Genomic DNA, 72,089 nt, shown 5'->3' with positions numbered 1-72,089 from the left:
CTCTTCAATATCTACATGTACTTGTACATATGACAATAAACTCCATTTTGACTTTCAAGTGCCATTGTGTTGGAAGCTCTGTCTTTGAAATGAGACAGCATCAGGCAGGTAGATGAAAAAGATGCCATGGCACGGTTTTCAAAAAGATTCCTAGAGATATAGTTAAATTTCCTAGTCAGTATTTAATTCCCAATCAACATCACTAAAAATAGATGGAAAATTTTTAAAAAGAGCCACAGATGTTTGAAATCTAAAATTAGAACTGGAAATGCTGGAACATTAATTCTATTTCTCTTTCCACAAAAATTGCATGAATTGCACGTTCTTTTCTTCCTTCACTCGAAATAAATAATCTGCTGATTATTACATTGTTCCTTGCTCTCTGCCATGTTATTACATCTATCATTACTGTCTGTGAATAGTCGCCTATCAGAAATCTGTAGACTACTCTGAGATATCCTGACATTGTGTCAAGCACAAGAGGAAAGTGATATTATTGAACACATAAGCTTACAAGGGTTTTTGGCAGGATTTGGCAGGAGTTTATGGAATTCATTGCTACTGATGACTGTGGAGGTCAAGTCATTGGATATATTTAAAGCAGAGGTTGATAGGTTCTTTATTAGTCAAGGCATGAAAGGATACGGGGAGAAGGCAGGAGAATATGGTTGAGAGCAAAAATGTTGGAATGGCAGAGCAGACTCAATGGGCTGAATGGCCTAGTTCTGCTCCTATATGTTATGGTTTTATAGTCTTTTGGATTTATTATGGAGATGTTTTCTTTTGTGAGAGATTAAAGTCATTGCACAACAGACTTTTACAAAATGGAAACAGGCTCTTCAGCCCATTATATCCATGCTGACCTTTTTGCCCATCTATGCACATCCTGCAGTAAGTCTCTATCCTTCTAGGCCTTGCATATTTAAATGCCTTAAACATAGTGATTGTATCTGACCACACCATCTCCCTTGACAGTGAGTTCCAGATGTCAAGCACTCTCTATGTAAAACACTTCACCTCAAAAATCCCTTTCAAATCCCTTCCTCTACCTTCTTCCTTAAACAAGTGCCTTCTTGCTTTTGATCACTGTTCATTACATGCCCTATCGTATATCGTGGGAGATCATAGTCTAATCCATGACCATGTTTGTTTGATGGGTCTGGGTCTGTACTCTCTGGAATTTAGAAGGATGACTGGGGATCACACTGAAACCTTTCAAATGTTGAAAGGCCTAGACAGAGTAGATGTGGAAAGGATGTTGCCTGTGGTGGGGGAGTCTAGAACAAGAGGGCACAGCCTCAGGATAGAACAAAGATTTAAAACAGAGATGCGGAGAAATTTCTTTAGTTAGAGGGTGGTGAGTTTATGGAAGTTATTACCACAGGCAGCTGTGGAGGCCAGGTCGTTGGGTGTATTTAAGGCAGAGACTGATAGGTTCTTGATTGGACACAACAGCTAAGGTTATGGGAGGAAGGCTGGGGAATGGGGCTGAGGAGGGATAAAAAAAAAAAGGGATCAGCCATGATTGAATGGTGGAGCAGGCTTAATGGGCCAAATGGCCTAATTCTGCTCCTGTGTCTTATGATTATTCTTGACGCTCCTGTCTCACAGCATTGTAGTCTTTCTCAGCAATGCTGATGGCTGCAGTCTATCGACTTCACTGATTATTCCATGTTCTGGTCAAGCATTTCCTTCAGACCACTTTCTCATTGAACATTAAGCTTTCAGGTGCCTTCTGTTTTATGGGGAACACACACAAAGCACTGGAGGATCTCAGCAGGTCAGGCAGTATTTATGGAATGACACCATCATTCATACAACCCTGATTGATAAGTTACAGAACCTGAGGATAAGTTACAATCCTGATTGATAAGTTACAGAACCTGAGCCTCTGAACCTCCCTCTACAATTGGATTCTCGACTTCATAACCAGAAGACCACAATCTGTGCAGATTGTTGATAATATCTCCTCCTTGCTGACGATCAACACTGGTGCACCTCAGGGGTGTGTGCTTAGCCCACTGCTCTACTCACTCTCTCTCTACCCATGACTGTGTAGCTAGGCATAGTTCAAATACCTCTATAAATTTGCTGATGATACAACCATTGTCAGTAGAATCTCAGATGGGGATGAGAGGGCGTACAGGAGTGAGATATACCAACTAGTGGAGTGGTGTCACAGCAACAACCTGGCATTCAACGCCAGTAAGACAAAAGAGCTGATTGTGGACTTCAGGAAGGTTAAGATGAAGGAACACATGCCAATCCTCATAGAGGGATCAGAAGTGGAGAGAGAGCGAGCAGTTTCAAGTTCCTGGGTGTCAAGATCTCTGAGGACCTAACCCAGTCCCAACATATCGATGCAGCTATAAAGAAGTCAAGACAGTGACTATGCTCCATTAGGAGTTTGAAGAGGTTTGGGATGTCAACAAAAGCACTCAAAAACTTCCATAGATGTATGGTGGAGAGCATTCTGACAGGCTACATCACTGTCTGGTACGGGTAGGGGGGAGGCTGCTGCACAGGACTGAAAGAAGCTGCAGAGGATTGTAAGTTTAGTCAGCTCCATCTCGGGTACTGTTCTACAGTGTACCCAGGACATCTTCAAGAAGCAGCGACTCAGAAAGACAGCTTCCATTATTAAGGACCTCTAGCCCCAGGGCATGCCCTTTTCTCACTGTTACCATCAAGTAGGAGGTACAGAAGCCTAAAGGCACACACTCAGATTCAGGAACAGCTTCATGGCTCTGCCATCCGATTCCAAAATGGACATTGAACCCATGAATACTATCTCACTTTTTTAATGTGTATTATTTCTGTTTTTGCATGATTTTTAATCTATGCAATATACATATACAATAATTGATGTACTTATTTATTTTCATCTTTTTCTTCTATATTATGTATTGGATTGAACTGCCGGCTGCTAAGTGAACAAATTTCATGACACATGCTGGTGATAATAAACCTGATTCTGAAAGGAATAAACAATTGATGTTTCAGGCCCTTCGCCAGGACTGGGAAGGAAAGGAGCAGAAGCCAGAATAAAAAGGAGGAGGAGGGGAAGGAGTAGAAGCTGGCAGGTGAGACCAGGTGAGGGGTAAGGTAGGTAGGGGAGGGGAGATGAAGAAAGAAGCTGGGAGGTGATAGCTGGATTAGATGAATGTTGAAAAAGAAGTTATCTGATAGGAGAGGACATTGGAGCATGGGAGAAAGGGAAGGAGGTGGGGCACTGGAGGGAGGTGATGGGCAGGTGAAGAGAAGAGAAGGGGTAAGAGGGGAGACAGAATGTGGAATAGAAAAAGACTGAAGGGGAAGAGGAGTTATCAGAAGTTAGAGAAATTGATGTTCATGCATCAAGTTGAAGGCTACACAGACAGAATATGAGGTTTTGCACCTCCAACTTGAGTGTGGTCTAAACGTGAGACCATGGACCAACACGTTGAAATGAGAATGGAAAGTGTGGCTAACAGGAAATCCCATAACAGCGTGGTCCTCAGTCTCCCACTCTGTGTCCAGCATCTGCAGAATCTCTTGTGTTTGAAACTTCCAAGATTAGAAGTTTACTAAGATCATTGTATAGGTTTAAGGAAATTCCTGACTTGTGACCAACAGAAGAAAGCACAAACAAGAGAAAATCTGCAGTTGCTGGAAATCCAAGCAACACACACAAAATACTGGAGGAACTCATAGTCATAGCATAGTCATAGTCATAGTCATACTTTATTGATCCTGGGGGAAATTGGTTTTCGTCACAGTTGCACCATAAATAATAAATAGCAATAGAACCATAAATAGTTAAATAGTAATATGTAAATTATGCCAGTAAATTATGAAATAAGTCCAGGACCAGCCTATTGGCTCAGGGTGTCTGACCCTCCAAGGGAGGAGTTGTAAAGTTTGATGGCCACAGGCAGGAATGACTTCCTACGACGCTCTGTGCTGCATCTCGGTGGAGCTCAGCAGGCCAGGCAGCTTCTAGGAAAAGAGTACAGTTGACGTTTCAGGCTGAAACCTGCATCTTCTCTCCACAGATGTCATTTAATCCCTCCTCACATTCTGGAGTAAAATGATAAATTGTATTGGTTTAAAGGTTTAATTGGAAACCTACTCAGATTCACAATTAAGTTAATAATCAAGTAATCTTCAAAAAAGTGTTATGAGAAGGGACTTAAGTGGACATCCCTATAAGTAAAGTAAATAAGCCATCCCCCAATGTCCTCCAAACAGTAATCAAAGGGACTAGATACTGTAGCTGTGGAGTTAATTTCAGGAATCAAAAATAAACAATCTGCCTTTGAGCCCCTTGTTAATACTTTGGTTGATTGTAGCAAACCTGACACTAAATTATTTATGGTCAATCTGATCTGGCTCAGCATTCACATCTGACAGCACTCATTCTGACTATTGAAATAAATAAGCATTAATAATTCAAACATTAATAAGTGCTTCAGCAGTTGTGAATTATAATTTTATTTCACGCTGACAGACTTTACTCACTGCTAGGAATGATTTGTATCGACCAAGGATTGTTATGCTGTGGCCTGTTGTAGTGAGTGGAATTGTTCACCCCTCCACAGACAACATAAAATTTGTGGAGTTTTAGGTGCTGTAGAGGTGCAGTGGTATCAATGCTGGACTTCGGGGCGAGAGGTCCCAAGTTCGAATCCAGCCAGCACCCTTGCACGCTCTCCATCTGTGGTGGGTTAAGAGCTGGTGATATCTTAAAAAAAAACTCACCCGGCAGAAGGCAATGGCAAACCACTGCTGTAATGTGCCTCGTACATGATTTCCCAATACGTCAGAGCCGCGTGGAAGGAAATCGCCCGCTAAATGGAAAATTCCAGATGCCACATACCTTTCCTTTCCAGAGGGCTGTTAATGGATGAAGCAGTATATAGATCAATTACAGATATGGTGGTGAAATGGCTGATTTGGCTGAATCTGAGAAGGTGTGAATTGTTGCAATTTGGGAAATCTAATGCAAGGGGAAAGTATACCGTTATGACAGGACCCTTATTAGTATTGACGTATAGAGGGATGTTGGGGTCCAAAAGTCACTGAAAGTGGCCACACAAGTGGGTAACATGGTTTAGAAGGCATATGGCATCTTGCCTTCATTGGTTGGGGCATTGATCATAAGAGTAAGGGCCTCATGCTACAGGGTGGCACTGTAGCTTAGCGGCTAGCATAATGCTTTACAGTACCAGCAGCCTGGGTTCAATCAGCAGTCCCGCTGCTCTCTGTAAGGAGTTTGTACGTCCTTCCCATGATCATGTGGGTTTCCTCTGGTGCTCTGGTTTGCACCCACATTTCAAAGCTGTACGGGTTAGGGCTCTTAAATTGTGGGCATGTTATATTGGTGCCTGAAGCACGGTAACACTTGCGGGCTGTCCCCAGCACATCCTTGCACTGTGTTGGGCTTTGACACAAATGACACATTATCACCATGTTTCGAAATTTCAATGTACATGTGATAAATAAAGCTAATCATTTTTAATCTCTCCTTAGCTCAATAAAACTTCAGTTAGGCCGCACATGTATTGTGTGGATTCCTGCCACCCCATTACAGGAAAAATGTGGAGGCTTTGGAAAGAATGTAGAAAAGGTTCACTAGGATGCTGCCTGGATTAGAAGGTGAAACCTAAAAGTCTGGACACGCTTCCGTTGTTTTCTCCAGAGTGCCAGAGGCTGAGGAGAGACTTGAAAGGAGTTTGTAAAATTGTGAGCGGCTTAGATAGTCAGGATCTTTTTTTTCTCCAAGGTAGAGATGTCAAGCCCTAGGGGACATGTATTCTAAGTTTGAGTTCAAAGATGTGTGGGGCAGGTTTTTTTTCACACAGAGAATGGTAGGTGCCTAGAACAGGCTGTCAGGGAGTAGTAGTAGAAGAAGATGCAATAGTGGCAAGAAATGGAGGGATATGGGCAATGTACACGCAAAATAGATTTAGGGTAATTTCAAAGTTCAAACGTTCAGCATGTTTAAAAGTTTAGCATTGCGTTCTGTACAAATATCATAGGATGAAGGGCCTGTTCCTGTGCTGTACTCTTCTATGTTCTTCGTTAGTGTAAAAATACAACATACAACATACAGATTCAGACTTTATTGTGGAACTAAACCGCTGTCAGAAAATTGATTGGTCTTGCCGGTTTTCCAGCCATAGTTAATTCTGATGAAATCTCTGTGGAAAAATCCATTTCAGTTGATAATGATGTGACTCAGCGAATTGCTGTTAAGTCTGCATTATTCATTTGGGTACAGTGGATTCTGCATGGCCATCAAAATGGTGCCCAAATAGGGCATGGATGTGGTGCATGTTGCATTGGATTCTGCATCAGGGAGAGCACAGATACGTGTGTCATTAAAGACCTTCTGAATTCTCCAAGGATGGTTATGCTGTTGTGTTGCAGAGACGGGAGAGTTCTTGAGATGCTGAGAGCGATGCAGCCTGGAGTTTAGCTGTATGTCACTAAGCTTCTGGTAGGGCATCCAAGGCAGTAAGGTCAAGGGGGAGGTTCCAGATGAAGAGTGATCCAACCAAGACCTCACCGGTGGAGCTGGTGGAAGATGATGACACATCGCAATGGCAGTGGAGGCGGAGGAAGGCTGCAATAGTGAAGGGTCCCAAACATCTTGCATTCCATGCCCCTGAATCCTAGCTCTGAACTGTGCACTGTGTGGTGGCTGCACCTGCACCAGCCTCCCCATATTGAAAATAAATCACATACATGTGTTCTCCATTAAGGGAATGCATGCTAACACCCCGGATGATGTGGATCCGGGATTGGCCTCCACAGCCACCTGAAGATGCACCAACAAACAACCGTTCAGGAAAACATCATACCCGACTCGAGTGATGACACTACCTCTACTGAATTATATAGAGAACAGAAGCTTCACGTGAATGAGCAGGCAATGCTGTCAGTCTGGTGTTCAAAACTCCAGTTAATGCCTGCCCTTAGACTAAGAGTTCTCCGCCCCATGGAGGGCAAAGCATAAAGAGGAGGTTTACATATTTTTTGGAAAATTAGGGACTTGAGGGTGATGGGGGAAGTGGCACCAAAGAGCAATTGATGCTTGGAGCTGATTGGCCATGATTATGTTGAATGGCGGGGTGCAGGTTTGAGGAGACAAGTGGCCTACTTTAAAGAGGTAGATTAAAGATTAGCTTTAATTGTCACATGTACATCAAAACTCTGAAACATAAATTGCAATGTGTCATTTGATCCAATGATCAACACTGTACAAGGATGTACTGGGGGAAGCCCATAAGTGCTGCCGTGCTTTCAGCACCACGAAGTGTGCCCACAACTTATTAACACTAATCTGTGTATTTTTGGATTGTGGGCGGAAACCAGAGCACCCGGGAAAAACACATGCAGTCACGGGCATAACGTACAAACTCCTTACAGACAGCGGCGGGAATTTAAAGTTCAAAGTACATTTACTATCAAAGTATGTATACATTATTCAATCTTGAGATTTTTCTCCAATTGGGCAGCCAAGAAGCAAAGAAATCCAGAAGAACCCATATAAAAAAAGACCGTCGAACATCCAATGCATAGACAGAAACAAAATCATGCAAACAATGACGGCAGGCAAATGGTGTTCTTAACTGAAGCCTGCAAGGAGAGTCCGAGACCCATACTTTAGTGCAGAGCTGAGTAAGTGTGGAGCAGTGAGATGAACCGGCCCATCCCTCACCTCGGGACCCGACACCCTGGCCTTTTCAATCTGGCCCAGTACCTAAGTCATCGCCCATATCGGGTTCAGTCGCTTTGATATGCTGTGGGGCCAGGATGCCCACACCTCGATTCGGTCCGTCCCCAACCTTTCCGATTCGGCTTGGCAGCTAAATTGATCGAACCTCGGCCGAGTTTGCTGCCATTTCACAGGAGGCCTCCTAAGCAGGTAACTTACCCAGTGCTGCAATGGTAGAACTGATGACCTTGTGGACTTCAGGAACAAAGAGCATGGAACAGTACAGCACAGGACCATTCCCTTTGGCCCACAATGTCTTTGGCAATAGGTTCAGTGGGTTCACTAGGTACATTTAACGTCAGAGAAATGTATACAATATACATCCTGAAATTCCTTTTTTTTCCCAAACATCCACGAAAACAGAGGAGTGCCCCAAAGAATGAATGATAGTTAAACATTAGAACCCCAAAGGCCCGCCAGCTCCCCCCTCCCACGTACAAGCAGCAGCAAGGCAACGACCCCCCCCAACCCCACCAGCAAAAAAAACGACGGCGCCCTCCACTGAGTACTCAAAAGTGCAGCAAAGCATCAATAAAGACACAGACTTGCAGTACCCCAAAGACTATTTGTAATTCGATATACCACAGGCTATCTCTCTCCCTAATAAGGGAAAAAGAGGTGTCCCCATTTCACAGCAAGAGGGGAGACATAACAAACAACTTGCTCATTTATGGTGTTAAAAGTCTGTTGTGTCGCTTTTTCCGAGCTCAGTGCTCAGGGAGTTCCAGTCTCTGGACACACAGACAGCAGCTAACCTGCTGCTCCCGATGTTCCGTGTTCTCCCCCGACACCTCAGTCTAGGGCACTGGCCTAGAATTAGTCTGCCTCCACAGCCATGAAAATCTGGCACCCTGAAGGCGAGTTAGTCTTCCAGGCCGTGTCCTTGGGATATCAAAAAGCGGCTGGTCATGAGGCCCTGAGAGCAGGTCCTATTCCCACAATAAACCAAAGCCAGAGTGTAACTCCACATAAGGGTCTTCAAAAGAAACTTGAAAAAAAAAGAGATATCAAAGATAGAAATAGAGCTGTTTCTGAAGATGCAAGCGAAGGAGTTGCCGTTTAGCGCCACCATGACTTTAAACGGCGACCCCTTTGCTTGTCAAACACAATGCCAAATTAAACTCAATCGCTTCTACCCACACAGTCTCATGCTAAACCTCTTTTGTACCCTTTCAAAAGCCTCCTGAAATGGAGGCAACCAGAACTTTACTCAATGTTTTACACAATTCAAACTAATAATTTTTCTATCATATAGCTACTTTCTGCAGTATTGTGCAACGGGATTGAGGGATGCATGCAAAATACAGACTCTCATTCAAGGACTCTGCAACTCATGTCCTCAGCATTATATATTTACTTTTTTATTATTTGCACAATTTGTCTTCCTTTACATATTGATCGTTATTTATAGTTTTCATAAATTCTATAGTATTTCTTTATTTCTGTGTAAATGCCTTCAAGGAAATGAATCTCAGGGTGGTATATGCTGATAAATCACGCCACAGAAACCGACATAAGCACCGGCCTGATGGGCCACAAGGCTCGGGACAGACTTTGACTTTGATATGCTGATAAATAGAGTCCGTACTTTGATAATAAATTTATTTTGAACTTTGAACAGTAGGTTGAAGCAACCCATTCAACACCGGGTTTGGATCCTAGAGTGACTGCAACATAAGAACTTCCCACAGTCACTAAAAAGTGTATCAATGCCTGTCTTTGATATTCAGAGCTAATCCAGTCTGTTTAATCAATTTAAACTCAGTGAGCTGGTATTCTTAAATGATAAAATAGGCTGAAGTCAGCATAGTTTCCTCAAAGGAAAATCTTCCCTGACAAATCTGTTGAAATTCTTTGAAGAAATAACAAGCAGGATGGACAAAGTAGAATCGATGGATGTTAAGTACTTGGATTTTCAGAAGGCCTTTGATGATGTGCCACACATTAGGTTGATTAACAAGTTAAGAACCCATGGTATTACAGGAAGGATACTAGCATGGATAGAGCTTTGGCTGATTGGCAGGAGGCAAAGATTGGAAATAAAGGGAAACTTTTCTGGTTGTCTACTGGTAACTACAGGTGTTCCATAAGACCAGAATTAGGCCATCTGGTCCATCTCATCGAGTCTGCTCTGCCATTCAATTATGGATGATCCTTTTTTCTTATCCTCCTCAACCCCAGTTCCCAGCCTTCTCCCTGTAATTATTGATGCCATGACCAATTAAGAACCTATCAATCTCTGCCTTAGATGCACCCAATGACCTGGCCTCCACAGCTGCATGTGGCAACAAATTCCACAAATTCACCACCCTCTGGCTGAAGAAATTTCTCTGCATCTCTGTTTTGAAAGGACGCCCCTCTATCCTGAGGCTGTGCCCTCTTGTCCTAGACTCTCCCACCATAAAAGACCGTATCGTATCTGCCTCCACCACCAATGCTGGCAGCCCATTCCACACATTCACCACTGTCTGCGTAAAAAAAACATACCCTTGACATCTCCTCTACTTCCAAGCACCTTAAAACTGTGCCATCTGGTGCTAGCCATTTTAGCCCTGAGAAAAAACCTCTGACTGTCCACATGATCAATGCCTCTCGTCATCTTATACACCTCTAGCAGGTCACCTCTCATCCTCGGTTGTTCCAAGGAAAAAGGCCGAGTTCACTCAACCTATTCTCATAAGGCATGCTTCCCAATCCAGGCAACATCCTTGTAGATCTCCTCTGCACCCTTTCTACGATTTCCACATTCTTCTTGTAGTGAGACAACCAGAACTGAGCACAGTACTCCAAGGGGGTTCTGACTAGCATCCTATATAGCTGCAATATTATCTCTCGGCTCCTAAACTTAATCCCATGATTGATGCAGGCCAATGCACCATATGCTTTCTTAACCACAGAGTCAACCTGTGCAGCAGCTTTGAGTGTTCTATGGACTCGGACTCCAAGATCCCTCTGATCTTTCTCACTGAAGAGAGTCTTACCATTAATACTATATTCTGTCATCATATTTGACCTACCAAAATGAACCACCTCACACTTATCTGGGTTGAATCCCATCTGCCACTTCTCAGCCCAGTTTTGCATCTTATCAATGTCCTGCTGTAACCTCTGACAGCCCTCCACACTATCCACATTACACCCAACCTTTGTGTCATCAGCAAATTTACTAACTCATCCCTCCACTTCTTCATCCAGGTCATTTATAAACATCACGAAGAGTAGGGGTCCCAGAACAGATCCCTGAGGCACCTCACTGGTGACTGACTTCCATGCAGAATATGACCCCTCTACAACCACTCTTTGCCTTCTGTGGGCAACCCAGTTCTGAATCCACAAAGCAATGTCTCCTTGGATCCCATGCCTCCTCACTTTCTCAATAAGCCTTGCATGGGGTACTTTATCAAATACCTTGCTGAAATCCATATACACTACATCTACTACTCTATCTTCATCAATGTGTTTAGTTACATCCTCAAAAAATTCAATCAGGCTCATAAGGCACGACCTGTCTTCCACAAAGCCATGCTGACTATTCCTAATCATACTATGCCTCTCCAAATGCTCGTAAATCCTGCCTCTCAGAATCTTCTCCATTAACTTACCAACCACTGAAGTAAGAGTCACTGGTCTATAATTTCCCAGGCTATCTCTACTCCCTTTCTTGAATAATGGAACAACATCTGCAACTCTGCAATCCTCCAGAACATCTCCCGTTCCCATTGATAATGCACAGATCATTGCCAGAGGCTCAGCAATCTCGACCCTCACGTCTACAGTAGCCTGGGGTACATCTCGTCCGGTCCCGGTGACTTATCCAACTTGATGCTTTCCAAAAGCTCCAGCACATCCTCTTTCTTAATATCTAAATACTCAAGCATTTCAGTCAACTGTAAGTCATCCCTACAATCACCAAGATCCTTTTCTGTAGTGAATACTGAAGCAAAGTACTCATTAAGTACCTTTGCTATCTCCTCCAGTTCCATACACACTTTTCCTCCATCACACTTGATTGGTTCTATCCTCTCACATCTTATCCTCTTGCTCCTCACATACTTGTAGAATGCCTTGGGGTTTTCCCTAATCCTGTCTGCTAAGGCCTTCCCATGGCCCCTTCTGGCTCTAATTTCATTCTAAAGCTCCTTCCTGCTAATAATCTTCTAGATCTCTATCATTACATAGTTGTTTGAACCTTTTGTAAGCTCTTCTTTTCTTCTTGACTAGATTTACAGCAGCCTTTCTACACCACAGTTCCTGTACCCTACCATCCTTTCCCTGTCTCATTGGAATGTATCTATGCAGAACTCCACGCAAACATTTGCCACATTTCTTCCATACATTTCCCTGAGATCATCTGTTCCCAAATTATGCTTCCAAGTTCCTGCCTGATAGCCTCATATTTCCCCTTACTCCAATTAAACGCTTTCCTAACTTGTCTGTTCGTATCCCTCTCCAATGCTATATTAAGGAGATAGAATTGTGATCATCCTTCTGAATTCCAGCAAGTACAGATCCAAAGCCTTCAAACGTCGCTTGTCTGATATCAGGCGTCTAAATTGGGACCGTGACTATTTACATTATATGTCAATGATTTGGACGATGAAAGTGATGGTTTTGTGGCCAAGGTAGTGGATGATATGATGATAGGTAGAAGTGTAGGTAGTTTTAAGGAAGTAGAGAAGCTTCAGAAGGACTTAGACAGATTAAGAGAATGGACAAAGTAGCAGATGGAATACTGTGTTGAGAAGTACGTGGTCATGCATTTTGGTAGAAGAAAAAGGTAGCGTTTTTTCTAAATAGACAAAATTCAAAACTCTGAGGCACAAAGGGACTTTGGAGTCCTAATGCAGGATTCCCTAAAGGTCCTGCACAAAGGAGATGTCAGAGGTAAGTTTTTTACGCAGAGAGTGATGAGTGCGTGGAATGGGCTGCCGGCGACGGTGGTGGAGGCGGATACGATAGGGTCTTTTAAGAGACTCCTGGAAAGGTACATGGAGCTTAGAAAAATAGAGGGCTATGGGTAACCCTAGGCAATTTCTAAGGTAGGGACATGTTCGGCACAACTTTGTGGGCCAAAAGGCCTGTATTGTGCTGTAGGTTTTCTATGTTTCCATGTCCATTTGAGTCTGTGGTGAGGAAGGTAAATGTGATATTAGCATTCATTTCAAGAGGACTAGAATATAAAAGCAAGGATGTAATGCTGGGGCTTCCAAAGGCACTGGTGCGGCCTTACTTGGAGTATTGTGAGCAATTTTGGGCCACTTATCTAAGAAAGGATGTGCTGACATTAGAGAGGGTTCAAGGAGATTCACAAAAATTATTCCAGGATTGAAAGGCTTATCATGTGAGGAGTATTGGGTGACTCTGGGGCTATGCTCACAGGAATTCAGAAGAAAGGGGGGGATCTTATTGAAATCTATCGAATTTGAATGGCCTATATTGCGTGGATGTGGAGAAGATGTTTCCTATGGTGGGGTGTGGGGTGGAATCTAAGAGCAGTGGACACAGCCTCAGAATAAGATATATAGGAGCAGATTTAGGCCATTTGGACCATCGAGCCTGCTCCACCATTTCATTATAGCTGATCCATTTTCCCTTTCAGCACCAGTCTCCTGCTTTCTCCTATATCTCTTCATGCCCTGATTAATCAAGAATCTATCAACCTCTGGCTCCACAGCCAGCTATGGCAATGAATTCCACAGATTTACCACTCTCTGGCTAAAAAAATGCCTCCTCATCTCCGTTCTAAAGGGCGTCCCTCGATTTTGAGGGAAGTCCATGAGAATGGTGATGAGAAGGAATTTCTTTAGCCAGAAAGTAGTGACTTTGTACAATTCTTTGCTACAGGTGGTTGTGAAGGCCAAGTTATTGGATATACTTAAGGCAGAGGTTGATAGATTCTTGATTAGTCAGGGCATGAAGAGATATCATGAGAAAGCAGGAGATTGGGCGTGAGAGGGAAATAGATCAGCCATGATGAAATAGTGGAGCAGACTCAATGGGCCAAATGGCCTAATTCTGATCCTATATCTTATGGTCTTATGGGATCATGACAAACAATTCTCATGGAATCAGTGTCAGTTTTCCTGCGTTACTGGAGGGAGAAACTTTGGTACCGAGGATGTAGTCCAGAAGAAGCTGTAGTCTGGGTAAGCTGCTTCAATAGCTGGCTTACACCAATTGATATCCAGTCAGATGAAGAATTGTCCAGTGTCTATCAGCCCCAGTTCCATTGTCAATAACTCAGATACTGACCTTTGCTGCATGACAACTCTCAGACTGGGGATCAGTAAGAGTTAACATTTCCACAGAACAAGCTCATGCGAAGAGCAGTTAGGGGTTGACATTAAAACTATATCCTGATGATCATACTGACCAGTAATTTTCCTTCAGATGGGTTAAATTACAGAATGACTATCAGAAAAGGGACGTTGAAAAATATAATTGTGTAATAAAAAGGAACTAATACACACCTATTACATCACCAGCATGCTGACAGTAGATGTTCAATTTAAGGGTGCACATTACTGTGGTTTTAGTCCCCGTGACCTCCAGCATCAGTAATGACAAGAGCTGCAGGAATGCCATGACTTTAATATTCCCATTCATCCCACTAATCCACCCCACCACACCCACCCCATCACTACTTTATCGTTTCCTCTCAGTCACCTTATGTGCAAACACTCCTGTACTTAGCATCACTTTACGGACATACAATCAATCTATGTATAGAAACTATCACATGTATTTATATTTATTGTGTTTTAATATCGCTGTGTTCTTTATCTTATTGTGTTTGTTGTGCCTTATCAGGTGCACCCAGTGTGCATCAACAGCACCAGATAAATGCTCAACCTCTATATCATAAAGGTACAAGGGTACTTGGTGCTTGAGAATATCATTCCCTTCAGATTTCCTCTGTACTGTTCCGACTTGGAAATTTAACGCTGGTTCTTCATCAAGTAAACCAAAATGAGGGAATGTGTATCTTTACCACAATTTAAGAAGTTAGACCAACATAAGAATTGGTTTGTTATTGTCCCATGTACACTGCACAATGAAAAACTCGTCAGGCATACCAGACATGAAGATTAATTCATTACAGCAGTTCATTAAGATTGTACATGTAATGCCCTGGTTCATATTTTTACTGTTATGCTATATGTATTTCATTTTGGCAGTTCTGTAAGAGCTGCTTGTTTTCAGCTTGCTCTACTTCGGCTTGTTCGAGCTACTGTTGAAGATAAGGGATGATGTGGAATGCGTGCCATCCAATTAGCGGGAGGTTTTCTTGCTGAGGGTCAATAAGGTTGGTCTTGGGTTTTCATTCAGAGGAGATGAAGAGAGAAGATGCTACGGGAGAACTGGTTGTAGCATACGATCCGGTGGGAGACCTGTTTGGTCGAGATGGATTGTGAGCGACGCTCGGAAGATGGTGCGGGTGTTCATGCTGATGAGGGCCCAGCGGGTGAGTGACAGAATTTCAAGATGAGCTCCAACTTGTGCATATTTGACTGTTTAATTAGAATGGGCCCTTTTTGTTATTCTTTACTAACCCTTTAGTTAAGTTAAATTCATAACTATAATTCCTTTAATCGTATGGTGTGTACTCCCTGTTATTGTGTGGCACCAATTTTTAACAGGGTAACAAATTACACGGCAGCCACACATCATGGGGTTTGGGGTGGGAGAGGGCCTCAATCGCACTCACTTGGAGGGGCAGGAGGTTGTTTTCCCTAGACTTCCACAGCCAAGGAAATGAGGGTGTTTCATACAAAACAGGTACAAAGACTGGGTGGATGAGATCTACAGTGAGATCCAGTAGCTAAGAAGGCAGTTCTGCAGTGCTTTGTGGAGAGCGAGGTGCATGACAAGGCACAAGACATCGTGGTCATCCACTGCAACCAATGCAGGCTCAATAGGCCAAATGACCTAATGCTTTTCCTATGTCTTATGCTTTATGGATTAGAGAAAATGTCTAGGGAGCGATTTGTATGGATTAGAGAGAAATCCAGGGTGGGTGGGCTCTTTGATTATGTTAGCTGCTTTACCAAGGCAGCAAAAAGTATAGACAGAGTCCACAGATGGGGGAGGGGGCTGGTCTCGGTGATGTGCTGACCAAAACTCTATGTCATTTCTAGCAGGCATGAGCAGAACAGTTGCCACAGCAAGCCATGGTGCATTTGGATAGGATGCTTTCTGTGGTGCATTGATGACTCTGTGGCCAAGTTGTGCTCTAACTCCATCTGCAAGTTGGCAGTGGTGGCCTGATCTCCAGCTGACTGGGTGGATGAGATCTACAGTGGGACCCGATGGCTGGGAAGGCGATTCTGAAATGCTCTGTGGAGAGTGCAGGGCATGACAAGGCACGAGACATCATGGTCATCCACTGCAACCAATGAAGACCCCAGTTTGGTACGTTTTTTCATACAACTGGACCAGATTTCTAAGTTCGAGAGAGTGGAGCAATGGCTTTTCCACTCCAAACATAAAACTCTTCTCCAGTGGCTTCCTGTCTTTGTTGGATACGGTGGATAGCCACCAGTGGGCTGTAACTCAAATAATGAGTCAGAGTACAGGATGGAGATAGAGAGTTTTGTGACAATAACATTTCCCTCAATGTCATTGAAACAAAAGAACTGTTCATTAACTTCAGGAAGTTAGGAGGAGCACATGACAGCTCAGGTCAGGCCATTCACCCATGATTTTGTGCCAATCAGTGGCATTTTATATTAAATATCCTCTTCCTGTATGTCATCCATATCCTTCCATTCCCTTCATAATCATGACTGTTTCTAAAAGCCTCTTTGCCAGACTTGATGGGCTGAATAGCCTAATTCCACTCCCATGTCTTATGGTCTTATGGTTACTACCAGAGAACTGAGAGCTTTGGAGACCCAAGTTGCACTGTGGGTGGAGACCAGAGGTGGTTTTTATTCAGCAAAATCCCATTACTGTGTAAGAGTGAAGATGGGGAGTAAGATTGCTTTTCCTCCTGAGTGGAATTTGCTGATTAAATAGACTTTCAACATGTGTTACTTTGAATGTAATTAGATTCTTGTTAATCGGATTTGATGGCTGAATGAAATGGGTTAAGGACTCCTGATATTGCTGATTTGCCAGTATCTGTAATCTTCAGTTAATTCAGGGCATTAAACATTGTTAAGTACTTCATGACCTCACCAAGAGAAAATGTTGCTTATTTTGTGGGGCTTGTTCAAAATCACCCTCTTTGTGTTTATTTAATGGTAATACTCTACTACATAAGTTATAGAACTTTAGAGTTGTGGAGAGAAACAGTGTTGAAACAGGCCCTTTGGCCCATATGGGCAATGCTGACTAAGACAATCATCTGAGCTAGCCTATATTCCCTCGAAATATGTCCTGTTCATGTACTTAACCCAGGGGTCCCCAACCTTTTTTGCACAAAGGACCGGTTTAATATTGACAATATTCTCACGGACTGGCTGACCGGGGAAGCCGGTGGGGGGGGGGGGGGGGGTGTACAAGTAGGGTTGCCAACTTTCTCACTCCCAAATAAGGGACAAAAGTAGCAGTCAAATACGGGACACTTGTGTTTACCCTGAGAAAGACTACCATGACCATGAAGCCTTGCGCGGGCACCTGTGTGCGTATGCATGACATGCGCTTACGTGTACATGCCGTTTTTTTCCTACAAATCGGTTTTGGCTTAATCTTCCCAATCCTATTAAGTGAACCTACACTGTACATACATTATTTCTACTTTATATAGGCTGTTTATTTATCATATCATACCTGCTTTTACTATATGTTAGTGTTATTTTAGGTTCTGTGTTATTTGGTATGATTTGGTAGGTTATTTCAAGTTCAACAGTGCGTGACAGGGAATGAGGAAAGGTGCAGCTGACTCATATCATTTCATATTGCCAAATCATATTGTTTCCTCTCAACCTGGTAGCACATGCTTTGCGGGCCGGTACCGGTCCGCGGCCCGGTGGTTGGGGACCACTGACTTAACCAATTATCTTTCAAATGTTAATGTACCTGCTTTAATTACTTCATTCTATCTTGACCACCTTCTGAATGAGAAATTTTACTCTCAGCTTCCTATTAACTCTTTCTCCTTTCGCCTTAAACCTATGCCCTATAGTTCTTGATTCCCCAACCCTGAGAAAAAGACCCTATCTATAATGCTCATGGTTTTAAACATCTCCATGAGATCACCCCTTTCTCCATTATGCTGCAGTGAATGAAGTCCCAGCCTGCTCAGCGTCTCTCCATTACTCAGTCCCTCCAGTCCTGGTGAACTTCCTCATAAACCTCCTCTGCCTCTGCACTCACTCCAGTTTAATAGCAACTTTCTTTTAGCAGGGCGGCCAAAACTGAACACGATATCCCAAATGCCACCTCACCACCCTGTCTACCCTAGCTGATATGAGGGGGCCTCATTTTAAGATGACTGGCGGAAGGTATGGGGGAGGGATGTTGGCGGTAGGTTTTCTACACACAGAGTGGTAAGTGCATAGGACACACTGCTGGGGGTTGTGGTAGAGGCAGATACATTAGGGGCATTTAAGAGACTCTTAAATGTAGTTAGATAGGCACATGGATGAAAAAGAAATGGAGAAATGGCAACGTGGGAGAGAAGGGTTAAATTGATCCTAGATTAGGTAGAAAGGTCGGCAAAACATTGTGGACTGAATGGCCTGTACTATGCTGTCCTATTGTATGTTCTATCTTCTACTTGTGATGCTAAGAAACCAATGCTGTTTTCAGGAATCCTATATTAAAGATCTATTAATCCCACACACTGTGTGTGCCCACCACTATGTTAGGCCTGCATTAAAATGAATTGTTGCTCCCAGAAACAGTAAACCCTCCAATCAGCAGTTGTCCCACAAGCAGATCAGACTGTAACCACCAACCAGGCCTCCAGGCACTGCACGTTGTGAGCCTGCCGCTAGCATCTACTCTGCTGCCAGAGGGCTCTTCCTATGTTTTCAAAGTATCTGGAAGCAGCCAAAATTGTTTGAAATAATCATTGTTAAAGACTTAAAAAAGCAATCATTTTTAAAACACTAACCTCCCCCTCATTCATTGGAGAATGAGGGGAGATTTGATAGAGGTACACAAAATTATGTGGGGTATAGATAGGGTAAATGCAAGTCGAGGGTTGGGTGAGACTAGAATTAAAGGTCGTGGGCTAAGACTGAAAGGTGAACTGTTTCAGGGGAGCACAAGGGTGAACTTCTTCACTCAGAGGGTGGTGCGGGTACGGAGTGACCTGCCAGCGGAAGTGATAGATACGAGCTTGATTTCAACATTTAAGAAAAGTTCAGGTAGCTACACAGATGGGAGGGTTATTAAGGGCTACAGTCCATGTGCAGCATGATGGGACAAGGCAGAATAATAGTTCAGTATGGACTAGGTGGGCTGAAGTGCCTGTTTCTGCACTGTAGTGTTCTGTGACTATAATTAAAAGGCAGTGAAACAAACAAATATAATCAAAAAACAGAGTGATGCTTAACTTTTTGGAGATTGGCAGGAAAATATGAATCAATGGATGCACTGGACTTGCATTAGACCAAGGGGTTGAAGATGAGATGTATCCAGACCCTCTGTTTGCTGTGTGACAGGATGACTCTGGACTAAATGACAGGTCCAGGAGTAAAGTGAAAGGTTGGAACATTCTGTACTTCTGTACTGCCGTGTGCTGGCACAGTAATCTGGACCACGTTAAAACACACACTGCCAGTGGTTCCAGTAGGTCCTGCCAGCCAATTATCCGTATAACCCTGTTCAATATGTTGGAGGCGCTATGTAAATGCAGACCGTTGCTGTTGTCATTGACTTGAGCAGATTTGATTAGCGAACATTGCATTAAAGGTAGACATTATCGTTATGAATGTATCTAGTAATTAATTTGTCTAAATAGGTGTGAAATTAACAGTGCTTGCTGGATAATTCGATTTTTCAAAAGTATGAGCACCATTTCACTAAGTGGACATTGAAATCAGCCAATTTCTTTCAAGATTGACCCATGGGAGAAGGAGATGAGCTGCTGCTTAGTAACAAAATCCCATTAACCTGAAAGAAATGGGGTTGGGAAGCAAGGTTGTTTTCCTCCTGAGTGCAACTTGCTGATTAAATGGGATTTTATCTTGTGTCACTTTCAATGCGATTGGATTCTCATTAATTGGATTTAGTGGCTTGATGAAATGGGTTAAGGACTCCTGATGCCAGTGCCTCACCGGCACCTGTAATCCTCCATTAATTCAGGCAACTTAACATTGTCAACGGCTTCGTGAAACCACCGAGAGGAGAAAATGTTGTTTACCTCAGTAGAGCAAAGTAAAACCAACCATACATTCACTGAAATCTATTGAATATTGGAAGACCTTAGATAGAGTGGATGTTTCTGATATTGGAGATTGCTTTATTGGGACCATTTCTGCTGGGAGCCCATTTCACACTCACGCCACCCTCTGACTGCAGTTGTTCCTCCTCAGACTCATCTTTCACCCTAAACCTACGACCTCTGGTTCTGGTTTCAGAATAGAAGGACGGCCCTTTATAACAGAGATGAGCTTTTTAAGTATTTCCCCTTTCACTTTAAACTCTAATTTTACACTCCCCTGTGCTGGGGAAAAGACATCCATCCATTCATCAGGAAATTCTTTAGCCAGAGGGTGGTGAATCTGTGGAATTCATTGTTTCAGAAGACTGAGGAGGCCAAGTCATTGACTATATTAAAAACAGAGGTTAATAGGTTCTTGATTAGTCAGGGTGTCTAAAGTTATGGGGAGAAAGCAGGAGAATGTGGTTGAGAGGGATCGTAAATCAGCCATGATGGGACGGTGGAACAGACTCAATGGGCTGAAGAGTCTAATTCTGCTCCTAAGTCTTATAGTCTTGCATTTAATTATAATACTCTGTCGCAGACTTCTCCGTGGATTGTCACCTTGTCGTGGTGGAGAAGCTTGTGTGGTCCTGAGATCCCGAGAGCGATGCCGTCTGGAGCTATGCTCCTGGTGGGGTCACCCATGGCGGTAAGGTCAAGGGTGAGGTCCCTGACAAAGAACAATCCAATCAAGACCTCAACGGCGGAACAGGTGGACAAAGTTACTTCGAACTCAACAGCTGTGAAGGCGGATGAAGGCTGCAACAAATCCATCAGCTCCAACCGTCATGGTTTCCATACCATTGGAATCAGTTGGTTGATTTGTGAGGTATCGTGTGCTTCTTGGAGTGCAACATCAAGTACAAGTTAAACAAATACACGCACAGGCGTCTGTCGCAGAGGTTACACCAGCCGTCTTCATGCCCACTGTGAATTCCTTCTTTAATGTATTTCAGATCTTGGTTGTCAGGAATAGAAATGCAAACACCATTCAATTGAAAACACAATTCACCTGACACAAAAATAAATGTTTACATGGTTCAAACCTCCTGTGGTGAATGTTTTTTTGACAAATGAGTGGGCTCTACTGTTTTGTGGGAAGAGATTGCTCTGTAGGTTTTGAAAAGGCAGCAACATTGGGTGAGAAAGCTGTTGTGGAGGCATCTAGGCCAACAGAGAGTATAGACCCTCCTGTGACTCAAAACCTGTAATCTAGGCAATTATCTTTTATAGCCCATCTAGTTACCAAGTCAAATCACTATCTATACTATCAGTACCCCTCGTAAATTTGTATACCTCAGTCAGCACCCTCTCTTCTTCCCCATTTCAAGGAAAACAAACTTAACATATCTAGCAACACACATCAAAGTTGCTGGTGAATACAGCAGGCCAGGCAGCATCTCTAGGAAGAGGTCGACTGTACCTCTTCCTAGAGATGCTGCCTGGCCTGCTGCATTCACCAGCAACTTTGATGTGTGTTGCTTGAATTTCCAGCATCTGCAGAATTCCTCGTGTTAACATATCTAGTCTGTCCTCATAGGGTCTTAGAGCACTACAGAACTGAAATAGGCCCTTTGCCCTGTTTAGTTCATTTCAATCTGCTCTAGTCCCATCTACCTACAACCATAAGACCACAAGACATAGGAGCAGAATTAGGCCATTCAGCCCATTGAGTCTATTCTGCCTGGACCCTAGCACTCCGTACGTCTCTCACCTATGAACCTATCCAAACTTCTCTTAAATATTACAATTAAACTCACAGCTACCACTGCTGCCAGGAGCTGGTTCCACACTCGCACTGCATTCTGACTGCAGACATTCCCCCTCAGGTTCCCCTTTCACATTTCACCTTTCACCTTTCACTCTAAACCCTACGACCTCTGGTTCTAGTCTCATTCACCCTATCAAGAGACACAGGGGGCTGCAGATGTTGGAATCTGGAGCATTCAACAACAAACTCAGTACAACTCAACAGATCAGACAGCACCTGATGGGTCATGACCTGAAACGTCATCTGTCCATTTCCCTCCGTAGGTCCTGCTTGTCCTGCTCAGCTTATCCTCACAACTGAAATACTCAAACCCAGGCAATATCCTGGGGAGTACCTTCCCTACTTTCTCAGTGCAATTGCAACCTTCCCATTGTGTGTGGGCAGATCTCCACTCAATATTTCAGCTGTGGCCTCACTGATCTGATTCATAACAAAGGATATATACTTTGATAATAAATGCACTTTGAACTATTCTTCACCCCAGTTAATGAAGGAAGTACCTCATATGTCTTATTGACCACCTTATCCATCTGTGTTGCTGTTTCAGGGACCCTTGGACATGTACATCAAGGTTCCCCTGTTCCTCAGCACTTTGAGGAATTGTGTATTTCTTAGTCTTATTAGTTCTCCCAAAATTCATTATGTCACATTTACAGAATTAAATAGCACCTACTATTTCTCTCCCATTTTATCAACTTACCAATACACGTCTTTAGCTGAAGTCTATAACACCATCAAATGTTATGTCATCTATGAACTTACATACAGATCCATATTCTTAGAGTGATCACTTCATTAGGTAAAACTGCTTACTAATACAAATATTTAATCAGCCAATCCTGTGGCAACTACTCAATGCATAAAAGCATGCAGACATGGTCAAGAAGTTCAGTTGTTATCCAGACCAAACATCAGAATGGGGAAAAAATGTGATCTAAGTGATTTTGACGATGGAATGATTGTTAGTGCTAAGCAGCATGGTTTCAGAATCTCAGATTTTCACACATTACAGTTTCTAGGGTTTACAGAGAAAGGTACGGAAAATAAAAATCAACCAGTGAGCAGGCAGCAACTCAAATAGCCATGCATTACAACCGTACTGTGCAGAGGAGTATCTCTGAATATGTTGAACCTTGAAGTGAATGGGCAGCAGAGGACCACAAACAAACATTCAGCCACCCCTTTATTAGTTACATTGGTATACTTGGTGGATCCAGCACTAGCAATAGGGTCCCAATTACAAAAACAATCCTCATCCATCACCTTCTTCCAATCCCAATGTGCTAAATTGCCCTGGATCTCACAGGCTTTTAACTTTTGGAACCATCTCCCACGCAAATCTTGTCAAAAGACTTCCTTAAGTCCATGTACATGGATATTTAAATAGACATGGTGCAGAAAGATACAGACATGGTGCGGACAAATGGAATTAATGTAGATAGGCCAGCAGGTTGGCTTGGATGTGATGGGCCAAAAAGCCTTTATCTGTGGTTCTATTGTGCAATACTCTAGGACATCAACTATACTACTCTCATTAACACTCTTGGTGATGGAGGGCACTTTCTTGAACCACTTCAGTGCTTCTAGTGGAGGACTTCCGTCCCACTGTTATCAGACTTTAGAACAGATTTCTTGTATGATATGATGGACTCTTGACCCGACAACTCAGCTTGTTATGATTTGCACTTTATTTGTTAACCTGCTCTGTACGTCACAGTAGCCTTTATGCTTTAAAATGCATATGTTAACCTTCCTCAAAAGCACTGCACAACGATTTGAACTTCATTGGACAATGTGCAGACAAGCTTTTCACTGTCTTGTATAGGTCGCAATAATAAACCAATACCAATTTCACAACAATACAACAAATTTCATGATGTACAGTATGTCAATGGTATTAAATCTGATTCTGATTCCGATGCCATGGAAAAGGATTCGCACCACCCAGGTCATGCTTTCTTCTCAGCACTACCAACGGGGAGGAGATACAGGAATCTGAAGATTCACTCAAAAAGCTTCTTCCTCTCTGCTATCAGATTTCTGAATGATCCATGAATGATCTTCACTATTCCTTTCTGTTCCTTTTATTTTTTTTTGCAATTTATGATCATTTTATGTATTTTCACTGTACTGTGCAGCAAAACAGCAAATTTCACATCATCCACGGTTAGTGACAATAGATCTGATTCTGATCTGATTCAGTGCTTCCTCCAAAGAGAATTGATTCATCAGCCAAAAGAGAACAGGAGGTGGTATCTAGTGGGGGGGGGGGAGGGAGGTTAATCAGATGTGCTGAGATTTCATGGGGTCTGCAGTCGATGTTGAGGAATTCAGATCCAGTCCTCTCACCTGGCTACCACTACAATGCCACCTCTAGTGAGACTGTCCTGCTAGGGGCACGGTATGCGCCTTGGCATTGTAACTGCCAGGTCTGATTCTGTGAGTGTACAATAGTGGACTGTTGCTCCACTAATCTGTGGGAAAACTTTTCCAATTTACACACCAGTGCCCAGATAGTCTTGACTGAAGTTTATGTCGGGGATTTTGTTATCTCGTAAATGTGCTTCCACAGGCAAGAAAAATACACGTTGACTATACTGCCCCTAAGCTACTATTAAATTACTATCCTTGAGTAATTCTCCAAAGTAGCTGTTGAGAGGATTAAACATTTCACCGCAGAATTTTTTGAAGAGTGGACTGCTTTGTTAAGTGGTGGTATTGTTGTTCCAGGGGTTAGCTTTAAGCCTTTTGTGCATTTTTGTGTATTTGTTGAGTATAATTGTTGTAGAGTTGAGTTTCCAGCTGTTACAAGTTCAGCTGTGTTCTTCAGACATGTCAATTTCCCATTGATCTTTTAGGACAGTCAGATGGGGAGGGACTGTAAGACAGCTGATATATTTATCAAGGTGCTAGTCAAGTCAGTGGCTCTGCAATGGAACTGAATCATTGAATTGCTGCAGCATGTAAACAGGACATTCAGAGCAATTGGTTGATGCCAGCACCTCCTCAAGTAACCCGGTCAGGGACGGGCAGACAAGGAGATAAGTCAAGGAGGCAGCAAGTGGGAATAAAAGTATCCTTTGCTGGTTGGCCGCCAGTGACCAGTGGTGTTCCTCAGGGATTGGTGTTGGGATCACTTCTTTTTATGCTATATATCAATGATTTAGATAATGGAATACATGGCTTTGTTGCCAAGTTTGCAGATGATACAATGATTAGTGGAGGGGCAGGTAGTGTTGAAGAAACAGGTAGGATGCAGAAGGACTTAGATTAGGAGAATGGGCAAGAAAGTGGCAAATGAAATACAATGTTGGAAAATGCATGGCCATGCATTTTGTTGTAGAAATAAATGTGCAGAGTATTTTCTGAACAGGGAGAAAATACAGGAATCTGAGATGCGAAGGGACTTGGGAGTCCTTATGCAGAACATCCTGAAGATTAACTGGCAAGTTGAGTCGGTGGTGAGGAAGGCAAATGTTATGTTAGCCTTTATTTCAAGAGGTCTAGAATACAAGAATGAGGATGTGATGCTGAGGCTTTATAAGGCACTGGTGAGCCCTCACCTTGAGTATTGTGAACAGCTTTGGGCCCCTCATCTTAGAAAAGATGTGCTAGCATTGGAGAGGGTCCATAGGAGGTTCACAAGGATGATTCTGGGAATGAAAGGGTTATCATATAAGGAATGTTTGAAGGCTCTGGGTCTGTACTCACTGCAATTCAGAAGGATAAGAGGGGTATCTCATTGAGACCTTTCGAGTGTTGAAAGGCCTAGACAGAGTAGATATGGAAACGATGTTTCCCATGGTGGGAGAGTCTAGGACAAGAGGGCACAGCCTCAGGATAGAGGGGCATCTTTTCAAAACAGATGTGGAGAAATTTCTTTAGCCAAAGGGTGGTGAATTTGTGGAATTTGTTGTCACATGCAGCTGTGGAGGCTAGGTTGCTGGATGTATTTAAGGCAGAGATTGATGGGTTCTTGATTGGATATGGCATCAAAGGTTACTGGGAGAAGGCTGGGAACTGGGGTTGAGGAGGAGATAGAAAAAACGATCAGCGGAGTGGCGGAATGAATGGCGGAGCAGACTCAGTGGGCCAGATTGCCTAATTCAGCTCCTATGTCTTATGGTCTTATGATCTTACGGCCCTGCTGAACGAAATGACGACTGTATTCTTTTCCATAGATGCTGCCAGACCTGCTGAGTTTCTCCAGCATTTTGTGCATGTTGCTTGGATTTTCAGCATCTGCAGATTTTCTCTTGTCCCTCTCCCAAGTCCTTACTCATAACTCGACCTATTATTTTTCCCCAACAGCCTAAGCAATTGTGTTGTGAAAGCCCCAATTAACTCTGTTTGTAGCAGCATGTGGCTGATGATAGATGCTGCTTTCAGGGTGAAAACAGTTTAAATCTTCAACATCTCCCTTAAAAAGTTAGCAGGTCAGTCAGCATCCATGGAAATGAATAGTCAATGTCTCAGGCCGAGATCCTTCTTCAGGACTGAAAAAGAAGGGAAAAGGTCCAGAATAAAATGGTGGAGGAGGACAGGAAGGAGGCAGGCTGGAAGGTAATAGGTGAAGCCAAGTGGGTGGGAAAGGTCAAGGGGTGGAGAAGAAGGAATCTGATAGGAGAGGAGAGTGGACTACAGGAGAAAGGGAAGGAGAAGGTGGCACAGGGGAAAGTAATAGGCAAGTGAGAATAGGTAAAATGTCAACAGTGTGGAATAGAGGAGGGGGCGGTGGGAAAGAAGGGGGGAGTTCACCTCCCTCTCCTAACATATTCGTTCTTCTCCAGTCATTGACCTTTCCCAGCCACCTAGTCTCACCTATCACCTTCCAGTCAGCCTCCTTCCCCTCCCTCTACCTTTTTCATTCTGGTCCTTCCTTTACACTTCTGAAGAAGGGTCTCGGTGTGAAATGTCGACTATCTATTCATTTCCATAGACGTCTCACCTGCTGAGTTCCTCCAGCATCTTGTGTGTGTTGTTTTGGATTTCCAGCATCTGCAGATGTTCTAGTGTTTATTATCCCTTAGAAATTTTGATCCAACTTTTAAATTATACAACTTCAGAGTAATTTAAAATGCAACCCAAACAATGAATTAATTAGGGTCCAATCTGCATATTCCATGAGTCTTTATTGGTTATGGGATATGTGAGTCTCTGGTGAGTACAGTTTTAATTGCCCATCTCTCATTGGCTTGAACAGAGTGGCTTACCTGGCTACTCAGAGTGAAGATAAGAGGTAACCACATTGAAATGGTATTGGAGCCTCATGTGGGACAGAACAGTCCAGGTCTTTCTTACATGGTTTGATTATTGTAATAATCAAGTTGTTTAATTGCCATTGTTGGGAAACTAATTTGCAAAGTTCACAGTAAACTAGAATATAGAGCAGGGAATACTACAGCAGAATACAGGCCTCTAGCCATGATGTTGTGCCGACTTTCGAAACCTTCTCTAATATCAATCAAACCCTTCCCTCACACACAGCCCTCCATTTTCCTATCATCCATGTGCCTAACTAAGTGTCTCTTAAATGTCCCTAATGTATCTGTCTTTACCACCACCCCTGGTAGGGCATTCTGTGCACCCACCACTCTCTGTGTAAAACACTTACCTCTGACATCCCCCTCATAATTTCCTCCAACCACCTTAATATTATGCCCCCTTGTATTAGCTATTTCTACCCTGGGTAAAAAAATCTTTGGTTGTCCACTCAACCTATGTCCCTTATCATCTTCTATAAATCTATCAAGCCACCTCTCACCCTTGTATGCCTCAAAGAGAAAAGCCTTAGCTCGTTCAAGCTATCCACATAAGATCTCTAATCCAGGCAGCATCCTGGTAAAACTCCTCTGCATCCCCTTTAAAGCTTCCGCATCCTTCCGACAATGAGGCAACCTGAAATGAATGCAATGTTCCAAGTGCGGTCAAACCAGAATTCTATAAATTTGCAACGTTACCTTGTGGGTCTTGCACTCGATCCCCTGATTAATGAAGGCCAACACACTACATGCCTTCTTAATGACCCTATCAACTTGAGGGATCTATGGACCTCAAGATCCCTCTGTTCCTCCAAACAGCTAAGAATAATTAATAAGAGCTAATTAATGGATTTAAATTCCACAGATGGTGGGATTTTGAAAACATGTATCTAAGTAAGTTGTTTAGGTCTCTCAGCAGCATGTGTTAAATAAGGCACTCACTGTGCTGCCTTGCCCTCCGCTGCCAGGTGTAAGATAGTTAATAGTCTGAGCTTCCTCTTCTCTATGTGTATGCTGGAGCAACTTCCTTAAATTGGATCCTGGATTTCCTGTTGGATTGCCGGCAGGTGGTAAGGATGGGCTCCCTCACCTCTGTCCCGCTGACCCTCAACACAGGAGCCCCACAGGGCTATGTCCTGAGCCCCCTTGTCTACTCCCTATACACCCACAACTGTGCTGCCATGCACAGCTTCAATCTACTGATCAAAATTTGCAGATGACACAACATTGATAGGCCTTATTTCCAACAATAATAAGACAGCCTGCAGAGGAGAAAATGCACTGATACAGTGGTGCCAAGAAAACAACCTCTCCCTCAATGTTGAAGAAACGAAGGAGGTGATCATGGATTACAGGAGGAATGGAAACAGGCTCGCCCCTATTGACATCAATGAGACTGCAGTTGAGAGGGTGAGTAGTTTAAAGTTCCTCGGTGTACACATCACTCAGGATCTCATGTAGACTATACATACCGGCTGTGTGGTGAAGAAAGCACAACATCTCCTCTTTCACCTCAGGTAGATGAAGAAGTTTGGCATGAGTCCCCAGATCTTCAGGGCTTTCTACAGGGGCACCATTGAAAGCATCCTGACTGGCTGCATCACTGCCTGGTACGCGAATTGTACTTCCCTCAATCACAAGGCTCTGCAGGGAGAGATGCGGACAGCCCAGCACATCAGTGGATTTGAACTTCCCTCAATTCAGGACATTTACAGCAGTAGGTGAGTAAAAAGGGCCCAGAGGATCATCAGGGATTCCAACTATGCCAACCATAAACTGTTTCAGCTGCTACTGTCTGGTAAATGGTACCTCAGCATTAAGGCCAGGACCAACAGGCTCTGGCCATCAGATTCATCAATACACATTGATCTTATTGCATATCTGACTGTCCATACATGTATACAAACAGTTACACCTACAATTTTAGTGTGTGGGTAATATCCTCCCCACATTTCCCTTCCTTTTGCTTGTAGATTGCAACAGAGACACAACATAAAGATGTTTGCTCCCTCATGTTGTGAGATGGATGTAAGAAATAAAATAAATCATAAAATCTTAAGTCTCATAAGTCACTGTTTGACCTTTTGCAGAAGGTGTTTATTTCAATGGTGTCACCACTAAGTTTCTGTTGAGGACAGGATGTGTTGATTTGTCCAATTGGATTACTGTGTTCATAGGGTAAGAAAACTTTACAGTGGCTCTGCCCCAAAGAGACCATTACATTGTAATCAAGGTAGCAATGGTGATTCAAGATGGCAGCACATTCAGAAGCAGCAACCACTCCGGCTCCGGGTATAATAGTTCGTCCCTGTCCTGTACATCATTGTTGTGATCAGGAAATGTACAGGCTGTTACAGATACTGTGCAAAGCAATTCACCTTGTTGGTGAGCTATTGGACTGCAGAGAAACTCTGTAGCTTGGGCCTACTATACACACCATTGCCTGCTACAGTCATTCGTGGGAGACGTCATCAAAAGTGGTGCTCTAGAAAGCAAAAAAAGGGAAAACGCACTGGAATCCAGGAACAACTTAGGTCAAAGTCCTTCTGGCTGACTCTCCCCTTGTTCTTACTGGCAAATGTATGTTCAATTCTTTGGAAGTTATCATGTGTCATATGTACTATTGTGTTTTACACCCTGGTTTGGAGAAATGTTGTCTCGTTTCTATATAGATTATATACATTATATACACGTATATAGTTGAATGACAATAAACTTGAATCACTGAGTAATTCTCTAAAGTAACTGTTGAGAAGATTGGTGGACTTGAATAACTGAAAATCTCACAATCTTTTTGTTTGTCATAACATCTCAAGATATATCGAGGGGCAATATTTGTAGTAGAGTCCTGGCTAGACAGCTTCTCCCTTCATTATCTCATGTCTGTGAGAGTTCCTACCAGGTATTGCCACTGATTGAATCTCTTCTCTTGTGCTGAATGTCAATTTGTAACCTGATAAAATTGATTTGTTGGACAGTTATATCTATAAATTCCTGAACTATTTCTGAAGTCACTGTGCTTCATATTCTGTCGACCTCTGATAAACACTTTCACCTCAGCCACAAGCTCTTATACCTACCCACCACATACTCAGAACTGGATTTTACTGTTTCTTCTAAATTAATCCTAAAGCAGAATTGTGGATGACGATTCAGAAGCTTCAAGAGTGATAAGTTATAGAGAGTGACAGCAACACAAAAAGGCTTTTGGCCCACTGAATCCATGCCAACCATTGAGATTCAGTTTTATACTAATCCTACACACCTCTGTTTCATTCTCCCCACATTCCCCAGCAACTTCCCATGCTCCTAGATTCTACTGCTCACTTATACCTAATGGCCTAATTCTGCTCCTATGTCTCAGTTTTACACCCTAGGGGCCAATCAGAGATCATTATGTGTCCTGTCGTATATTGTGGGAGATCATGGTCTTCTCATGACCATGGTTGCTCTTGGCAAATTTTTCTACAGAGGTGGTTTGCCATTGCCTTCCTCTGGGCAACGACTTTACAAGATGGGTGAACCCAGCTATTATCAATACTCTTCAGAGATTGTCTGCCTGGTGTCAGTGGTCGCATAACCAGGGCTTATGATCTGCACCAGCTCCTCCTATGGCCATCCACCACCTGCTCCCATGGCTTCACGTGACCTGACTGGAGGGTTACACCTTGCCCAAGGGTGACCTGCAAAAAGAGATAGGAGTAGAATTAAACCATTTGGCCTTTTGAGTCCGCTCTCTCCTATTTTTCATGCCTTAGTGCAATAAATTTGACTCCCTTACCAATCAAGAACCTAACAATCTCCATTTTAAATATACCCAATGACTTAGCCTCCAATGTCATTTGTGGCAATGAATTCCACAGATTCGCCACACTCTGGCTAAAGAAATTCCTCCACATGGATCTCCATGATGGCAGAGTGTTAAGCACAATTCTATTACAGCTCAGGACACTCCAGAGGTCAAAGTTCAATTCTGGTGCCAATCTGTAAGGAGTCTCTGTAAATCCTCCCCGTAGAATGCGCAGATTTTCTCCGGGTCCTCCGGCACAGATCAAAACCTACTGGGTAGGTTAATTGGTTATTGCAAATTGTGCCATGATTAGGTCAGGTTAATCAGGTTAGCTGGGAGTTGCTGGGGGAGGAGGATAGCTCAAAGGGCTGGAAGGGCCCATTGTGCGCTGTATTAATAGATAAATAGATAGATAGATAGATTATCCTAATAATGTTTGGGCTGGTCGGTAATTGGCCATTGTACATTGTGCAGTGTACAGGTGAGTAGAAGAGTCTGGGGAGAGTTGATGAGAATGTGGGACAATAAAATGGGATTAGTGATGGTCAGCTTTAGCTCAATAAACTAAAGGGTCTGTTCCCTGCTTTGTACCCCCAGCTCTGTCTGCACAACCCGCTTGCACTCACCCTCTGGATTAGTGGGTGAGCCAAATACTGGAACATCACGACCCCCTAACAACTGGATGCTGGACTATCAGAGCTTTACTGCGTGTACTTATCTTTAAATAAAGCAGAATATTTCTTTCAAACCCTTGAAGTGATAGAAAAGCCGATTTCTGCCTTGTTGATCAAGCTGACAGTGATGTTTTAATCCCTGCTGGGTGGTGTGGCTACTTAAAGAACCTAAAGCTAGCAAGAGCAGTTTGGACAGAAGGCTGTCAAACTCCCTACGTCTGAACTCCGGCCAGAACCGTCTCACTCACATCACTTAAAAAGTCATTATATTATGCTGCCTCGATCAAGTAATCTTTCTTTTAATTATTTCGGAAAATGTTTAATCTTGGTTAGACTGATTTGCATACCGAATTAAAATCTGATTGGAGTTAATTACTCACTGCAAACAGAAGAAGCCTCATTACTGGAAGCAATTTAACAAATTTGCTATTAATACCAAGCCTTTCTTAGTAAAGTGAAAACTGGGAGAGGAATTAAAAATTATAGTTGCTTACAATATCCAACATCCATTTCCCAAGATGAACTGCTGAAGTGCCAAGCTGCCTGGTTAATAGATGGGTAGGAAATGCACCCAGAGCAGCTTACAGCTTTATTCTCAGCCAGAAATATCCGATCTTTATTCCTCCCCATAGAACCTGCCTCCTCTGCTGAGTTCCTCCAGCATTTTGTAGGTGTTGCTCTGGATCTCCGGCATCTGCAGGATCTCTTGTCTATATTACAGCTTTGTTCTCATCTTTCCCGAAAGCCAAAGAAGAAATACTCTTTGGATATTTGGAATTCTATTTTATTAGAGATGCAGCACAGTAACAGGCCCTTCTGGAGCACAGGACTGTGCTGCCCGACTGTACCATGACTAACCTGTACGCCTACGGACTGTAGGAAGAAACTGGAGCACCAGGAGAAAACCCATGAGATCACAGAGAGAACATATAAAAACTCCTTACAGACAGTGGAGGGACCTGAACCCATGTCACTGACACAGTGTTAACTTTATGCCAACCGTTACACTACCTTGCCGCCCCCTCCACCTATGAATACTTAGTATTCAAATCTGAGTTTTTGTGCATGTATGAGGAATATAAAGCCAAGCTGAATTAGAAGACCACTGATGAATTATGGAGAAGGTTTATAGTATATACTCCTATTTCTTCTGGTGTGTTATCTCTGCGAAGACGTACAGATATAAATCTGGAGCCAATAGGAAGTATTTTCATGCAAATGATGCTCACAGATTTAACACATATCTTGTGCATTTCAGATAGACTTCATGCTGCCTTCTTTTCCAATTTTCTCGCACTCTAAATGTAAATAGTTAGCATACAAATGATACCTCTAATAATATGCAAACTGGTCACCCTTTCTTGCTCCACTTGTTAGCTGATACTGGTGTTGGTTCACTCAGAACTCTCTCCTGATATGTACTTTTTGTCCTTATAAGTCATTGTTTTTCCTTCTCACTGGGCCTTCTGTCCCATAATCCTCTCATATCCCTTTTGCCAATCACCTGTCCAGCTCTTGGCTCCATCCTTCCCCCTCCTATCATTTTGGATCTCCCCCTCCCCCTCCCACTTTCAAATCTCTTACTAGCTCTTCTTTCAGTTAGTCCTGACGAAGGGTCTCGGCCCGAAACGTCGATTGTACCTCTTCCTAGAGATGCTGCCTGGCCTGCTGCGTTCACCAGCAACTTTGATATATGTGCTTGAATTTCCAGCATCTGCAGAATTCCTCGTGTTTGCTTCATCATCAACCTCGCTTTCAATCCCAAACTTGAATATGCGGCAGTTGGTAAAATTCCATCTTCCTCAGAATATACCGGTGCAATTCTACACTGCCATCATAGAGACCATCCTCACACCAGCCATTATTGTCTGGCTTGCTGCAGCATCCTCTCACAATATACAAAAACTACAAAGAACTGTCGGGCCAGCAGAAGGGGTCATTGACTGCTGTCGACCATCACTGCAGGAATTGCATGTGCCTAGGTCAAAGAAGCAGGCAAGAAAAATCATTGTGGACACCACCCACCAAGCAAACTGCCTTTACCAATAGCTCCGTCTGCAGGGCTATTAAAACAAAAAACACACCATCTTTAAAGTTGCTTCCCACAGGGAATTAATCCTCGGCCTGAAACGTCAACTGCTGAAGGGTCTCGGCCTGAAACGTCAACTGTTCTCTTTTCCATAGATGCTGCTTGGCTGCTGAGTTCCTCCAACATTTTGTGTGTGTTGCTTGGATTTCCAGCATCTACAGATTTTCTCCTGTTCATGTTCTAATCAGTCATTCTAGTTTGCCGCACATCTACCTCTTTCTATTACCCCTGTCACTGTACTGCACTGTAAACACTTCAAACCACAAAATGTCGACTGTTTATTCATTTCCATAGATGCTGCTTGACCTGCTGAGTTCCTCCAGCATTTTGTGTGTGTTGCTTTCGGTTTCCAGCACCTGCATACTTTCTTGTTGTTTACATTGCTAATATATGCTGGTATTCATGTACTTATGCATATTTTATCTGTACTTGAACCCCTAACTTTATTTTTTATATAATTCTTTATTTTTTATAATTGTCAAATGTTGCTGTTCTTTGTTGCATGTGGTTCCCTGACCAACACCATGTCAAATTCTAAATACATATCAATGTATACTCAAATCAAGTTGATCCTTGATATAATGTCATCTTCCAAAATTTATAGAACATTTTGTTGGGATGGCATAGTTAGCACAAAGCTTTACAATACCAGGTTCAATCCCACCATTTCTATAAGGAGTTTGTACATTCTCCCCATGACTGTGTAAGCTTTCTAAAGACGTTCTATTTGGTAGGTTAATTGGTCATTGTAAATTGTCCCGTGATTAGGCTAGCATCAAATCGGGGGTTTGCTGAGGCTGCTTGGGTTGACGAACCAGAAGGGCTTATTCTGCACTGTATCTCAATAAATAAATAAGCTTTACAAGCAAGTTGATGCCCAGACAAAACAGTGAGAATCTAAATTAGAAAGAGACAGAAAAATTATGGTAGATCGTTGATCTGAAGTGTTTGATTTGTTCTCTCTCCACAGATACCGGTTGTCCTGCTGAGCTTTTCCAGCATTTATTTTCCTGGTTCATTTGTACCTTAGACCTTTTTAATTTCAAAAATAGACTTTATTTATAGTAAAAATAGATACAAAGGAAGAAACCTTTGCGTAGTTTAGTAGTTTTACTTCTTTAACTCTGCCCTTCCCCATGAGGATGATATCACATCTGTAGAGAAAGAATCTGTCTATGGGGCCTCCGTCACTGAAAGGTCTTGGTGCTTGCTAGTGAGATTTGATGATGAGGCGTTGTGCCAAGTGGCCATCATGATTTCCAGCATCTGTAGAATTTCTTGTGTTTATGATACAACCAGGCAGGATATCTGGGCAGCTATAGAAGCCTGTCAGCTTTAAATGACATGCTGAATCTGTGCAAACTTTAACAGAAGTGGAGGCTTCTTTGCAATGCTGTGACTTCTTTGTAATGGCACTTATGTACTGGAACGTCTGACACGATAACGCTAAGGAATTTAACGTCATTGACCTCTCCATCTCTGATCGCCTAATGAGGACTGGTATAAAATTCTGCTATAAGTTTTAGGTGTTCTAGGTGTGCTCAGTGCCATGCAATCAGGAGTATAAAACTGAACGTCATTGGATTACTTTTAACTTGCAGCAAACCTGTCAATGGAGTATCAGCACTCCAAAGACGACGACTGTGAAAATATAGCCGACCATTTTGAAAATGATCTAATCGAAGGTGGTGGTGGAGAAACCCCCTCAGTCTCTCAACACAATTCTGTGTGTTTAGTTTCCTGGGTCCTGGAACATCATTCCCTAGAGGCTGTATCATAGTGATTTTGGCAAATAGAAAACCTTGTTTGTTCTCCTTCCATTTTCAGTGTTTTGTTGTTCATGTTCTCATGTGTAACATGTTTAATTTCCAAATCTATCCTCCTACTACCTCAGATGATTATTTATTTATTTAGAGTTACATTGTGGAATTGGCCTTCCTGGCCCTTCAAGCCATGTCACCCAGTAATCCCACAATTTAATCCTAGCCTAATAGTGGGACAATTTATAATGGCCAATTAACCTTGTAACTGGTACGTCTCTAAACACTGGGAGGAAACTGGAGCACCTGGAGGAAACCCACACAGTCACGGGGAGAACGTACAAACTCCTTACAGGCAGCTACAGGAATTGAACCCAGTAAATCATTATGCTAACCACTATGCTAATGTGTTTCAACCATGATTGAATTGTGGAACGGATTCAATGGGCCAAATAGCCTAATGTCCACTGCTCCTCTGTCTTATATAAGCCTCTGCAAGTTTTGCGTTACTGTACCTGCTTTAATTAAACTAATTACATTTTCAATCATTAAATTCAGTTATTTTTACATTTCCAGAAAACTGATTACTTACATTAAATTTTGTTGTATGATTAATTCTAGAATGCTATTTTACGGACACCAAATTTGATTCACTAGGCTTGTAGATTTATGATGACATTCAGAAGCTGAGACCTTGATATCCCACGAACACACAGAAATCCTTCACTCAATAGAGAGACTGATGAGGAAGAAGACAAATATAGCATATACTGGTTTAATAGTAACACCAGAATTAGAAAGCACACTGTGTTCCTCTGATGACTGGTATTTCAGATTTTCCAAAATATAAATGTTCCCAAAAATTATTGAAGTGACTACATTTCGTCTTGTTTGGTGAAAATGGTCTGGATTGTGATCGGTCACACCCACCATTCACACTCTCTGGCTATGTTGTTCCCAAAGCCACACTTACACTAATGGTTTTCCGGGTAAAAACACACTCCAGTCTCATTACTGCAGACAATCCACAGGCCAAGATGGTCTATGAGTGGAGACTAGATCTTAGATGGCAGTTTCTGAAGTATCCCTCCCACCTCCCCCCCCCCCCACCCCTCCAAGGACTGCACAGACAGGCTTTTGCTAGCTCTCTCCCCTTCATCGTTTGTAGATAACCTCTCCTCCCCCACCCACCTGGGTCCACCTATTACCTGCCGGCTCTTACTCCACCCCTTCCCTCCACTTTCTTGTACTGGCTATCTCCCCCCTTTCTTTCAGTCCAACTGAAGGGACTTTGCCTTATACATTGACTGTCCATTTCCTTCCATCGATTCTGCCTAATCTGCTGAGTTCCTGGAGCATCTTGGGTGTTGCCTTTTCATAACTCACCACTGTTAAATGATCTTATCTACTTTTATATGTCAATAATAAACAGAAACATTTAGCAATAAGTCATGATTTTAAAAAATGCTAAAATATTATAAAGGAAATAAAAATGCATTTACTTAAAATAGTTTGACAGGAAATAATTCAAAACATTAAATCTGAGGTTTTATATGGCACTTGGAATATGGTGAGCAGTCTTGGGCCCCTTATCTAAGAAAGGATGTATTGGCATTGGAGAGGGTTCAGAGTAGGTTCACAAGAATGACCCCAGAATGAACGGTTAATGTATGAGGAGCATTTGATGGTTCTGGGCCTGTATTCACTGGAGTTTAGAAGAATGAGGGGTGATCTCATGAAACCTAATGAATATTGAAAGGCCTATATAGAGTGGACATGGAGAGGATTTTTCCTGTAGTGGGGGAGTCTACTACCTCTTGTAGCCTCAGAGTACAAGTTTTCTCAGATTGAGGCACTGAGGACATGAGCCCATGATTAATTCCAGTGCTTCTCTCTGAATGAGACTTCGAGGGTGTGAGCTCATGTTTGATTCCATTGCTTCTTTCCAACTGAGGTGCCGAGTGAGGATGAAGTCAATGAGGACAAGAGTGGAGAAGAGGCAGGTATTCTACGCCGTTTCCCTGCATTTGACTGGTTTTTCTCTCCTTCTCGCTAGCTGCCGTCAGAAGAAATTTCAGGAATCTTGGGAGCACACACAAGATGCTGCAGGACCTCAGCAGGCCAGGCAGCATCCACGGAAAAGAGTAAGCAGTCAATGTTTCGGGCCGAGACCGAATGATGGGGAGTCTTGGGATCCACTTTGCAAGGATTGATCGGCGAGGCTATTGACTTGTTTTGGTGGACTTTGAGGTGCATGTTGCATATGTTTTGGGGTTCTGGTAACTTTTTTTTACTGTTCTTGAGTGGTTTGAATGGGGCAATTGATGCAGACTGGGGCACTTTGGCGAAGAATGATCCGGTGGCCTGCAGTGGGCTAGTGGCGTGGCACTGAACTGAACTAAACTGAATACCACTGGAGTCCCGCTTTGACCTTTGATATTCTATGTCCTGTTCGCTTGCTATTTGCACCATTTGTTCTTTTTTCATGCATTGGGTGTTTGATATTTTCTTTCGATGGGTTCAATGGTGTTTCTTTGTTTCATGACTGCCTGCAGGAGGATGAATATTGGAGTTCCATTCTGTTTACAAAATGTACTTTGAATCTTTATATTTAAAGCAGAGGATGATAGGTTCTTGATTAGTCAGGGCATCAAAGGTGGTGGGGAGAAGGCAGGAGAGTGGGGATGAGGAGGATAATAAATCAGCCGTGATGGACTGGTGGAGTAGACTCAGTATGCCCGTGCCAAATGGCCTAATTCTGCTTCTATGTATTATGGTCTTATGGTTAAAATGAAGGGTTTTTTTTTGCACTTTCAAACAAGGTCCATAGCCCTGTTGAAATGAATGAGACTGTGGTACATGGATCAGCCATCACTGGCTGGAGGTGAGGGAGTGGTAGCAAAGTACATCTAGACTTGAAGCTGAGTCCAGGGGCTGGGTAGGAAGCAGGGTTCACGCTCCAGCTGACCTCCAGCTTAATTTCACCCGCTGTTTTGCAATGTGTTGATGAAGAATTTGGGAACAAATCTATTTACAGTCATTTAGTTAAAACCTAAACAATTTCACCCCCCCCCCACCAAGCATGTTCCCATTATCATCTTAATTACTTGGTGTATTTCAATGACTCAGTAACTAAATGCAAAGTATTAATATTGGCTTGTGGTAGCCTCATGCTGTATGTATAGGAAAACTAATTAATTTCTACTAATTAATTATAGCCTATTTCATAAATTACTAGAATTCAAATTTCATTTGGATCTGGATGAAATAAAGTATGCTTTAAAGAAATGAAGCTCTCTCTTTCCATGGCTATGTTAAATGAAAGCTGACTTCCTTTCGGGTGAGACTTCCAGTTAATTAAATTGACGTAATTTGTTTTAAATCCCACGACATTTTCGGCAGCAAGGATATTGAAAATCCTAATTTGTTGTCACACATCACAACAAGTTACCCAGCCACACTCGGGCAGGTGCATTCAAATCTTTTGCAAATTATGTTAGATTAATACACTGCATTCTTCACCCAGATGAAAAATATTGTAAAATGGCTTTGACACATTTGAAAATAATGCAGAACAGGGGTTGGTGCTCAGATTGTAATCCAATCCGGATCTTTGCTCTCACAGTTATTGACACCATCATCGCTACTTTGCTGACCTCTAAAACACTGTCCATGATCCTTTATGTGTTCAGTTAGTTGAATGTGTGTGCTTGCTCCTCTTCAATATCATTCACTATGGCAACCAGGATTGCTGTATCATAAATGCAGCATACAGTTAGTAGAAGGGAATTAGCATAAAAGGGCATCTTGGAGTCACATCTACCACACTTGAAATGTTAGTAATTGTGGATCAAACACGATGGAGAAGAACAAACAACTTAATGGCATCCTTGAAGTTTTAGAGTAATGTGGGGGATTTAGTTGACCAGAAATGTAAATATAGAGAATAATAGATATCAACCCGGAAAGTGCTTCCCTCTTATTATTTATCAAAGAGATTGCACGCTGCAGGCAAGCTACTATTTATTAGTTGAACCTTGTCATCTCTGAGAAGGTAGTGCAGACCAACCTTCTAGACTCCTGTTGCCTGGGATTAGTTGTGTAACAGTTAATTTACTCAATACATCCCAATATCTGGAGCAAAGGTCCAGGAAATCCAAGTTCAAATACTAAGGGGGAAGCTGGGGATGTAAAACCATCAGAATCTGAATCCAAATCAGAACCAGGATCAGGTTTAATATCACTGACTTATGTTGTGAAATTTGTTCACTATATATATATGGTGAGGTAGTGTACATGGCTTCATTGTCCATTCAGAAATCTGATGGCTGAGGGGAAAAAATTGTTTCTAAGATGTTGAGTAATTTCTTTTTCTTTTCTGCAACATGGGATGTTAATGGGCCTTCTTTTTTTAATGGGGTCTTTTGGGTTTTTTGTCTTGTGGCTGCCTGTAAGGAGACGAATCAGAAGGTTGTATAATATATATAATTTGAATATAAATGTACTTTGAATTTTGAACTTTGAGCGTGTGTTTTCAGGCTCCTGTATCTCCTCTCTGATGGTACTAATAAGAAGAGTGCAGGTTCTGGGTGATAGGGATCATAATGATAGATGCAGCCTTTTTGAGGCATCACACATCCTTGACTGATGGCAAATTAAATAACATGGAACATCTTTTTAAGAAGTTATTCCAAACAGAAATATGTTTTAAAAATGCACCTAGTTTGCTGTTGTCCTTTAGTGAAGAAACTTGCTATCTTTACTAGGTCTGTATGAATCTGGACCAACAGGAATACCAACTGCCCTCTGAAAGTGACCAAGGAAGCCGATCGATTGTACTAGGAAAGCCATTCAATTGGTTAAGTGAAGCTACGTCCCAACAAAATGAGAATGAAAGTAGACAGACCATTTGCTATTGATCTCGTCCTCAAATTCAGACATCAAATTTACTCTCAGCTCTGTTGAGTTTGCAGGCAGCTCCTCAAGAATATCTGAAAATAGTGTATAGATGGGGAGGGAAGGGTCTCGTTCACAAAATCAAACAGTAAGACAGGTACTTCATTCCTTTATTGCAATACTTGAGAAGCCGAGATCCACTGACAGGTTCAGCCTACCAGAGGAAATGACGTAATGCTGTAGAAATTTCCAATCCTGATGAAGGGTCATGGGCCATAATGTATACTTTTATCCCTCTCGTTGATGCTGCCTGACCTGCTGAGTTCAGTGTGCCTGCAGCTCTCAGACATCTCCCCTTACTTACCGCTTGGAAAAGACCCCAAACTGGACCATCAGAAAATTGTCCCTGACACCATCACTAACCTCATGAACTTTGGGTAACTCTGACACCAGATTCACAGTTCCCTTACCCTGCACTGTTCATCTCTACCTAGTACCCAAGATCCATAAACCTGAGTGTCCAGGTAGGCCCATTGTGACTGCCTGCTCCTGCCCCACTGAACCTGCCTCAGCATACCTTGACTCTATAACAGCCCTCCGCCCACTTGGTTCATTCCCTTCCTACCTACGTCCGCGACACTACACATGCCCTTGGTCTCTGCAACAACTTCTAATTCCCTGGCCCTATCCATCCCATTTTCACCTTGGATGCTCAGTTCCCTATACATTTCTCTCCCTTATCAAGAAGACTAACACTTCTCCGCCTCTTTCCAAACAAAAGACCAAAGCAGTTTCCCTCCGCCACCACCCTTCTCTGTATGGCAGAATTGGTCTTCACCCTCAACAATTTCTCCTTCAGCTTCTCCCACTTTTCCAAGTTCACGGGGTAATCATAGGTCCCAGCTATGCCGAACTTTTTGTTGTCTACATAGAGCAGTCCATGGTAATGCTCCCCGGGTATTCCTCTGCTACACTGATGACTGCACTGGTGCTGTTTCACGCACCTTGCTGAGCTCATCAGCTTCATCAACTTTACTTCCAACTTCCACCCTGTCCTTAATTTCACTTGGTCCATTCCTGATACCTCTCCACTTTCTCGATCTCTCTGATTCCATTTCTGGTGACAAATTGTACCGATTCCCACAAATATATTGACTATACCTCTTCCCACCCTGTCTCCTGTTAAAATGCTATTTCCTTTCTCAGTTCCTTTGTCTCTGCTGCATCTGTTCCTAGGATGAGGCTTTCCTTTCCAGGACATTAGAGGTGTCCTTTTTTTTCAAAGAATGGAGTTTTCCTTCCTCCACCATTGATGCTACACTCATCCACATCTCCTCCATTTCCCAGACAATCATGCTCAGCTCATCTTCCCATCACCTTAACAGGGATAGAGTTCCTCTTATCCTTACCTACCACCCCATGTGCCTCCGCATTCACCACACCATTCTCCACAACTTCCACCATCTTCCACCAAACACATCTTTACCTACTCCCCCTCACCACCACTACTCTCCACTTTCCTCAGGGATCACTCCCTCCAAGATTCCCTTGTCTATTTGTCCCTCCTAACTAATGTCCCTCCTGGCATACATCCCTGCAAGTGACAGGAATACTACACCTGCACATTCATCTCCTCCCTTACCTCTATTCAGAGTCCCAAATAGTCATTCCTTGTGAGGCAACATTTTACTGGCAAATCACCTGGGATTTTCTGTTGTAACCAATGCTGCCAATATGGCCTCCTCTACATTGGTGAGACCTGGCATAAACTGGGGGGCCACTTTGTCAACTATCTTTGCTCCATCCACCAAAAGTGAAATTTCCCAGTGGCCAGCCACTAAATTCCTATCCCCATTCCATTCCAACATGTTGGCCCATGGCCTCCTCTTTTGCAATGGTGATGGCACTCTCAGGGTGGAGGAACAAAATCTCATATCCTGTCTAATTAGGCTCCACCCTGATGACACGAATATTGATTTCTCCTTCCTGTACTTTTCCCTGCCCTCCCCTTTTTTTCTATTCTGCACTTGGAGCTCTTACCTCTTATCCTCACCTGCCTGTCCTCCTCTGGTGTCCCTCCTCCTTCCCTTTTCCCTATGGTTCACTCTCCACTCCTACCAGCGTCTTTCTTCTCCAGCCATTTACCTTTCTCACCAACCTGGCTTCACCTATCATCTTCTAGCTAGTCCTACTTCCTCTCGTCCCACCTTTTTAATCTACGATCCTCCCCACTTCCTTTCCAGTCCTGATGAAAGATCTCGGCCTGAAATATTGACTATTTGTTAACTTCCACAGATGCTGCCTGACCCGTTGAGTTCCTCCAGCATTTTGTATGCGCTACCATTGAAATTTCTGCTGAGGTGGTTCTCCAACAGGCACATTGCCATGGCTTCCACCAGACCGGGACCCACAATTCAACTCTGTCTTCTGGTAAGCGTTCTGCTCCTCCCTTTGCACCACCATGAGTCTGTCCTCTTGGCTACAATCCGCAGACCAATGAACAGTCAGAAGGAGCCAATCAGCAAGTGGAGAAGTTTCTGCAAAGCTTCATTGCCTCTTAGCGCTTCCACATGGAAGTAGAATCTGCTCTGGGCCAAGTGGCCCCAGAATCTACACACCTCCTCTGCCATGGGCATGACTCCCTTTGAAGTGCTTCATGGTCACCAAACACATTGTTCCTCTGGTTCAGCACCGCTAGAGTGCTTGGAAGAGGGCCACTCAACCCACCTGAGCATGTACTCCTTTAACCTAGGATGGTGGAAGATGGTCCAGTGCACGCAGTTCGTCGGTTGGTGGACTCACACCATCGTGGATGTGAGATGCAGAACCCGGTCGAGTGGGAAGGGTGTGACCCGAAGTGGAGGTCTTGGGTGACATCAAGTTACATCTTGGATCCATCGCTCCTCAAGGAGCTCAACCGGACCAATCCAGTTTGTCCCTGGGCTATTGGGTCCAATTGTAAAGGGGGCTGTGGTGTGAAATCCTGTCAGACCTGCACAGACAGGCACCTCTTAGTCTGCACTCAACTAACAGGAGTCACCTGCCACTCATTTCCAACTCATCACCTGCAGCCTGTTTAATTACTCTTATCCACAATCGTTTACTCATACAAACTAGCCAGCCTCAACCAGTTGTTCCCAGCCTTCACTTACCTTGTTGCCTTGTTGTGTAAAGTATCTGTTCTCATTCTGAGTGCCCTCATGGCTTGTTATTTTTCAGTTTATAATTAAAGTTATTACTCACCGCTAAATCATCTCTGCCACTCTGCATTTGAGTGAAGCCTCTGCAACATTTCCTGACATGTACGAATATACTGTATGAATTAGGTACAGGAGCAGACCACTCAGACTGTTGAGCCTGAAATCCCCTTTCAATAAGATCTTGACCAAATTCACTGCTCCCCAAACGTTGTATTCCTCCCTACCCCGGAAACCTTTCAACCCAAGAATCGAGAATTCATTAGTTTCTTCTTTAATCATATTTGGTTTCCTGCACCCTTTGAGGAAGATAAATCTAAAGCCTCTCGATCATCTGACAAAAATTGATTTTGCCTCAGTTCTGTACTAAATGGGGAGCCCTTATTTTTAAACGGTGATTCTTGGTAGTTATTTTTCCACAAGAGAAAGCATTCTCTTCACATTCACCTGTAAAGACCCCTCAGGAACTTTAATGTTTCAATGATCCTTCTCTTTCTCTTTACTAACCACCAGCAGATGAAAGTCTACCCTGACCAACCCCTCCTCCCGAGACAGCCTGCCTATTCTATGTTTTAGCCTAGCAAACCCTTGAGTTTCTTCTAATATGTTAGTGCCGTCATTTAAATATGATGACCACTACTGCAAGCCAGATGTGAATTCACTAATGCCCTGTATAGATGAAGCTCGACTTCTGGCTTTTGTGTTCAATTCTCCTTCCAATAAATGACATGTTGTGAAAATTCTAATTACTCTTTATACTTGCATTCAAGCATTTTGTGAATCATATATCAGGTCAGCCAGATCTTTCTGCACCTGTCACTTTTGCAAGGTAGTATCAGGTTTCTGAACTAGCGCAGATTACCTCACTCACCTCATCTCTGAACTAATTCCGCAACCTATGGTCTCACTTTCAAGACCTCTACAACTTACGTTCTTATTATTTACTTAAGTATCTATTTACCAATGTATTCATTATTTATTTATTTATCTATCTAGCTATTCATCTATTATTTGCATATTGGCTGTTTGTCAGTCTTTGTGTGTGGGTTTTCATTGATTCTATTGCATTTCTCTGTTCTAAATGAATGGCTGCAAGGAAATGATTCTCAAGGTAGTATATGGTGATTGATAAGTTTGTGGCCTCAGGTAGAAGGAGTCAATTTTAGAAAACCTACCACATTGATTTTTCAACATAGTCCCCTCCTACATTTACACACTTCATCCAGCGGTCGAGGAGCATACGGATCTTGAACCTCCAGAAAGTGGCCACAGCAGGGGTGATTGATAAGTTCGTGGCCTAAGGTAGAAGGAGATGAGTTATACAGCTCTCGTTACATGCACATGCAGTTCAACTCTGAGTGATTATGCAGAAAGTTTCAAGTTAATAACTCATCTCCTTCTACTGTAGGCCACAAACTTATCAATCACCCCTGATGAGGTATCAACTGATGAGTTATCATCAATCACCCCTCCTGTGTACCATGATAACAAATTTACTTTGAACTTTAATTTCATTTATTTCTCCTGCCAAAAGGAATTTCACATTTCCCACAATAAGCTCAGTTTTCTAAACCTTTACCCCAACATACTTGCCATTTTCTCTTTGTGTCATCGGTAAATTAACCACCATGCCTTTGCTGCTTTCACCTAAATTACTGATATGTAGCTAAGCTCTGGCACATGCTTGTTACATTTTGCTGTTGAGAGGTGGATCCATTTACACCTGTTCTCTGTTTTTATCTATTCAGTCAAGGTCTTCCAGTTTCTGCATTAACTAATTAAATGCTCTTGAAACTTTAGGATTGTTTCCCATTATCCACAGCATTCCAACAGGCTGGTCAAACTGGTCCACAATAGATGTCATTTCACTGGCTCTTCACTCAACACTGGAACATCTGTACATCATCCTGGTTCTTTATTGACTATTTTCAACATTCAATACTATCATCCCCTCAAAATTAATCAATAAGTTTAATACCTTGGTCTCAATACCTGGATCCTTGATTTCCTCACGTGCAGACCCCAGTCAGTTCAGATTGGTGATCATGTCTACTCCATGATCACCATCAGCACAGGTGCACCACAAGGCTGTGTGCTTAACCCCCTTGCTCTACTCCCTTTATTCCTATGACTGTGAGGCTAAGTACAGCTCCAATACCTGGGAGAGAGGAGAAGATGGCAGCGTGACGCAGTGCGTATAGCCTCTTCGGTGAAATTATATCGGTATTTGCTAAGTAGGGACCGTGCACAATTCTGATTTTATGGAGACAGCCGTGAGAGCACGGAGGAACATCTGGAGTAACTTCTGAAATGCCCGGTTCACTGCTGCTGCTACTATGCGATCGAGAGTCTCTGGAGGGAAGGCCCCAAAATCCTCAGCTTTGCCTGCTGCTGGCGACCGGGGCTGGGGTCGAAGTGTTCGACAGAGATGGTGCTTGATGCTCAATGTCAAAGGGCTGGTCGGATGCTCGAAGTTTTCAGATGACTCAGAGTCAGACTGTGGTCGGATATGGTAGGGAGAGTTTTCTTCCTTTTCCCGTCTGCGTGAGATGTGGGACTTTCGAGAGACTTTGAACTTTTTTACCATGCCCATGGCCTGTTCTTCATCAAGTTACGGTATTGCTTGCACTGTTGTAACTATATGTTATAATTATGTGGTTTTTGTCAGTTTTTCAGTCCTGGTCTGTCCTGTGTTTCTGTGATATCACACCAGAGGAAATATTGTATCATTTCTTAATGCATGCATTACTAAATGACAATAAAAGAGGACTGCGTGTCCTCATAATCTAATCTAATACCATATTAAGTTTGCTGACGCCTCCACTGTCATTGGATGAATCAGTATATAGAAGGTATAATGAACATCTGTCTGAGTGGTACCAGAACAACACAGCAAGACCAACTAGATGATTATTGACTTCAAGAGGAGGAATCTGGAGGTCTATGAGCCAGTCCTCAAAGGGAATTCAGGGGTGGAGAGGGTTAGCAACTTTAAATTCCTCAGTGTTACGATTTCAGAAGATCACAAGTGCAACAACGAAAAAAGCATGGCAGCGCATCTACTTCTTTAGTAGATTGTGAAGATTCAGCATGACATTTAAAACTTTGACAAACTTCTATAGATGTGTGGTGGAGAGTATATTGACTGGCTGCATCACAGCCTGGTATGGAAACACCAATGCCCTTGAATAGAAGATCCTACAAAAAGTAATGGACATGGTCCAGTCCATCATGATTAAAACCCTCCCCAACACTGAGCACATCTACACAGAGCACTATCACAGGAAAGCAGCATCCATCATCAGGAACCTCCACTACGCAGGTCATGCTCTCTCCTCATTGCTGCCATCAGGAAGAAGGTACTAGAGATTCAAGACTCACACTACCGGGTTCAGGAACAGTTATAACCCCTCAAGCATCAGGATCTTGAACCATTGAGGATAACTTTACTTGCCCCAAGGCTGAACTGTTCCCACAACCTATAGACTCACGTTCAAGGATCTGCTTCTCATGTTCTCAATACAGATTGCTTATTGATATATTATAACAATTATTTCTTCTTTATTTGCATATTTTGTCTTTTTCCTATTGGTTTTTTGTCTGCCCTGTTGGGTGAGCTCTTTCACTGATTCTGCTGGGTTTCTTGGATTTACAGTGAATGCCCGCAAGAAAATAAATCTCAGGGTTGTATATGGTGACAAATATGTACTTTGATATTAAATTTATTTTCAACTTTGAATCCTGATTTGCCTTTCACAAAACCTTGATTACTTCAACTGCTTTTTTCCTGAGTGTACTTCTACAATGTCTTTAATGAAAGCCAAAGACCATAAGATATAGGAGAAGAACTGGCCCATCGAATATGCTCCACCTTTTCATCATGGCTATTTCAATTTTCCTCTCAGCCCCAATCTCCTGTATCCTTTCATGTCATGACCAGTCAAGAACCTATCAACCACTGCTTTAAGTATACATAATGTTGTGGCCTCTACAGCTGTCTGTGGCAAAGAATTCCACAGATTCACCACTCTGTGGCTAAAGAAATTCCGCCACATCTCGGTTCCAAAAGGATGCCCCCCCCCCACCATTCTGAGGCTGTGTGCTCTGGTCTTAGAGTCTCCCACCATAGAAAACACCCTCTCCACATCTACTTTATCAAGGCCTTTCACCAGTTGATAGGTTTCAATGAGGCCATCCCTCATTCTTCTGAATTCCAGTGAATACAGGCCCAGAGCCATCAAACACTCTTCATATAACAAGTCATTCAATCCTGGAATCATTTCTGTGAGCCTCCTTTGAACTATCTCCGGTTTCAGCATATCCTTTCTAAGGTAAGAGGCCCAAACCTGCTCACAATACTCCAAGTGAGGTCTCAGCAGTGCTTTATAAAGTTTCAACCTTACATCCTTGCTTTTATATTCTAATCCTCTTGAAATGAAATCTAACATTGCATTTGCCTTCCTTACCACAGACTCAACCTGCAATTTAACATTTAGGGAATCCTACATAAGGACCCCCACATCCCTTTGCAGCTCAGTTTGTTTTGTATTTTCTCTCCTTAAAATATAGTCATCGCTTTCACTTATTCTACCAAAGTGCATGATCATACACTTCCCGACACTGTATTCCATCCGCCATTTCTTTGCCTATTCTCTGTAGTTCTTCTGTAGCCTCTTTAGTTCCTCAAAACTACCTGCCCCTCTACCTATCTTCATATCGCCTGCAAATTTTGGAACAAGGCCATCAATTCCATCATCCAAATCATTGACATATAATGTAAAAAGAATCAGTCCTAACACAGACCCCTGTGGAACATTACTAGTCACTGGCAGCCAACCAGAAAAAACTCCTTTTATTCCCACTCTTTGCCTCCTGCCAATCAGTCATGCTAGAATATTTCCTGTAATCTATAGGCTCATATCTTGTTAAGCAGCCTCATGTGTGTCACCTTGTCAAAGGCTTTCTGAAAATCCAAATACACACCATCAACCAATTCTCCTTTGTCTGTCCTGCTTGTTATTTCTTCAAGGAATTCCAAAAGATTTGTTAAGCAAGATTTTCCCTTGAGGAAACCAAGCTGACTATGGCCTATTTTATCTTGTGCCTCCAAGAACTCTGAGACTTCATCCTTAATAATTGACTCCAACATCTTGCCAACCACTGAGATTGGACTAACTGGCCTATAGTTTCTTTTCTTCTGGCTCTCTCCCTTCTTGAAGAGTGGAGTGACATTTTCAATTTTCCAGTCTTCCGGAACCATTTCAGAATCTAGTGATTTTTGAAAGATCATTACTAATGCCTCCATGATTTCTTCTGCCACGTCTTTAAAATCCTGTGATGTACACCATCTGGTCCAGGTGACGTAGTTACCTTCAGATCTTTCAGTTTCCCATGAACCTTCTCTCTAGTAATGGTAACTTCACACACTTTATGCCCCCGACACCTGGAACTTCCTCCATACTACTAGTGTCTTCCACAGTGATGACTGATACAAAATATTTAATCATTTTGTGCACAATTTTGTTGTCCCCCATTACTACCTCTCTGGCATTGTTTTCCAGTGGATCGATATTCACTCACATCTCTCTTTTATACTCTATGTATACGAAGTACTTTCGGCATCCTCTTTAATATTATTGGCCAGCTTACTTTCGTATTCCATTTTTCCTTATTAATGACTTATTTAGTTGCTTTCTGTTAGTTTTTTACAAAATCCCAATCCTCTAACTCCTCTCTAATTTTTGCTCTATTAAATGTACTCTCTTTGCCTTTTATGTTGCCTTTGACTTCTCTTATTAGCCATGATTGTGTCATGTTTCCTTTAGAATACTTCTTCCTCTTTGGGATGTATTTATCCTGTGCCTTCTGAATTGCTTCCATAAATTCCAGCCAATGCTGCTCTACCATCATCCCTGTCAGTGTTCTTTTCAAATCAATTCTGGCCAATTCCTCTCTCATGCCTCTGCGATTCCCTTCACTCCACTGTATTACTGATACCTCTGACTTTAACTTCTCCTTTCAGGGTGAATTTGATCATATTATGAACACTTCCCCTCAGGGTTCTTTTATGTTAAGCTCTCTAGTCATTTGTGGTTCATTGCCCAACCCAGAACAATGGAATGGCGGAGCAGACTCGATGGGCTGAATGGCCTAATTCTGCTCCTCTGTCTTATGGTCTTATTGTCTAAGACCTCCACTCAGACGATGGCCACTGGACAACAAAGGTTTTGCTGAATACTCTTGGGTTTATCTTATGGATTTTGGGCTGATGATCATGATAATCACCATGAAATTTCTCTATCACATACTAGTTCTTTGAAATCACCTATATTTGTTATTTCAATTCATAATTCAAGTCAGAATAACTGATTCCAAAATTAAGGAAGGCATCTTTGTTGGTCTACAAATCAAACAAGTCATCAATGAAAGGCAATTCAAAGAATTGCCCTTTTCTCATTGTTACCATCAGGTAGGAGGTACAGGAGCCTGAAGGCACACACTCGGAGGTTCAGGAACAGCTGCTTCCCCTTTGCCATCCGATTCCTAAATGGACATTGAACCCGTGAACACTAGCTCACTTTTTAAATATATATTATTTTTGGTTTTGCAGGGTTTTTAATCTATTCATCATACATATACTGTAATTGATTTATTTATTCATTTATTTCTTCTGTATTATGAACTACTACTGCTAAGTTAACAAATTTCATGATAGATACCAGTGACAATAAATCCAATTCTGAACATCTCGTGGACCACAGAAAATTGTATGGAAGGCATTCAAGAACGTTGTTGAAAATTTTCTTGGCACTTACAGAGCACCGAACTATGTGCAGCTGGTTGACAACATGCTTCAAGCATACAAAATCATGAAGTGCAACATGTCACTAAAGATTAATTTTCCGCATTCCCATTTAGACTTCTTCCCTGCAAATTTTGGCGCTGTCACTGACAAGATATGGGTGAAAGGTTTCACCAGGACATTGCTGACATGGAGAGATGGTATCAGGGCAACTGGAATCCATTAATGCTGGCTGATTATTGTTGGCACTTAAGCGAGAAGCCTCAGACATTGAGTACAAACAAAACTTCGGAAAAAAATTGTGTCTAGAGTAACTTCTAATACCTTCCCTATGAGTTACTCTATATTAAACTAAATAACTTGGTTTCCTGTTTTCTTCCTCCATCCTTTTCTGTATTTCATTTGATCTGAGTAACATTTTCTGTTTCACAATAAAATGGAGCCTCCATTGTGTCGGAGGAGTTTTGGAACATTCAACCCGTTGCATCCTCATTCTCACCAGTCACTCCTTTTAGATCCTGGACTGAAGTCCATTAGGAGTAAGAGGTTTATCAACTCACAGCTCAGTTTGCTCCATGCTATTGCCCTGGTGATTATCATTGTTCAGAATTCCTGCATCCAAACCAATTTCTGATTTACAGTTATTACTGGAGTGTTATTAAATTCTCTAAAGTGCAAACTGATACAAACTACCTGTTTAATTCATGTGCTATTTCCTTGGTTTCTAAAATCAATTCTCCAAACTGACATTTTGTTCAAACTTTTAAAATTATCTATAGAAACTTTTATTATCTGTTTTTAAATAATTTCTGGTTTCTTTTACCTCATATCTGTATTTTTCCTTCCTTATTATTTTTAAGTAATTCTTTATGTTTTGTAGATTTTCTGACATGTCATCTGTTTTATTCTTTCTCATTTGGATGTGTCTACTCTGTATATTCTGAATGTTTTTTAAAAATATATATTTGATCTTTGTGCATGTGTATCTGTGTAGTTTTGCTGTCATACAAGGTGCTGATAAGTTTTTGTTCTTTTGATTACTCATTGTGATGTATGTGCATGTGTTTATTGTAACAATGGGTAGTGCAGGGACAATGAGGTATTATAAAGGTACATGGAGAGTAGCTGGTGCCTTGTCTATTCATTTTCTTACAGTAAGGATACCGAGGCTGGAAGCAATAGCTAATTACTAAATGAATACAGCATCTGTTGAAACGGTAGTCCTCTTTCCTGTACAAGGATGAGTGTAAACGTTGATATGGTCAAGTCTTGACGAGACTAGAACAAAAAGAAGGGAGCTAAATACCACCAGAACAAAGCGATGATTAGCTGGAGCATGTGTACTCACAAGCGCAATTGTTCAACCTGTTGAGCAGTCCGCCTGCGCAGGTGCATAGACGCCACAGCAGAGGCCGTGGGTGTGACAACTACCTTACATGTACAGTACGCATGTGCTATTCTCTCCCGACCATTAAGGCTAATCAATATATATTGTTTGGTGGTTAGTCAGATTGCACTGCCACTTTGGGACATCTCTGTTCTTCTTCAGAAGGAACACAAATGAGGAATGAGGTTGCAATTTTACTCAGGCACTGTGTGCAAAATATTCTAAAAGACTGTACTTTGAGCTGAGTCTGGGAGATGCTTTTATTGATAGATGAAACGCTATTTCTTGTGTTTAATGAGAACAGTGTACAAAGCTAAGGAAGGAGAGGGTCTGAGTCAGGATGGGCGGGGAATTAAATCGACAGACATGTGAAAGCTGAAGACAATGGCTGCAGGATGAATGGAGGCATTCAAACAGCATCCAGCTATTTTATTAGGCAATTCAATCCAAAGAAATGGCTCTTGTTAGATTGTAGTCTTAGTTATAGCTATCAATTTTTGCTTTTTCATGGCTATTAGGAACAAGAAATATGGGGAAGGCATAACAAACATGGGTGATGAGCCATGATTACAATGAATGGCAGAGTAGATATGAAAGGCCGAATGGCCAGCTGCTTTCAACATTGGTTTTATGTTGCTACCAGTCAGGCAAATGAGATGATAAAGAAGAAGGTCACTTGGCTTGTTGAATCCTTGCCCATTTCCACTAGAGCATAGAGTCATGTATGCCATATCCAAAGAACGTTACATATGCTGTCAGTCCCCACTTTTTAGTTACCTCCTGTACCTAATAAAGTAGCCACTGACTGTATGTTTGTGGTCTTCTGCTGCTGTAGCCCATCCACTTCAAGGTTTTTGATGTGTTGTGTGTTCCGAGATGCTTTTCTACACACCACTATCGTAGAACGTGTTTATCTGAGTTCCTGTCACCTTCCTGCTAGCTTGAACCAGTCTGGCCATTCTCCTCTGACCTCTCTCATTAACAAGGCATTTTCACCTACAGAGCTGCTGCTCATTAGATGTCTTTGTTTTATATTTTGCACCATTCCCTCTGTAAACACTAGTGACTGACGTGCATGAAAGTCCTAGGAGATCCATAGTTCCTGAGATACTCAAACCACCCTGACTGGTACCAACAATCAAAGTCAAACATGGTCAAAGGCACTTGGATTACATTTCCTCCCTATTTTGATGTTTGATTTGAACAACAGCAGAACCTCTTGACCGTGCTTTTATGCGTAAAGTTGCTGCCACTTGATTGGTTGATTAGATATTTGCATTAATGAGCAGGTGCACAGGTGTTCCTAATTAAATGACCACTGAGTGTACACAAATAAGTCTACGGCTTAGTGTTCATAAGATAGAATGGAGAAACAATGAATTTAGCTTTGAAGAATAGTAAGTCTGTGTCAGGCCAAGCTAAAATTGACATTAATTCAGACTCAGTTTTACGTTCATTCATCCAGTGAATTGTGAAATATAACAGCACAGGGGCACAGTTGGCCATTTTTGTAACATGCACAGTACCATAAATTGTAAGGGAACTGGAAATGCCAACCATGTTCTGTCTAATAAGATCACAGCACTTGTTCTGTTATCTCAGTTCTCGGAGATCCTTCTGACCGAGCCAGCCTTGTGATGCACAAAGTTTTCATATATGAGCCGAGCTACATTGTTCAGCTGCTGCAGAGGCTATGGTATCAGTTACAAAGAGATTTCATTATTCGTGGTGCCTTGGTGCCCAGAACGAACCTTCTTCAAGTTCAAGTTAATTGTCATTCAACCATACACATGTATACTGTCAAACAAAACAACTTTCCTCTGGACCAAGGTGCATATAACTCATGTGCAACACATAATGCAATATTAACACAAATATATCAACAAATAGTAAGGTGCACTTATGACGCAACTTAAAAAGTGAACAGCATAATGCTACAGATGCTTCATACATAAAGAGACCTGGGTGGTGGCGGGGAGTTCGGTAGTCTCATGGCCTGGGACCCCTTCTTATGTAGAATTCTTAATCTCCCACTAGTCTTTCTCTTTGTTCCCTACCATGTAAGGCTCACTCTTTTATTTTGGGGTGTATGTCTATGTTTGTCAGTACATGCGCGAGCATGCATGTGTGTAGCTGCACATGCTTCTGTGTGTGCATATGCGTATGAGCACAAACACAGGAAGTTCTGCAGACTCTGGAAGTCCAGGGCAACACACGTGAACTGTTCCTCAGCAGATCTGGCATCTACGAAAATGATTAAACAGTTGACGTTTCTGGCCGAGACTCTTCATCAGGACTGGAAAGGAAAGGAGAAGAAGCCAAAATAAGAAGGCTTGGGGAGGGGAAGAGGTACAAGCTGGCAGGTGATAGGTGAAATCAGGTGATGGGGAAAGTGAGTGGGTGGGGGAGGAGTATGAAATGAGAAGCTGGGCAATGATAGGTGGAAGTAGTAAAAGGCTGAAGAAGAATGAATCTGATAGGTGAGGAGAATGGACTGTGGAAGAAAGGGCAGAAGGAAGGGGAACCAGCGGAAGGTGATGTGCAGGTGAAGAGGAGAGAAGGGGTAAGAAGGGAGCCACAATGGAAAATGGAGAAAGAGAAGGGGGCAGGAGGGAACAATTTCCAGAAATTAGAGAAATCAATGTTCATTCTGTCAGGCTGTTTACATACATATAATAGTTCAAGATCAGATATAACTAAAGCATAAATGTAACAGCAACTATTGCCTCCTCCTTGTGGATGTCAGCTTTGAATCCATAGCTGTAAAGATTGGTATCCAAAGCTGCGAACACTGCTCAGTATCAATCCAGTCATGGAGTATGCACGTTAGTAGCAATAAGGCACAAAAAGATTTATTTGCTGATAAGCGGCATTGCAAGGTGATGGAGAGGAATAATGGCCATCACGAACTCAAAGGCAACTCACATTGAACAGTGGGCTCAGAAAAGCAGCACAAGTTATAAACGTGCTCTCGTTGATGCAGACTCTCTGAAACAGAATGTTTGATTTAAAGGTAAATGTAAGCAGATGGAAAAAACAGCCCAAACCACCTCAAAAGGCTTATTAAAACCATAGAAAGGCTATAGCACAGAGGAGACCGTTCAACTCATTGGAAAATAGAAAATTACAGCACAGTACAGGCCCTTCGACCCACAATGCTGTTCTGACCTAACCAATTCTAAGATCAATCTAAACCTTCTCCCCAGTATTGCCTTCCATTTTTCTATCATCCATATGCCAATGTAAAAGTGTCTTAAGTGCACCTTAGTCTCTCTGCCAGGGTAATTCTACTGTCAACGCCTGTCCATCTCCCTACCGCAAGCATTCCCAACCTGTGGTCCACAGACCCATTGCTTAATGATATTGGTTGTGGCATTAGAAAGGTTAGGAATACCTTGCAAACATTATTTGACCAATTTCTTCTTACTTCTTACCACACATTATTCCTGCTGGTATTTAGGGCAGCACTGAAGGTCCTTCATCTCTGTCTGTCCTTGGCCATTTGGTCTTGATGTTGTTCAGGCCTTCTTTCATCATGCCAGTTGCTTCTGCTCAGTTTTCACTACTGTCAGCCACGCAAGACCCGGATGGAAACTCAGGAATACAGACCTAGAAGGATTCTTCGTTGCTATTTATGTAACAGTTTTGTTTGACCAGTTTGGGTTGTTAGCTCTGAGCTGAACCGCCTGAACCTGGAGGACCGATGGACCTCTCTTAGTCTGTCCTCTATCCTTTGACCTGTTTGACATGGGTGACCCTACCAGGAGCCAAAGCATAAAGCCTTGACTCCATGCAGCATAGCTCTCTTGGTCAATGAAGTACACAAGCCCCCAATCCATGACAATGTCGTGGTCGTCCTGTATGATCCAATTTTTTAGATTATGAAGACACATGTAGTCCTCTTTTACTGTCATTTAGTAAAGCATGCATTAAGAAATGATACAATATTCCCTCAGGTGTGACATCACAAAATACAGGACAGACCAAGACTGAAAAAACTGACAAAACCACATAATTATAACATATAGTTACAACAGTGCAACAATACCATAACTTGATGAAGAAGTCCATGAGCACAGTAAAGTTCAAAGTTTCTCAAATGTCCCACATCTCACGCAGATGGGAGAAGGAAGAAAAACTCTCCCTGCCATGCCGACCACAATCCGACTCTGAGTCATCCGAAAACTTTGAGCTCTGATCAGCTCTTTGACACCGAGTACTGAGCGCCATCTCTGTCCTAATGATTTGACCTCCTTCTCGGTCGCCAAAAGCAGGCAAGGCCGGGGATTTTGAGGCCCACCCTCCGAAAGATTCCCGACCACACAGTAACGACAGCAGCGAACGAGCGTTTCAGAAATTTCTCCAGATGTTCCTCTGTGCTTTCACGTCCATTCTCCATCAAATCAGAATTGTCCACGGCCTCTATTTAACAGATACAACATCATTTTCCACCGGAGGGCTGAGCATGCGTGGGCGCACCGACATCTTCTCCTCCCGCCTTTACTATACAAACATTAAAATGGAACCTACTTTCACCACATTTCAGGCAGCATGCTACTGATTTTGTAGATTGTTGATTTTGTCACTTACTAATGAAACTTGGCTAAATCTCCCACTACCTTTACACGAAGAATCAAAGTTATTTTTAGGAATTAGCACAGATAACAAGAATAAGCAGAGCTATTAAATTTCAACCCTCCTTTATCTCATTTGACATTTTCAGTACAGCAGAACGAGTCCAGCCTTTAATGGAGAGGTACCCTATTATGTGTAGTGAGTTTTTTTTCCTTGTGTGAATTACAAATGTGATGAGATGGGATTCTGGTCTTTTCTCTGCAGGCATCAGGCTGGGACTGACTATTTGAAACACTTGTACGTACTCATTAACTGACAGAATCTCATTAAGATAAAACCGCTATTATCAAATCATACTGAGAGCCCCATGCAGTGAATTGAACAGTACAAAAGTCAATATATCATTGGTGAGATTAGGTTTAGAGAAGTGTAGTTTTATGAGTCTAATTTGAAAGAGATGTCTTGGTTTGGAGGGAGCACAGAGGCGATCAAGATCTTTGAAGGCTTCTCTGAGGATAACATGCCCAGAAAGGCAGAGGGGTGTAAAGTATGGAAAGTGTCTGATTCCCTAGAACTCGTTTACTTACTTTGAGCGAAACCATAGAAACCATAGAAACCACAGCACAGAAGCAGGCCTTTTGGCCCTTCTTGGCTGTGCCGAACCATTTTCTGCCTAGTCCCACTGACCTGCACACGGACCATATCCCTCCATGCAACTCCCATCCATGTATCTGTCCAATTTATTCTTAAATGTTAAAAAGGAACCCGCATTTAACATCTTGTCTGGCAGCACATTCCATACTCCCACCACTCTCTGTGTGAAGAAGCCCCCCATAATGTTCCCTTTAAACTTTTCCCCCCTCACCCTAAACCCATGTCCTCTGGTTTTTTTCTCCCCTTGCCTCAGTGGAAAAAGCCTGCTTGCATTCACTCTATCTATACCCATCATAATTTTATATACCTCTATCAAATCTCCCCTCATTCTTCTACGCTCCAGGGAATAAAGTCCCAACCTATTCAACCTTTCCCTGTAACTGAGTTTCTCAAGTCCCGGCAACATCCTTGTAAACCTTCTCTGCACTCTTTCAACCTTATTTATATCCTTCCTGTAATTTGGTGACCAAAACTGAACACAATACTCCAGATTCGGCCTCACCAATGCCTTATACAACCTCATCATAACATTCCAGCTCTAATACTCAATACTTTGATTAATAAAGGCCAATATACCAAAAGCTCTCTTTATGACCCTATCTACCTGTGACGACACTTTTAGGGAATTTTGTATCTGTATTCCCAGATCCCTCTGTTCCACTGCACTCCTCAGTGCTTTACCATTAACCCTATATGTTCTACGCTGGTTTGTCCTTCCAACGTGCAATACCTCACATTTGTCAGTATTAAGCTCCATCTGCCATTTTTTAGCCCATTTTTCCAGCTGGTCCAAGTCCCTCTGCAGGCTCTGAAAACCTTCCTCACTGTCTACTACACCTCCAATCTTTGTATCATCAGCAAATTTGCTGATCCAATTTACCACATTATCATCCAGATCATTGATATAGATGACAAATAACAATGGACCCAGCACTGATCCCTGTGGCACACCACTAGTCACAGGCCTCCACTCAGAGAAGCAATTCTCTACCACCGCTCTCTGGCTTCTTCCATCAAGCCAATGTCTAATCCAATTTACCACCTCTCCATGTATACCTAGCGACTGAATTTTCCTAACTAACCTCCCATGCGGGACCTTGTCAAAGGCCTTACTGAAGTCCATGTAGACAATATCCACTGCCTTCCCTTCATCCACATTCCTGGTAACCTCCTCAAAAAACTCCAATAGATTGGTCAAACATGACCTACCACGCACAAAGCCATGTTGACTCTCCCTAATAAGTCCCAGTCTATCCAAATGCTTGTAGATTCTGTCTCTTAGTACTCCCTCCAATAACTTACCTACTACCGACGTTAAATTTACTGGCCTATAATTTCCCGGATTACTTTTCGATCCTTTTTTAAACAACGGAACAACATGAGCCACTCTCCAATCCTCCGGCACCTCACCTGTAGACAGCGACATTTTAAATATTTCAGCCTGGGCCCCTGCAATTTCAACACTAGTCTCCTTCAAGGTCCGAGGGAACACCCTGTCAGGTCCCGGGGATTTATCCACTTTAATTTTCCTCAAGACAGCAAGGACCTCCTCCTTTTCGATCTGTACAGTTTCCATGATCTCACTACTTGTTTCCCTTAATTCCATAGACTTCATGCCAGTTTCTTTAGTAAACACAGACGCAAAAAACCTGTTTAAGATCTCCCCCATTTCCTTTGGTTCCGCACACTCTGATCTTCAAGAGGACCAATTTTATCCCTTACAATCCTTTTGCTCTTAATATATCTGAATATAGCATGAAGTCAAAGTGAATTTATCATCAAAGTACATATATGCATCATATACAACCTGAGATTCATTGTCCTGCAGGCATTTATAGGAAAATAAAGAAATACCGTAGACTTTATGAAAAACTGTACGTAAAAACTGACAAACAAACAATGTGCAAAAGAAGGCAGATTGTGAAATAAAAAAATTAGTCCTGAGAACATGAATTGTAAAGGGCTTGAAAGTGAATCTATAGGTTGTGGAATCAGTTTACAGTTGAGGTGAGTGAAGTTATCCACGTTGGTTCAGGAGCCGGATGCTTAAAGGGTAATTACTGTTCCAGACAACACAGACAAAATGCTGGAGCAACTCAGCAGGCCCGGCAACATTGATAGAAAAGAGTACAGTTGACACTTCGGACCGAGACCCTTCATCAGTCCTCAACTCTCCCCATGTCCATATCGCTGGACTTGGATCATGGAGTGGAGGCCTAGATTCTGTATGCCTTTTGTTACCTGTCCACTTGGCGTGGAGTGAGCCCTGGCATCTAACTCCTCCACATTGCTGTCCCTAATCCCTAATCTGAACTCTAGTACCCCCACCATCCCTGTCTATAAACCCTAATCTATTCCCTAACTCCCCTCTCTGTCCACAAAAAAAAACCCAACTAATTGTGGGCTACGATTTTGACAGAGACCAACTGGCCATCTTGCCTTTGATCCCAACCTCTAACCTTTTGGATCAGTTTCCCAAATAGAATCTTTTCAAACACCCTTACTGAAGTCACATTGCACTCAACAATATCCTTTATTGAAAAATGTCAACTGTTTGTAATAGATGCTGAGGTGGTGATAGTGCTGTTTAAATTGGTCCTATGCTTGTGGTTGGGGCAACCCTAGGCAATTATAGATGTGAACAAGGTGATTGAGCTTCAGTCAAAAGCTATTAGGCTGTCATGACTGTATTGCAGAGGAATGGGATTCCATACTTGAATGAGTGTGTAATAAACATGTATCAAAACACATTCCAAAAATTTTATAGTCCATGATAACAAATCATAATTCTTCTGAATGCTTTTCTCTTTGTAGTATGCTAAGATGAATATATATCAAAGATACATTAAAAGTGTCCATAAAAATCTAACAATGGGAAGAATAATTCAAACACTTGTGTAGAGTGCATTTCCTTGCTAATTTGTAAATTCAAAAGATAAATTTAGAAGCCAGTTTAATGCAATTATTATTAACAGGGATCACCAACAATGGTGAGGACAAACGCACCTTTGATTAAAATGGATTTAACATTTGATGGAAAATAACAGCAAAATGAAGACAATATTGATGCTTTTAGTCAGCAGGAAAGTAATATCAGGTCTGAAATGATAACTTTCAAATAGGCTTAATGATTGCTAGGCAACCCTAGTTCTGGCTTCCTTCTGGATTCCCACTCTTGTTATTTTTATGTCCTGTTTTTGAGAAGGCGGGGATGATCGATACCATTTGTCCAGTGGGTGTGTTTTGAGGGCAAATATGGTGAGACTCATCCCAGTCGCCAATGCTAAAAGACACAAGTCCGAGGCAATGGGATCCAATGATGCTGGGATTTTTTTTCCATGACCATATCAAAGTCAAAGTACATTTATGATCATATACTACCATATTCTATCTTGCGATTCAGTTTCCTGCAGACATTTACAGGAAGATAAAAAAATACAGCAGTATTTATGAAAAAAAATATGCTTAAGCAAAGACTGACAAACAGCCAGAGTTGAGTTGAGTGAAGTTATCCCATTGGTTCAGGAGCCTGATGGTTGCAGAGTTATATCTGGTTCTGAACCTGATGCTGTAGGGTCTTAGGCTCCTGTACCTCCTGCCCAATGTTTGTAGCTCGAAGAGAGCATGGCCTGGATGGTGGGGGTCCTTGATGATGGATGATACTTTCTTCTGGCAGTGCTGCATGTAGATGTGCTCAATGATGGAAAGGGCTTCTTTGCCTGTGATGGACTGGGCTATATACACCACTTACTGTAAGCGTTTCCGTTCCTGGGCATTAGTGATTCCATACCAGGTCTTGCATTCAACCTACAAGCCAAGCTCCACCATACTTTTGCCTTCAGCTAAATAACAATTTGGGCTTGAGAAAGTACTCTTAAGAGTGTTGTCTTATTCAATTTACTTTCCAATGTATCCAGATGTTAGAGAAATAAATTATAGCTTCATACTTACTATAACCTGGAAGGTCATTTGATTCAACCAAATCATCCCATTAGGCTGATTCCTCCCTCTTTATTCATCATATCTCCTGCAATGAATTCTCCCTCACATATCCATCCACCACTAAAGGACAATTTAGAATAATTAAGACAGCAGAACATCTGATGTTTGTGAGTGGAAAATAGAGCTCCCAGGCGAAACCCGCGCAGTCAGAAGAAGATCATGAAAATTCCACAGAAACAAAGGATTCAAAGGTTTCAAAGTACATTTATTATCAAAGTATGTATGCAGTGTACAACCGTGAGATTTGTTTTCTCCACAGAGAACCACAAAACAAGGAAGATAACAGAACCTGTTCCAAGAAAAACATCAGCTCACCCATACAAGAAAAAATCATGCAAACTGCAACAAGAAAGAACAAATGAAAACACAGAATTCAAAGAGTCAATATTCAGTTCAGCTCCGTTTTCATTAGTCCAATCCACAAATCACAGACACAGAACTTTGGTATCATCCTCCGATACTATCGAGGGAGAGAGAAAGAAACCACTCCTCGGGAGCAGAGAGCAAGAGGAAGAGAGAGAGAAAGAGGCCGTCTCATGCGGACACCTTCCTCCAGCAACAGCGAGCAAGAGGCTGGTAGATGGCACTAAACACTCTCATGCCTCGATGTTTTCAATCTTCCTTGAAGATTTAATCTGCATGATCAGCAAGAAATGGAGTTGATCATGGGCTCACGCTCCATCTCTAAGCTTCACCTCAAGGAACCTTCTTGGAGACAGCAAAGCGCCAGATCGCTCAATTGATCCAACAACATGCCATTAAACTGTAGATCACAGGCTCCAACAGTACTAGAACCACATTTAAAATAAAAAGTGAAGGAACAGTTTCGCGGAGCATCTGAAGAATGTCGCCTGTGGTAGCACAATTCACTGGTGCCACCTTCTTCCAGACAGCACCCCCAGGTCCAATTTCCTCACTAATTCACCAAGAATCATTAGATTCTGGAATGGTTCCAGAGGACTGGAAAATTGCAAATGTCACTCCACTCTTTGAGAAGGAAGCGAGGCAGAAGACAGGAAATTATAGGTCAATTATACTGACTTTATCTGTTGGGAATATGTTGGAGTCCCTTATTACGGATGTGGTTACAGGGTACTTGGAGGCACATGATAAAATAGGCCCTAGTCAGCATGGTTTCCTTGAGGGGAAATCTTGCCTGACAAAACAGTTTGCAGATGATATGAAGATGGAGGGGGAGGTAGTGTTGAGGAATCAGGGAGTCTTCAGATGGAAACAGACGGATTGGGAGAATGGGCAAAGTAGTGCCAAATGGAGTACAGTGTAGGGATGTGCATGGTCATCCATTTTGGTGGAAGGAATAAAGCCATTAAATATTTTATAACTGGAATGAAAATTCAAAAATTGGAGGTGCAAAGGGACTTGGGAGTCCTTGTACAGGATTCCCTAAAGGTTAACTTGCAGGTTGAGCCAGTGGTGAGAAAGGCAAATGCAATATTAGCATTAATTTCAAGAGAACTAGAATGTAAAAACAATGATGTAATGCAAAGGCTTTATAAGGCATTGGTTGGGCAGCACTTAGAGTATAGTGAGCATTTTAAGTCCCTAAACTTAGAAAAGATGTGCTGACATTGGAGGAGGTTCACGAGAATAATTCTGGGTATGAAAGGGTTAACCCATGAGGAGTGTTTGATGGCTCTGGACCTGTACTCACTAGAGTTTAGAAGAATGAAGGCAGATCTCATGGAAACCTATCAGATTTTGAAAGGCCTACGTTGAAAGGACGTGGAGAGGATGTTTCCTATAGCTGAGTCGAGGACCTATCAGAATAGAGAGAATCCATTTAGAATAGAGATGAGGAGGAACTCATTTAACCTGAGGGTTGTGAATCTGTGGAATTCAGCTCCATGGATGGCTGCTGATGCCAGATTGTTGAGTACTTTGAAAGCATAGGTTGATAGGTTCTTGATTAGATAGGACATCAAAAGTTATGGAGAGAAGCAGGAGAATGGGATTGAGAGGGAAATAGATCAGCCATGATGGAATGAGTGAGCAGACCCGATTGGCCAAGTGCCCTAATTCTGCTCTTGTGTCTTATGGTCTAAATCAGTGCTATACAAATATGTTGCATGACCAAGATTCGGGTACAGGAGTAGGTCTGCTGAATGGAGGGACGTATATAATCCATATTCATGAAACACCAATGAAATTCACTGGTGAACTAAAACAGGTCGGAGGTCAGGTAAGCTCTTGAGACACAGGCCTTTGACTCTGGAAGGGGAGAAGAGCTGAAAGAAAATCTTACAAGTGAAATGAAAAAGTATTTGCAAAATAGAGCAGTTGCCGAAAATACCCAGCAGGCCAGACAGCCTCTGTGAAGAAGAACCGGAGTTGATATTCAGGTCACAATCTTTCACTGAAACTCAGATCTCAGATGACCTGATATGTGTTTACATGAATGCTTGTAGTTTGAGTCATTATAATTTGAAATATTCAAAGTTTTCCCGCTTTCCTGATGGCAATTTTATACACGGTTTCTGTTTCTCATTTTCTGTGCACTTCAAGGCTGTTGATTAGTTTTTCATTATTCCCCAAACAGGTGGGCTTGATTTGTTGTCTTTCAGATCCAGATTCATTCATTTATCCCATGCACGTCGAAACGTGCGGTGGAACCCCTCGTTTGCATCAACGGCCAGCACAACCTAACGACGTGCTGGCGGCTGCCCGCAAGTGCCGTCATACATTCCGGTGCCAACATAACATGCCCACCACCTTCAGCACAGTGACCCCCACCACAACAAAATGACAACACAACAAGCATCAAAGCAACAGCAGCAAAAACAAGCCCCTTTCCTCCCGCCAACCCACTTACCCACCTGCTCACACGCACTGACAGTCCTCCAGCCACCAGACAGGCCTCCAGGGGAACCATGGATTCACGTGGTGCGCATGGCACCTGACAACTTCAGATTCTGGAAATCTGAAATAAAGTATTTTGTGACCTGCTGAGCATTGTTTTTCATTTTCTGTTTTACTTCATTCACTTTGTTTATTTTCATAAACATCAGCTTGTAAGATGTAAAATCCTGCATGATTCGAGAAGTTTCCTGCAGCTTTTATTTTGGCTGGGTGTGAACAACAGAGGAAAAGATGAATTTCTGTTGCACCGAGTACAGATGGTTTGGGCATGCCGATTTTATAACAATATGACCTCCCGGGAAATCGTATAAAGGTGAAGATTAAAGATTAGCTTTATTTGTCACATGTTCTGTATATCGAAATGTGCAGTGATATGCATCGTTTTACATCAAATCAAATCCACGAAGATTGTGCTGGGTGGGCAGACCCCAAGTGCTGGCACATTTCTGCTGCCCACGTAGCATGCCCTCAACTCACTGACCGTAACCGTAAGTCTTAGAAACATGGGAGAAAACTGGAGCATCCAGAGGAAACCCACGCGGGTAATGGGATGAACGTAACAAACTCCTTACAGACTGCAGCGGGATTCGAACCCTCAGCTTACAGCTGGCAGCTATAATACATTGCAGTAACCAGAATCACAAGGGAGGAGGAACTTGGGGGTTGATGTGCCTGTTCCATTTTTGTTTGTTTTTTTTGTGGGGAGATGGGATTTGGGGGTTGATTCTTTTCTTTCTCGGTTTCATGGCAACCCGGAGAAGTGAAGAATTTCAGAGTTGTATACTTTGATAATAAATGAACCTTTGAACCTTTTAAATGCTATGTTACCATGCCACCCACTCTATAATTATAGCCTATTAACTAAAATGCCTATAATTTTTTTGCAATTATAGTTTATCTGTAAAATTTTTAATATGTGTTCAATGGCAGGGGATAGCATGAATATGAATCTTGAAATACTGTCAGACTACATAATAAAACAGGTAAGCTGGTTTGAAACATTGATCAGGTTGCAATCTAAATGACGGGAAGACTGAAGTACTTCCTTGCTATATCTCATCACTGTAGTCTGAAGCAGTGTTTGCCGACTACCTCACAATGGAGGCAGCTGGCTAAACTCATTGTAGTGTACATAGTTACCCTGAAGACACCAGTGAGTAAGTAGTGTGGCCCTTTGTCTATCCTTATTAGGTTTTGGATGTTTTACGTTATCTAACATTAGCTCTTTCAGCATCAGTTGATGTACCTTCTAATCTCTGAAGTTTATCTGCTCAAAGGCCTGGGATGAGGACGGGTGATGAAGAACATGGGGAGCCCAGGCTTCCACTCTGCATCCAAAGGCTAGCGATGTGGACGTATGACAATGGACATCCATAGATGTCGGCTGTTCCGGGCTGGTGGGTGCCAGGACTGGATGTCCAAGCATGCGTGAGTCCAATGAAGCCAGAGCTCAAGGCCTGGAGCCTGGGGTCTCATCATCGGCTAGTCTGGGGGTCAATACTGAAGATCAAAGCCCAAAGGTTGATCAGAGACCAGCAGCTGGAGCCTGGTGTCCACAGGCCGGAGAATGGAGACTGGAGGCCGGAGAATGGAGACTGGAGGCTGGAGAGTGGAGAATGGAGACTGGAGACTGGAGAATGGAGACTAGAGACTGGAGAACCAGAGGCCTGCCCTGGAGTTGGAGCACGGTCTGTGCGTGTGGGAGGGAGGAACGGGGCTTGTTTTGCCACTGTTATTTTGCTGCTTGTTGTGTTCTGCGTTGTTCTGCTGAGCATTATGGGCTTGATATGGTGGCACTGGAATCTGTGGCGACACTTGCAGGCTGCTCCCAGAACATCCTAAAATTATTTTGATTGTTAATGCAAACGATGCATTTCATAGACACAAGAGGTTGTACAGATGCTGGAAGAGATTGTGAAAACCTGACTCTGATTCTGAGATCCAGAGCAACACTCAAATGCATTTCCTGTGTGTTTTGATGAACATCAAAGGTTCAAAGGTACAATTTAATGTCAGAGAAATGTATACAATATACATCCTGAAATGCTTTTTCTTCACAACCATCCCCGAAAACAGAAGTGCCCCTAGGAATGAACGACAGTTAAGTGTTGGAAACCCAAAGTCCCCCCCAGCTCACCCCTCTAGGTGTAAGCGGCAGCGAGCAACGATCTCCCCTGCCCCCACCGGCAAATAAAAAGCATCGGCACCGCCACTGGACCCAAGCGTGAGCAAAGCAACAGCAAAGACACAGACTTGCAGTTACCCCAAAGACTTCGTGTTTCACCCAGTATTCGACATACCACAGGTTCTCTCTCTCCCTAGTAAGGGAGAAAGAGATGTCTCCGTTTTCACAGCGAGCGGGGAGACACAACAAACAACTCTCTGGTTTACGATGTTAAAAATCCGCCACGTCGCTTTTTTCGAGCTCCGTGTCCAAAAAACTGGGCACACAGCCACAGATATCCCGACTCCCCCAACGACGTGTGGGTCTCCTGACGTGACACCAACCCTCGATCCGCCTGTCTCCAGAGCCCCAAGATCCCAGGCTTCCGAATCCGAGCTGGATTCTTAGGCAAAGCCTTTGGCGAGCCAAACAACAACGGGTGGTTGTGAAACCCCGGGAGTGGGTCCCATTTCCACAAAGGACCGCATTCAGCGTGTAATTCCAAGTCAGGGTCTTCAAAAGAACCCTGAAAGGGAAAAAAAGGGATATTAAATATGGAAATAGAGCTGTTTCCAAAGATTGAAGCAAAGGAGTCACCATTAGGCACCATTAACCCTCCTAAGCTCTGCCATATGATAAATAAATGAATTGGATTCTGAATCTGAATATCCTTCTGAGATAGAGTGTGGCCATTCAACCCATTGAGTCTATGCCAGCTCCCAGACCAATCCTATTTTCCACAGATTTCCCCTGCAGCTCTTCTCCAGGCTTCTTTAAAACCTTCATATCCTCCCCACCTAGATTCTAACACACATCTACACATGTTGGCCAATTTATAGTAGCCAATTATCTTACCAAATCCATGTCCTTGGGATGAGGGTGAAAACCAAATCATCCACCGGAAGCCTACAAGATCACAGGAAGAATGTATAAGCCTCACACAGTCAGCACCCAAGGTTAGGATTGAAGCTAGTCTACTAGAGATGTGAGGCAGCAGCACTACCTGCTGTGCGACCCACTGAACTACTGGAAGTCTGATAGTCTTTAAATGGAACTTTAGTAACATTTTCAAAATTGCAAACCAAAGCACCTTTATTGAAGGGTCTTGGCCCGAAATGTTGACTATTTATTCCCAAAATGATGGAGGAACTCAGCAGGTCAGGCCATCCTGATGAAGCATCTTGCCCTGAAACATCGACTGTTTATTCTTCCTCATAGACGCTGCCTGACCTGCTGAGTTCCTCCAATATTTTGTGTGTGTCGCTCTGTACCTCCAGCATCTTCAGACTCTTGTCTTCACATTTTGTTTCAGCCTTTTCTGCAAGTGAAAAGCAGCTTTTTAAATTATAAATAGACTTTTGTGCCATGAGAATTGTAACTAACGTTTTGCACTGGAGTGCTGATTATTTGTGCAAAAACACACATTTTCCATCTCGGCTTGAGCTTAGTATTTTCTCCACAATCTCCACCACTGTTTTTAACCAAGATCAATTATTCAGTCTACACAGCATTTTACAGGTTTGGCATAAGGTGAGGGGGCACAGAATCTGTAACTCTCATTTACAACTTTCTTGAGCTAAGACTCCCTGAATTAGCAGGAGGAAGGGGTTAGGCTAGCAGGGGATTTATCTAGGAGTAAATATTGCAAGCTCTCTGACAGTTCTCAGTAAAAAAAAATGTATTAATATGCATATACTAAAGTGAATAAAAGGCAAGCTCGACTGTCTTCAATATCATGGGGTGCTTGATGTAAATTGAGCAGGCAGTTTCTCTTGTTTTTTGTGTGTGGGAAGGTGTGCATCTTTGCATGCTAATTTAGCTCAGCATATCTTGAGGGGAGCTCAGATTGTTTCTGACTAATCAGTTTTTGCTGATAGCTAATCCACAGGAAAGAAAAACTGTGCCTGAAGGCCCAGCATCCACCCTCTAGTCCCAGAGACGTGGAAGGTTCAGGAAGGCAGGAAGGGGATAGAGCTGCGATCTCAACAAAATGTTAACTACAATCCTGTTTTATTCTCCTTGTGAAAGTTGCCAGTCTCTTGGGCTGTACCATTCAATCATTTTCTTGGGAGATTCGAAGTCCACTATGTGCGCAGAAACACATACCAGTTGCTAGAGGGACTCAGCAGGTCAGGCAGCATTCATGGGGAGGGAAAAGGAGTGGGTATTTTGGGCCGAGACCCTGTCCTGGTGAGGGGTCTTGGACTGAAAATTTGGCTCCTTATTCCTCTCAGTAGGTGCTGCCTGACCTGCTGAGTTCCTCCATCATTTTACTCTGGATATCCAGCAGAATCTCTTGTGCTTATGATTCATTGTGTACACAACCATCAGCCTTGAGGCACAACAGTTGTAAGTCAAACAGAAATTATATCCATATTTCCTTAGACATGGAAAAAAGCCTTCCTTCTTGAGGGATATGGACAGGGTAAACACGTGCAGGCATTTTCCCCTGACATTGGGTAAGACTAGAGCTAGACGTCACAGGTTAAGGCTGTAAAATGAAATATGTACATGCATCCTCAGGCAGAATTTCTTTGCTCAGAGAGTGGTGCAAGTGTGGAATGAGCTGCCAGCAGTAGTGTGGATGTGGTTTCAATTAAAGGGATTTTAAAGATTAGCTTTATTTGTCACATGTACATACAGTGAATTGAACCGTTTGTGTCAAATCAAATGACAAGGATTGTGCTGGGCTGCCTGCAAGTCGCTGCATTTTCCAGTGACAACATTGCAGCCCCACAACTCAGAAACCCTAACCCAATGTCTTTGAAATGTGGGAGGAAACCCAAGCACGCAGAGGAAACCCACGAGGTCACAGGGAGAATGTCAGTAAACGTCAGTAGTAGGTAAGTTATTGGAAGGAGTACTAAGAGACAGAATCTACAAGCATTTGGATAGACAGGGGCTTATTAGGGAGAGTCAACATGGCTTTGTGCGTGGTAGGTCATGTTTGACCAATCTGTTGGAGTTTTTCGAGGAGGTTACCAGGAAAGTGGATGAAGGGAAGGCAGTGGATATTGTCTACATGGACTTCAGTAAGACCTTTGACAAGGTCCCGCATGGGAGGTTAGTTAGGAAAATTCAGTCGCTAGGTATACATGGAGAGGTGGTAAATTGGATTAGACATTGGCTTGATGGAAGAAGCCAGAGAGTGGTGGTAGAGAATTGCTTCTCTGAGTGGAGGCCTGTGACTAGTGGTGTGCCACAGGGATCAGTGCTGGGTCCATTGTTATTTGTCATCCATATCAATGATCTGGATGATAATGTGGTAAATTGGATCAGCAAGTTTGCTGATGATACAAAGATTGGAGGTGTAGTAGACAGTGAGGAAGGTTTTCAGAGCCTGCAGAGGGACTTGGACCATCTGGAAAAATGGCAGATGGAGTTTAATATTGACAAGTGTGAGGTATTGCACATTGGAAGGACAAACCAACGTAGAACATACAGGGTTAATGGTAAGGCACTGAGGAGTGCAGTAGAACAGAGGGATCTGGGAATACAGATACAAAATTCCCTAAAAGTGTCGTCACAGGTAGATAGGGTCGTAAAGAGAGCTTTTGGTACAGTGGCCTTTATTAATCAAAGTATTGAGTATAAGAGCTGGAATGTTATGATGAGGTTGTATAAGGCATTGGTGAGGCTGAATCTGGAGTATTGTGTTCAGTTTTGGTCACCAAATTACAGGAAGGATATAAATAAGGTTGAAAGAGTGCAGAGAAGGTTTACAAGGATATTGCCAGGACTTGAGAAACTCAGTTACAGAGAAAGGTTGAATAGGTTAGGACTTTATTCCCTGGAGTGTAGAAAAATGAGGGGAGATTTGATAGAGGTATATAAAATTATGATGGGTATAGATAGAGTGAATGCAAGCAGGCTTTTTCCACTGAGGCAAGGGGAGAAAAAAAAGAGTACATGGGTTAAGGGTGAGGGGGGAAAAGTTTAAAGGGAACATTAGTGGGGGCTTCTTCACACAGAGAGTGGTGGGAGTATGGAATGAGCTGCCAGGTGAGGTGGTAAATGCGGGTTCTTTTTTAAAATTTAAGAATAAACTGGACAGATACATGGATGGGAGGTGTATAGAGGGATATGGTCCGTATGCAGGTCAGTGGAACTAGGCAGAAAATGGTTCGGCACAGCCAAGAAGGGCCAAAGGGCCTGCTCCTGTGCTGTAGTTTCTATGGTTCTATGGTTAATGTACAAACTCCTTACAGACAGTGGTGGGAATTGATTTCCGACCTTACAGCCTGTGCTGAAAAGTGTTGTGCTAGCCCCCACGTCACTGTGCTGCCAGATTGCAACATTTACGGGAAGTTTGGATAAGTACGTGGATGAGAGGGTTATGAAGGGTTATGGTCTGGGTGCTGGAGGATGGGACAAGCCAGTAAAATAGGCTAGCACAGGTCGGCTGGGCTGAAGGGTCCGTTTCTGTGACTCTGTCTGCTCCATGACTCTGACTCAGAACAATCCCATCAAACCTGCTCCCACTTGTTTCATTATGTGCTGTGTCTTATGATGCGATGATCATGGTCTTCCATCTGTATCCATGACCATGAATGTCCTTGGTAAATTTTTCTACAGAAGTGGTTTTCCAACTTTCCCGGGGTACAAGGCAAGGATGTCCATTAAGTCCTCCGTCATTTAACTTGATGTTGGAACCCTTGGCTATTGCACTTCATGAAGCTAAAAATATTCAAGGAATTTCTATAAATGGGACTATTCATAAGATCTCCCTTTATGCGGATGATGTTTTGGTTTATGTTTCGAATCCCGAAGAATCTATTCCTAGCTTATTGAAATTATTAAATGAATTTGGATTGTTTTCAGGATATAAATTAAACCTGCATAAAAGTGAATTATTTCCTTTAAATGATTCCGCTTCTATATATGATGACACTCCTCTAAAAGTTACGGATTCTTTTAAATATTTAGGTATTATCATCACTAAAAATTATGGAGACCTTTATAGAGTTAATTTAGTTCCCTTAGTGGATTTTATGAAGCAATTTTTTTCTAGATGGAATCCACTTACACTTTCGTTAGTACGTCGAATTCATGCAGTTAAAATGATGATTTTACCAAAATTTCATATGTATTTCAAAACATTCCTATTTTTCTAACTAAGAAGTTTTTTTGATCAAGTTGACTCTATTATTTCATCTTTTGTTTGGAATAATAAAAGACCAAGAAATGGAAAATGTTATTTACAAAAATTAAAAAGAAGTTGTTTTCCATTGCCTTCTTCTGGACAGTGTCTTTACAAGATGGGTGACCCTAGCCATTATTAGCACTCTTCAGAGACTGTCTGCCTGGCATCAGTGGTCACATAACCAGCACTTGTGATATGCACCAGCTGCTCATATGACCATCCACCGATTGCTCCCATATCTTTACATGACCCCAGTGTTAAACCTTGCCCAAGGGTGACCTGCAGGCTAGCGTAGGCGAGGAGCAAGAAACAAGATAGCTAGTGGAAGGAGGTAAAAGGGAGACGTGAGACATGGTCGGGGAGGTGATGGGTGGAACCTGATGAGGTGAGGGATGATGGGCAGGTGGAGTCATGTGGAGAGGAGGGGCAGGAGAGTTTTGACTGACACGGGTAGATGACAGCAATTGGAACTGGAATTGGTTTAATATTAGCACATGTATCAAGATACAGTGAAAAGCTTGTCTTGCACACTGTTCATACAGATCAGATAATTACACAGCGCACTGAAGTAGAAAAAGATACAACAATAACAATACAGATAGAGAATTTAGATTTTAAAGTGTAGAATAATTATAATGAGCATCAGGGGAAAAACATATGGTTACAGGACAAATGTGGAATCTCCACAGGACCATAATACATAGGAGCAGAATTAGGCCATTTGGCCCATTGAATGTACCACCATTCAATCATGGCTGATTCAACCCCATTCTTCTGCATTCTCCTCAAAACCTTTGGAGCCCTTACTAATCAAGAACCTAACGACCTCATCATTGGTGGCAATGAATTCCACAGATTCACCACACTCTGGCTAAAGAAATTCCTCCTCATTTCTGTTGTAAAGGG

The sequence above is a fragment of the Mobula birostris genome, chromosome 1 (genome assembly GCF_030028105.1).
Source record: "Mobula birostris isolate sMobBir1 chromosome 1, sMobBir1.hap1, whole genome shotgun sequence".
NCBI lineage: Eukaryota > Metazoa > Chordata > Chondrichthyes > Myliobatiformes > Myliobatidae > Mobula > Mobula birostris.
This window is presented reverse-complemented; position numbering follows the sequence as displayed.